The 72089-nt window shown below is 45.9% G+C and overlaps 1 long non-coding RNA gene across 1 annotated transcript; it reads right to left on the bottom strand.

Annotated features, from left to right (window-relative positions):
- Positions 1-21369: 21369 nt before the first annotated feature.
- On the bottom strand, positions 21370-68480 carry LOC138526305 (uncharacterized). The gene is made up of 3 exons (XR_011283549.1): positions 68308-68480; positions 67928-68006; positions 21370-26516 (listed from the first exon to the last, which is right to left on the bottom strand). It is a non-coding gene; the product is annotated as an uncharacterized lncRNA (long non-coding RNA).
- Between the last annotated feature and the right edge of the window lie 3609 nt (positions 68481-72089).

Below are 72089 nucleotides of genomic sequence, written 5' to 3'. Positions count from 1 at the left end.
AGACAGGAAGCAATAACACATGAGTGGCATTGTCAAATGTCACTTCCATCCTGTCATTCCACAACACATGGGTGAATGCACACAACACACATGCAGAAACAGTCCGTGCGCCTGCAATCAACATCAACATCCATGTAGAAGGGCCCCTGTAAACCAAGATGTTGCCTTCAAAGTCACATGCATCCATGGCGTTTCAAAGTCACACACACTTCTCAGGCACACACACACATGTGCACCATACATGTACATGACATCAGCACCCATTCCTCACCCACCCCCTCCATGTCCAGGAACAGAGACAGCCATGCATTCATGTGTGCATTCCACATAGAGCTCACCATGTTGCTTTAAAACACATGCACCAACCATGTGGCTCACACATAACTGGTCTCACATGCATGACCATGATATCCCTGCACACACACATATCCATACATGGCCTATGTCACACATACAGGCAAGCATCAGACTACCAGCACACTGCAACATGCACTGTCTCACACAGCAATGCTTGGCCACTTACCGCTCAACTCCAGACGGGTCTGCCTCCGAAGGATCTGGGCATGGAGCACTGGGCCTACGCATTCCAGGACCCTCATCTGGATGGCACTCAGGTGTGCCCGCCCCCCTCCGCGAGGCGCCTGGCCTTGTGGAGGGTCCTGGACCTGAAGTCCTCCCAGCGCTCCTTGACGTGCTTGATGTCACGGGTTGCCACCCCCTCCGCGTTGATGGCAACCACTACGTCGTCCCAGATCCTCTCCCGTCCTTCCTTTTTGGCGCGTGATGTTCCGAAGAGGGCATCATAATGCCCCAGGACATGCTCCACCAGGACACCAACTTCGGTGGCAGTGAAGCTGGTGGCCCTCTGCCTCTCTGGCTGGGGGTTGCCAGTGGTGCCAGATGGAGATGTGCCCGACATGGCAACCCCAGAGGCAGGAGTGGGTGGGCAACTGGGTCCTGGGGCTGGGCTGTGGAGCGATGGAATCCCAGTTGGGAGTCTTCTGTTCCAGCAGGGGTGGACACAGCAACTGGACCCCTGCAGATGGCTGACGTGCAGGCACCAAATAGCAGGGCACGTGGGCAGCAGGCAGACAGGCAGCAGCAGATGGCTGGTGGAAGCGTGCTCGGGGCTCTGGGGGGCAGTAATTCGGCCTTCTGGGCAGGAGCGTGGACTTCCGTGTGTGTACGCGTGACCAGCTTGATACGGAGTGATTTGGCACGGGAAAATCTTGCACATCAGCGTGTAATTCGAGGAAAGGCCCGTAGCGCGTAAGCGTGTCAGCATGCGTACGCTATTTCATTGGACCAAAGGCCCTTAGCACGTAAGTGCGTCTGTGACGTGCGTGTGCGGTTGTTTCCCTGAACCCGGGTGCATGTTACACGTCCAAGAACTGCACGTCCGAGTGTCAGCTCGTGAAATTGGAGGTTAGGGCCTTAGTGCGTATACGCGGAAGTGACGTTGAACGTGTGGGCCGGTTCAAAAGGCACGTGTAGGACGTCATTTCCTTGTACGTTCTTTTTGTGGAGAGCGAGTGGGTGAATTCTGTACTTCTTGTCGGTTCCCACGCGATTTACTTCACAGCGTTTCTATTTCATACTCCCTGTTACCTCTGACAGCTTTTTTCTGATTTTCTGTTGGGCCTGTTTACTCAAACAGCATTCACTTCTTCTTTTGTCCTGTCTCCTCAGACAGTGTACGATTCTTCTTTTGGCGGGGGTGTTGCCAACGCGCACACGCGCGTATTTTTCATGCTCATTTTCCAGGCAGACGGTGAGTCGCACATGTATTTACCAACTGTGCTTGCCCCGTGTGTCGCGTACCCCTTCAGAGGTCATTGTAGGCTGCGTGTAACACGCGTACATTCATTTTTGTGTTTCTGGGTGCCACAGCATAGTGCGGGTTCATTTTTCCACACACGTGGTCTACGAGGGGTTGCATCCACGTTATTTTCTGTTTTTGGGGTGCCTGTGCATTGCGTGACCCATCATCTTTCCCCAGGGGTCACATACAGCCTTGCTAGAGCACTAGGGTACGAATTCCATCTAGTACCCTACCCCTTTGACACCCAATTGCCCAGGACAATAGTTTACTGCAACTCCCATACGCACAACAACATCAGTGCCATGGTTGGGAGGCAACCAAGTGGTAAGGGTGGCAAAGGTGGCCGAGACTCAAGAGGTAGCCGTGGTGGGCGCGGTAGGGGACGTGGCCAGGATTTGCAGGGGTACCCTGCAAATCCCCATGTGTGGAGGACCAGTCAGGGACACCCATGCCCCCCCCATAGTTGAGGGAAACGTGGCTGACACCATCTCTGCTCAGCCCTTGTTGGACCGGCCCATTGTGGCACCTGACCTGGCAGAGGGTGACTCCCAGGCTGACTTCCAGGTCGCCAAGTCTAAGCCACGTGTGGCGGTGCAAGTTGGTGTCACCAGGCCACGTGGATCAGGGGCAGCTATGTCATCTACTGCCCTGAGTAGGCAGGGTGGGGAGGCTGCAGGGGCAGCTGCAGCTCCATCCACCCCAGCTCTGACTCTCCCAGCCAGGGCAGTGTTGGTCCCAGTCCATCTTGCTAACGTTCCCCCTGACTACGTAACACTTCAGCCAATGCCTGCACCAAGTCCCATGCTCAGAAGGGCATTCCCACACTCCAACTACCCAGTCCACCGGTGCTCCTGCCCCTAGTGGCCAGAGCGGCGTAGGCCACTCAGGATCCCCACCACCTTCCAAAAAAAAGAGGAAGAGTGCTCGTCCACTACAGGCTGATACCCCAGACACGGCTATGCAGTCCGGCACGCAAAGGAAGCCTAGCTTCAATGATGCCGAACGTGATGCACTTGTGCAGGATGTGTCCGCAGATGACAGCGAAATGTTGATCACTTCAGGGTGCACGATCACACCTGCCTGATGTCAGGCACACTGGCAGACCGTCGCGGACATCATAAGTGCCCTTGGATCAGTGAGGCGCACAGCTGGTGAGAGCTACAAGCGCTGCAATGACCTTAAGCACAGGGCAAATAAAAAGCTGGCCTCAAGTCATGCCGCTACTCTGGTGACTGGAGGTGGGTCTCCACAAGAGGACATTGAACTCACTGTACATGAGTCTGTTGCTGGGACCTACGTCACAGAGGAACAGATCCAAGGTGTGGGAGATCTGCCAGATTACGAGGCATTGTCCAGTGTGTGCACATGCATGTGTGTTTGATCCATGTGTATGTTGTGTGTGTGAGGGGTTCTGATTGAGTGCCAGGTGAGGGTGTGTGTGCCTGAGTGGTTTGGGTCACCCATGTGCTTCATCCAAAACATTCTGCACCCCTGGATTTGGGTATTTCAGTATCCCTTCTGCCCACAGTAGACTTTGTGTGCAACATCACGCCAGTTGCCCTTGAAGTGGCATCTTGCAACAACATTGTTCCGTATTTCTCATTGTTCATTCAGGTTGATTGTTTCGATCCCCCCACTTTCACTATGCATTTCTCAGCCCTATTGTCAAACGATATGTGACATGCCAATGGTACATGCCATCTGTGTGATGGCATATGTCATGTATGTGGATTGGACATGCCACTCACAGGCCAATGTGTGATGGCTCTGCTAGCCAGCATGCAGCTAATGTGTTGCTCTTCCATCTTGGTGTCATCAGTGTCTGACATTTTCCTCCCCTTCAAACTCAGTGACAGTGCATGCATGGGAGGGTTATAGTCATGTGGGACATGTGTCAATCAAGTACTGGTTCTGTACCTTGTGAGGCCTAATTGTGTGCCCTGGTGCTAATGCCTGTTTCCATTTTTTGTCTTTTATGTTTCTGCAGGGGATGACGCACTTGATGCTGTTGAGGGTGAGGAGATGGTGCAGACCCAGGAGGGATCTCAGGCACGAGTGGTGGACAGGGAGTGGTGGTGGGTGAGAACCCACTCTTGCTGCAGCCCGTTCTCTCCAGGGGTGTCTCTGGGTGCACCTCCCCAGACCTCTTTTCGGGTGTTGATTCGGATGATGAGACCTATGTGGCTTCGCAGGTAGGTGTTTCTGGGAGGGATTCTGTTCTGTCCGACCCACCTGCACTAGGGGTACAGCCCACTATGGGGATATCAGTGTTGGTAGGTCCGCCTCTGGTGGTTACGGATGCAGGGCTACACTCCGCAACATCTGATCCTGTTCCTGGGCCAGCAGAGGGGGAATGCAGTCCTGCAGTCTCAGGCAGTGCCAACACAGTAAGGCACAGTTCACCTTGCCCCAGACAGGTGTGGTGCCCGCCAACGCGGTGGCCATACGCCACCAGGCAATACCGCATGGGAGAAATCCATATACGGTATGGCAAACCAACAGGCAGCAGCATCTGAGATGATGGCTCAAGCTATGGAGAGGGTGGCCACTTCCATTGTCCCCCCAGAAAGGCAGATGGAGCAACTACAGCAGGCAACAGACTCCATTTGCCAATCACTCAGGGAGGACATGTTGGCATCCAACAGGGACAGAGGGGCGGCCCTGGACACTCTGCGGGAAGCCATTTCTTTAGAGTCCCAGGGCCAGAGGGAAGCCCTGAGGGTAGAAGTCTGTCACCTCAGGCAGACTCTTGTGGAGCTTGAGGCTTCCACTGTCATGAGGACAGAAAATCTGCTGGAGCGGGACACACGTACACTCTCAGCAGAGATGCAGGCAACTCGGGAGGTGGTCCGGGCAACACGTCAGGTGGTGCATGGGGATCTCCGCACCATAATCCTCCAGAACAAGACTTTCCACACCCGCATGCTTGCTGCCATGGAGGACCAGACTAGGGCTTTGCGTGGGCTGCCTCCCATAGCACCACCACCTCCTGTGGCGGCAGCAGCACAGGGTGATGAGAGTGACCACAGCGATTCTGAATCTCTCACGATAGCGTAGCCGTGCAGGCCATGAGCCCATGGAGGTTTTTTTTTTTTTGCAACATCCACACAGGTGGCTGTTGGTGTGCACCTTGTCCTCGGACCTCCTGGGTGGCCTCCCCCACCCCCCCTGACCCTCACATGGCCATTTTTGATTTTTGATTTTTGATTTTTGGTTTTTGGTTTTTGAGTTTTTGTTACAGTGTGTTGCCTTGTGCGGCTCCCGTGGGCATCCACTGTACTCCGGCTGGGCACATGCAGGCTTGTCCTGAGTTTGGGTTAGATGCTTGGGTTCGTGAGACACACACCCCTCCTGCTTCCCATTACCATGGGCTTGCAAAGGGTGTGCCCAAGTGACAGTAACTTACACAGTGACGTTGGACTCCCATGACATGTGTGGGCAGTCTGTAGTCAATACTGTGTATACATTCCTAGTGCATATTGTTGTAGTATTGTACACTGCATGGTGTATTGATGTGTGCTTGTGTATCCATGTCTCCCTCCTAATTTGCAGGTTCATTCCTCATGTCTTCACAAGGCCGTCAACTTTGGAGATGGAGTTCATGTTGTAAGCAGTGCACTTCCAGATTTGCGTGGTAAATGTACAGTGTACAGTGTACAGTGTTGGTGCCACAATTTGCATGGCACCAACACTGTACAGTTGGAAGTGGTCGATGTACTAGCGTCACCAGGTTGTAAGTCTACGTATCCATTAACTTAGTACTGTCATGTGAATGCTATGTTTGGGGTGGCTAGCTGCATTGTATTGTGGTAAGTCTTTAGTCATGTGTGTTGTCAGTTCTACATTAATGGGAGCATATTGTGTGTGGGCATTTTCCATTCGGGACACTGTACTTTGTGACACTTGTGTCATGTTTTGGGGATTCCTTTGTTTGCTCTCACATAGCATGACATGCCATGGTGTGTTGGGTGGCGGTGCTGGGGAGGTGTTGGGTGACATGGCACTGTTGTCATGTTGTATCTTGCAAGGGGTAATGATTTTAGCAGCATAGAAGTGTGTCTTTTGATGACACAGCTTTGGTGGTGTTTGTGTAGGTAGGGATGCACACAATGGAACACTACCAGGTGAACAATCTCAGGCTGGTATGGTTGTGACAGTTGACTGTCAGTTGACTCATCATCATTTCCTAGTCAGCTGGTATGTGCCAGGGCTGTGTGCACTCCACAGGGGTGTGATTTTAGGTGAAGTAATTAGCCACCAGCTGCATACGGGCTGCCTCACCCCGTGCCCTTTCCCCTCCCATGCGCAGCGGGCGTGCATGTGGTTGGGGATGTGGGGGCACCATCATGTCCACGGGCAGGCCCCGGCGTGTTGCAACGTTGTGCAGGACACATGCTGCCACTATGATCCTGCACACTACCGGGGGAGCGTATAACAGCTGCCCGCCAGAACGGTCAAGGGAGCGAAAGCGTGACTTGAGCACTACGAATGTGCACTCCACTATGCCCCGGATTGCAATATGGGCTGTGTTGTATCTTACCTCGGGTGGCGTGGTGGGGTTCCGAATTGGCGTCATCATGTGGGTGCTCAGAGGGTAGGCACTGTCCCCTGGGGAGGTGGTGATGGGTATCATTAGTGGGGTTGTGACATACTCAGTATCTGACATGCATGCATGTGCTGTGGCATTTATACTCACCAATTAGCCATGTATCGCCATGCCGACCTGCTTCTAGGTCCCGGTTTAGGGTTGACATTCTGTAAATGAAAATGTCGTGGGTAGACCCTGGATAGTTGGCATATACTGAGGTTATGATTCCCTTGGCATCACATACTACCTGGACGTTGATGGAATGCCAGTGCTTGCAGTTTCTATAGATGTGCTCAGATGCCCTGGGGGGACATAGAGCCACATGGGTGCAGTCAATTGCACCTAGCACTTTGGGGAAGTGTGCCACCCCGTTAAAATCCTGGACAAGAGCCTGCCTTTCTGCAGGTGTTCTGGGCAGTTGTATGTGCCTGCGTACTGATGGGCGTACAGTCATGATGGCCAAGACCTGGTGTAGGCAGCGTGACTGCGTGGCCTGTGACACCCCCCCACTATGGCACTTGTCCGCTGAATTTATCCAGTGGCCAAGAAGTGCAGTACATTAAGGACCTTCACCAGGGGGCTGAGTGCTTGGGAGCATAGGGTGGGTGATGTGAGGTCATCCCCCCACTCACTGACCAGGTTGAGTATTATGTGAGGTGGAAACCTGTACCTCCCATACACGTGGTCATCAGGCATCCCAAAAAGGCTGGTTCTGGATGTAAAAATTCTGGCCCTGGCTATCCTCCTCCACGTCCTGCGGTATCCCACGGCCACTGCTGCTAGGAACGGTATATTCATCCTGGCGTCTGAGCTTGTTTGTTGCTTGCGCGCACTTTTATGCTGCGCGGGTCGACGTATGCCTGCTTCCTGCTTGCATACGTGTTTCCGGATTAGCGCGTCTTTTTTGGCGTGTGCATTTGCCTCCTGTACTTCCACGCCCACCACAGTAATGCACGTACCCCGCTCGCCCAGGCCCAATCGCGTGTAAAACTTCCCGTGAACCCCTGAAGTACACGTACCCCGCTTGCCCAGGCCAAATCGCGTGTAAAATTTCCCGCGAGCCCCTGAAGTACACGTACCCCGCTCGCCCAGGCCCAATCGCGTGTAAAACTTCCAGCGAGCCCCTGAAGTACACGTACCCCGCTTGCCCAGGCACAATCGCGTGTAAAACTTCCCGCGAGCCCCTGAATTACACGTACCCCGCTCGCCCAGGCACAATCGCGTGTGAAACTTCCCACGCCCCCCCGGAATACAGGCTATTTTTGACACAGCAGGTGTCCGTGTTTGTTGCGTACCCCTTTGCACGTTATTTGTCCTAGAGGGCCACAGTATGGGACATTCATCGGAGCTGTATATATGGCTTTTTGTTAGCGCACATTTTTTTAATGCGCAGGGACGCTACCACCTGCCTTCATGTGGTGGACATGTGTTGATGTACATAGTTGACTTTTGGTTTGTGTCGTGGGATTGCCATTTCACTGCTGGGGGGTGGGTGTGCAAGGGGACATGAGTGGGGGCCTGCTGGCAGGTGCCCCGCACTGCTGGGGGGTGGGTGTGCAAGGGGACATGAGTGGGGGCCTGCTGGTAGGTGCCCCGCACTGCTGGGGGGTGGGGGTGCAAGGGGACATGAGTAGGGGCCTGCTGGCAGGTGCCCCGCACTGCTGGGGGGTGGGTGTGCAAGGAGACATGAGTGGGGGCCTGCTGGCAGGTGCCCCGCACTGCTGGGGGGTGGGTGTGCAAGGGGACATGAGTGGGGGCCTGCTGGCAGGTGCCTTGCACTGCTGGGGGGTGGGGGTGAAAGGGACATGATTGGGACATGAGTGTGGGCCTGCTGGCAGGTGCCCCGCACTGCTGGGGGGTGGGGGTGCAGGGAGACATGAGTGGGGGCCTGCTGGCAGGTGCCCCGCACTGCTGGGCGGTGGGTGTGCAAGGGGACATGAGTGGGGGCCTGCTGGCTGGTGCCCTGCACTGCTGGGGATGGGGGTGCAGGGGGACATGAGTGGGGGCCTGCTGGCAGGTGCCCTGCACTGCTGGGGGGTGGGGGTGCAAGGGGACATGAGTGGGGGCCTGCTGGCAGGTGCCCCGCACTGCTGGGGGGTGGGTGTGCAAGGGGACATGAGTGGGGGCCTGCTGGCAGGTGCCCAGCACAGCTGGGGGGTGGGTGTGCAAGGGGACATGAGTGGGGGCCTGCTGGCAGGTGCCCTGCACTGCTGGGGGGTGGGGGTGCAGGGGGACATGAGTGGGGGCCTGCTGGCAGGTGCCCTGCACTGCTGGGGGGTGGGGGTGCAAGGGGACATGAGTGGGACATGAGTGGGGCCTACTGGCAGGTTCCCTGCACTGCTGGGGGGTGAGGGTGCAAGGGGACATGAGTGGGGGCCTGCTGGTAGGTGCCCTGCACTGCTGGGGGTTGGGTGTGCAAGGGGACATGAGTGGGGGCCTGCTGGCAGGTGCCCCGCACTGCCTGGGGGGTGGGTGTGCAAAGGGACATGAGTGGGGGCCTGCTGGCAGGTGCCCCGCACTGCTGGGGGGTGGGGGTGCAAGGGGATATGAGTGGGGGCCTGCTGGCAGGTGCCCCGCACTGCTGGGGGGTGGGTGTGCAAGGGGACATGAGTGGGGGCCTGCTGGCAGGTGCCCCGCACTGCTGGGGGGTGGGGGTGCAGGGGGACATGAGTGGGGGCCTGCTGGCAGGTGCCCTGCACTGCTGGGGGGTGGGGGTGCAAGGGAACATGAGTGGGACATGAGTGGGGCCTGCTGGCAGGTGCCCTGCACTGCTGGGGGGTGGGGGTGCAAGGGGACATGAGTGGGGGCCTGTTGGCAGGTGCCCCGCACTGCTGGGGGGTGGGTGTGCAAGGGGACATGAGTGGGGGCCTGCTGGCAGGTGCCCCGCACTGCTGGGGGGTGGGTGTGCAAGGGGACATGAGTGGGGGCCTGCTGGCAGATGCCCCGCACTGCTGGGGGGTGGGGGTGCAAGGGGATATGAGTGGGGGCCTGCTGGCAGGTACCCCGCACTGCTGGGGGGTGGGTGTGCAAGGGGACATGAGTGGGGGCCTGCTGGCAGGTGCCCCGCACTGCTGGGGGGTGGGGGTACAATGGGACATGAGTGGGGGCCTGCTGGCAGGTGCCCCGCACTGCTGTGGGGTGGGTGTGCAAGGGGACATGAGTGGGGGCCTGCTGGCAGGTGCCCCACACTGCTGGGGGGTGGGGGTGCAGGGGGACATGAGTGGGGGCCTGCTGGCAGGTGCCCCGCACTGCTGGGGGGTGGGGGTGCAAGGGGACATGAGTGGGACATGAGTGGGGCCCTTTTGGCAGGTGCCCTGCACTGCTCGGGGGTGGGGGTGCAAGGGGACATGAGTGGGAGCCTGCTGGCAGGTGCCCCGCACTGCTGGGGGGTGGGGGTGCAAGGGGACATGAGTGGGGGCCTGCTGGCAGGTGCGTTGCACTGCTGGGGGGTGGGGTGCAAGGGGACATGATTGGGGGCCTGCTGGCAGGTGCCCCGCACTGCTGGGGGGTGGGTGTGCAGGGAGACATGAGTGGGGGCCTGCTGGCAGGTGCCCCGCACTGCTGGGGGGTGGGTGTGCAAGGGGACATGAGTGGGGGCCTGCTGGCAGGTGCCCTGCACTGCTGGTGGGGTGGGGGTGCAAGGGAACATGAGTGGGACATGAGTGGGGACCTGCTGGCAGGTGCCCTGCACTGCTAGGGGGTGGGGGTGCAAGGGGACATGAGTGGGACATGAGTGTGGGCCTGCTGGCAGGTGCCCCGCACTGCTGGGGGGTGGGTGTGCAAGGGGACATGAGTGGAGGCCTGCTGGCAGGTGCCCCGCACTGCTGGGGCGTGGGTGTGCAAGGGGACATGAGTGGGGGCCTGCTGACAGGTGCCCTGCACTGCTGGGGGGTGGGGGTGCAAGGGGACATGAGTGGGGGCCTGCTGGCAGGTGCCCCGCACTGCTGGGGGGTGGGTGTGCAAGGGGACATGAGTGGGGCCTGCTGGCAGGTGCCCTGCACTGCTGGGGTGTGGGGGTGCAAGGGGACATGAGTGGGAAATGAGTGGGGGCCTGCTGGCAGGTGCCCTGCACTGCTGGGAGGTGGGGGTGGAGGGGGTCATGAGTTGGTGATCAGTAGTGCAAGCTGACATGTGGCTTGCCTGGGGGGCATGACCATGGTGGATGGGCTACCTGCGGAACATGAAGTCCCCTGTGGTGTGGGCTGCCTGCAGGGGCCGTGGAGGGTGTAGAGGGAACACCTGGGAGGACTCACACTGCTAATTCACGTGTAGGACTCCCCTGCACCCCAGATATACACGTACCCCACTCGCACAGGGCCTGTCGCGTGTGATAATTCCTGCGCACCCCCGAAATACACGTACCCTGCTCGACCAAGGCCAATCGCATGTGAAACTTCCCGCACACCCCAGATTTACACGTACCCAGCCCAATCGCATGTGAAACTTCACGCGAACCCCAGGAATACACGCACCCCACTCGCACAGGGCCTATCATGTGTGAGACTTCCCGTGAAGATGAGATTCACACGTACCCATGCCAATTGCGTGTGCAACTTCACGCGAACCCCAGGAATACACGCACCCCACTCTCACAGGGCCTATCACGTTTGAAACTTCCCACGAACCCCTGGAATACACGTATCCCGCTCCCCCAGGCACGATCGCATGTAGAACTTCACGCGCACCCCTGAAATACACGTACCCCGCTCCCCCAGGCCCGATCGCGTGTAAAACTTCACGCGCATACACGAAATACACGCACAAGCTAATTTTTCAAACAGCGGGTGTCGCTGTTTGTCGCGTACCCCTTTGCACGTCATTTGTCCTAGGGGGCCACAGTATGGGACATTCATCAGAGCTGTATATTCGTGCTTTTTGTTAGAGCACATTTTGGCACACATTTTTTTCCAGCGCAGGGATGCTACCGCCTGCCTTCGTGTGGCGGACGGGTTTGGGTCAGTGGGCGTCTTTGCCCGTGCGCTGGTTTGCCCTATTCGATTCCATGAATACGTGTTGTAGGCGAGCGTGTGGGTGTTCCGCGCACTTGCCTCCTGTACTTCCCCCGTGACGCCCACATTTTCACGAGTTGTTCCCCATTCCGAGTGTTAAGCCCCGTGTTCTGCCTACTTTTGTTATGTGCGCCGCGCTATGTGCGCTTTTGCTGTGGCCTTAGCGCACGCCGTTAGATGACCTGTGTGCCGGCGATATTCGCACTTGCACTGCGATTTTCGCTCTTTCACTGCCAATCGCACGTTTTCGCACGCTTGAGCCGAAATTGTCGAGCACATTAATTCCATGAATCGGCCTGAAAATATTTTCCAAACATAAGAGAAGAACCAGAAAAGTTTATTAAGGAGTTCAAAACTTTAGTACAGTTTAATAATCTGGTTTAGGCAGACATGAATCAGTTAATGAGGGTAATTATGCCCACAGGGGTGCTCCAGCGACTTACACAGGATGCTGGGTGTCTCATAAAAGACCCATGATGCTTGATAAAATAGATTAGGTAAAGATATATAAGTATAAGCAAAATAAGTATTACTCACCTGTAAATCATCTGGATTGATTGAAGATTGTGTTTCCACAGCATTTAGGGATAAACAAACCAGTCTGGTACATCATGAACACTGCATTATTCGAAAGGCTGATGCCCAAGTGTGACCATCAATTGAAAAGCACTTGTGTGGGGTGGCAAACAAAATTGGGCATGGTTGAAAATCACTGTGTGTCTTGTCAAAAATAGAAACCTGAAACTAATGAATACAAGTTTATGTCACTGCAATTACAGAATTTACAAGGACTAGACAGAGGTATCCATATAAACGCAGGTGTAAGTATGAACAGCAAAGTTCTGAGTCAAGAGTGGGGGAGTGGCAGCGGGTGGGATGGTGTTTGCCCCTATCCTCTGCATGTACCACATTTTGAAAATGAGTTTTGACAAGCAATGTTGCCTGCCACTAGTGTGAGAAAGAGGGGCATTGGCCATTGTAATGATCCAAAAGACTATAGCCTCTGTCCCAACAGAGCCCCCATTTCCAAATGTGAATGGGAAGAATTTTCACCCAGAGGTAAATTGGGCTGAAGGCTAAGACAGCCTAGGGACAAGGTAACTGTGTATGCAAGCATAACTAACCTAGAGATTAAGGAGGGTTTTTTGTTGATTGCAAAATTGTTGATCATATTGTCCTGTGCTTAGCAGATAAGAAGCAAGTCACTCATTGGCACGATCCATGGATTTCTCTACTGTATCACTATCTTCAGTAAGTGCAAAGGCTGTTGGTATTTCCAATAAAACTGAATTGCATCCTGTAGCAGTTTCTCTTACGATAATCTTCGGTTAAATCACAGATCATATTCCATTCTTATTAAGCACATCTGCCCCAGTAACACTGCTATTGCATGACTTTTCCTGTAAACTATGATTCACAATTTATTGTACATCGTAAGGTGTGATCGTGGACATTAATGATGAAAATGCAGATATTGTGTATGGTCTACCAGGCACCTGCTGAGTGGATGAATTGGGTGCATATCTTGTTGCACTCTTGTCTAAGGTGCCTGAGTGTTTGTGTTCACAGCATGCAAATAAAGATTGATTCATTTAAAAGACACAGATTTTTTTGTATCCATGGAAAGTCTGGACAGCCTTGGAATCCTTTGAACCCCAAGTCCTTTCTTTTATTCCAGTTGTAATTGAAACTTTGCTAAAATAAGGTATTATTGCCACGATTTTCAACTCATGCGATACACTGATCACCAATGCTGCTGGTAAACAAATGGGCATGGACAGGTACTGCTTTGTGCAGGACCATTGAGGTTAGGTTTTAATTTTGGTGTGTTTTCCATGTTCCCTGTAATACCAAACTTGCCAACTATCCTTTCTTGCATTCTATCTAGTGCAGTGTGTTTTACTGTTGTTGATGTATGTTCCTCTTTCTTTTCTAGCACAATACATCCAGGCAGATAAAATGTATTCATAATATGTACATGTAATATGTATTCACCTTTACACATTCTGACTCACAAAATACCTCGGCAAGGCTTCCACAGGGGCTATTCTGAGAGTCCTACACTCTTTTTACAGACCCCAATAAAGGGCCTGTGTGAAATTATGCTCCCAAGTGAATAGGTAACAGTACAGTAAGTCAATGACATGGTAATTGCACCTACTTTACACAAAGCATGTAAACAAGATATGCTGCATTGGCTGAAAAAGGGCATAACATATCCTGACAAAATAAAAATATATTGTTTTAATCTAAGATACACAATTTGAGTCACAGCATTGGTGCAGTTGTGTGTAACCTTACTGACTCCTGAGTAGGAACCATTTTGAAGCTAGTTATGCCCACAATGATAACACACATTTGATATTTCTTAGGTGCAACTGGATATTGCAGACAATATATAATGCTTATACTTCTATAGCAAGCAACTTAATGGTCCCCACAATCCGAGCAGTCATTTTTTGAGGCAGAAATGCATTTGACAGTGCTCCAACCTTTGGTATTCCAAACTATAATAAGAATTTCATTTTGGTTTGCCATAAAAAAAAACTGTTTTGCTTAAGCAGTGCTGACACAAAAGGATGGTGATGAGCACCATCCAATAGCCTATTCAGTACAGCACTAGATATAGTTGCAGTGAGAGTACCACCTTGTTTGCAGTGAGACGCTGTGGCTATGCTAGCATTCCAGTACTGGAAAAATGTGATTCTTCCTTCTGCTCTCGGTGTAGCAGTGCTCCATGAAGTAACAACCCCTTTGTTCAAAACAAACACACACCATCTACCTGTTTCATGACTCACAAAATGTGGGCTTATTGTTTTGAATTCTACCAATGTAACATTAATCTGATGCCCATTTCTGAATCCTACTTCAATTTTGACAAGCTCGGCAGAGGGGAAGTTAATGATTGCATGACTTTAACTGCTACCCCAGAAAGACATTTTTGATGTACCACTTCCAAATGCAGTCATAATATATTTCATATTTCAAAAAAGGTAGCTGGCGCTCCTCTCCAGAAAGAACATGGCATGATAACCTGTTCTGAGGTGAGAGTTTGCAGCACACACTTTTTGCTCATTGTGCCTTTCACAGATGGGAGTATATATTTCATATTTGGCTTTTGTTTGAGACGTGAATAGGAGGAGTTGGGGAAAGGTTATGCTGCTTACTTTACATATGAGGTGATTGAAAGTGCCCAAATCCTAAAGTATATTCCACCCACATTGCTGAACCAATGGCATTAGCAGGAGCATGCAGTCTATCATACTGTAAATGAGATACAATTCACACAGATTCTCGCAGTACCTTTGGACATAGTACGTGATTATGGTCACTTGTGGTGAGAGAGGAGGTGGTGTTCTCTGCAGCTGGTACACTGATTAAAAATGCTTTACATGTAGATGCCTTTCTTAAAGCCATCATTTTCACTACAGTCCTTTCTGACTAATCATCAGCAGCGTGTACGACTGGGAGAGTTCTTGTTGGACCTCATCTGTTTGAGCTGTGGAGTCCCGCAGGGATCCTCCCTGTCTCCATTGTTGTTTAATCTTTATATCCGACCTCTTCTGGAAATCTTAAGCCGCTACGGGTTGGATTTCCATTCATATGCTGACGATACCCAGATTTTCATACAAATCATCAATTTTCAGGAAGCATTTAGCAAACTGGGGCAATATTTGGCAGAAGTGAGCAGCTGGATGTCGAAAAACTATTTACAGCTCAATGCTGCCAAGACTGAAATTATATTATTCGGACCTAAGCATCTGCTGATGGCTGCCAAGAAATTGCCTGTCCCAACATTGCTGGGCAAAAGTTTCAAATTTGTATCAGAAATAAAAATTCTGGGATGTATGTGGCAAGAGGATCTTGGCAGCAAAACACAGGTGGGAGCAAAGACCAAAGCAGTCCATTTTGTCCTGAGAATGCTAAGTTAAGCAGTTCCCTACATTCCTAAAGAGGATCATGCCTCTGTGGTAGGGGCGTTAGCCAGTGCCCACCTTGACTACTGCAATAGTCAATTGCTGGGCATCCCTTCCAAACAGCTCCAGCGGCTTCAGAGAGCACAGAATGCAGCTGTCAGACTGATATTCAAATTAAACAAATCTACTCATGTGTCCCCTAGGAGCTACACTGGCTTTCAATTGCTGACCGCATTAAATTCAAGACAGCCTGCATTATTTTCAAGTGTATAAATGGCATTGCTCCTCTGTATCTAAGAGAGCTAATTCAGCCATATCACCCAATGAGACAATTATGCTCCAGCGACAGTCATCTCCTGATCATTCCTCACTCAGCTCACACATCCCGAGGTGACAGAAGATTCTTTGTTTTTGGTACCAGTTTGTGGAATTCTCTACCTCTACAACTTAGGACCATGAGCTCGCTCCTGCAATTTCGTTGAGCACTGAAAACCTTTCTCTTCAGGTAGATGGCCCCTATTTTTTGGGACCTTGCTTTTATCTATATCATCTCCCTCTGCTGATGTCATCTGTGCCAATATACGATCAAGTTCGTCACGTGCGTGTTACAAATACAAATAAATTAAAAAAAATCAAATCAAAATCAAATCAGGTAGTAGTGAAATGCACCACCCATTAAGTTCCAAATGTGACATCGCTAAGGCTAATACCCTTTCTGACAAAGTGACATCTGAAGCTACCCTTTCATATTGTTCCCCAGCTGTGAAAATGATCCCCTAAACCCAGGGGTTATTAGTAGTGTGTGAATTGCCTTGGCAGCATGCTAACAAAGGCCTTTTGTGATGCTGCTGACTATTAATAAAGCAGTCTGTTGTAAAGATGTACCAGCATGATTTCATGGTAGTTAGTTTGAGGTTGTGTTTATCACTGGTACCCAGTTGACTGGCTCGCCAATATTTTAGCTTACAAACAGGTAAGTTCAACGTTGTCTAGCAGAATGTGCCTTCCTTCACCATCACTGTCTTGTGGCCAATGCTGGATTTGACTTTTATGGACTTCATTCATTCACGATGCGTCACTCTTTCTCAACTGTCATGCTGGACTTCCTTTGCATCTTGTACTCATGGTGGCCCTGAATCATGCTGTTCCCATCTTCATCTTGTATCCTGGCTTCCAACATTATGTGTTTCTAATTACTTCTGCAATTGTATTCGCTCTCCACTCTTGCTTCTCCACTCTTTGTGACTGCTTACTCTCTTTTCTCTCCTCCTTTCCCTTCTCCCTTTTCCTATCTCCTCCCCTTACTTTCTTCTATGTACTTACTCTATCAGAATTGTCCCTGGACCTAATATGATAGCAACCTCGTCTGTTTCCTCCGCCCTCCCATTACTGTTTTTTTCCTCCCCAACACGCCTCCAGCACTATCTGAAATGTCGTTAGGCCTAGTATGATAGTCGCTTGTTCTGTTCCTCCCTCCCTTTCTGCACCCCTCTCCCTCACCTTTTGTTTTTCTCCAGCTCTACCAGAAATGTCGTCAGGCCTAGTACGGTAGTCGCCTGTCTGTTTCCATTTCCTTCCCACTCTCCCCCTCCCTTCCTTATCTATGTCTTAGCTCTTGCACTATCTGAAATGTCGTCAGGCCGAGTACGATAGTTAATTTCACATCCTTACTGTTCATGGCCTGTAAGAATGTGGTTGTATTTTCCCTTGTTCCCTCCCTTGCCTTAAAGCGCTTTGAAACACATTGTGTATAGGCGCTATATAAATAAACAATCATATCATATCATATCATAATGTGGTAAAATGCAAGTTCAGTGTGGTAAAAATGTGCGAACATATAAACTGCGGGATTAGCCCGCTAAAAGGGATGGGGGCTTGGTTGATAACCACACAGTTTTATGCAGTAAGCTGGATAATGCCCTAAATAATTGTGTTTCAAGAAAATAACTTATAGGCAATAAAGTTTGGGTTACAGGTAAGTATACAGTGATTAACATTAGGCCGAGGCACTGTAAACAGGCATCAGAGCTTGATTTTCAATAGAAACAAATTCACATTTTACTAATTTGCCTAAGAGCCCAGAGGCTGGCAGCAGATTGCAAATTACACGTTCCGAGGATCATATGGTAAGAAATTAACCACCTTTGATACATTTGAGGTCAGGAAGCAAAGCTCATGGGTGCCGGGGAAAGGCAGTGAATGCACAATTATTTATAATCAGGCATATTAGTTTATGAAACTAGTCTATGGTTTCAAAATGTCCCATGGCGGTTTCAAATTGTCCCTTTGCACATGTGAGCCTGGGAAGAGGTTCGAAGAGTTCCTAAAATGCAAGATTAAAACTGTATCTTGTCAATGTTTCAAGGCTCCACTGGTGTAAAGATGGGTTGCCTTCCCATGAGAAACGGGTGGAGATGACCAACGGCAGATGAATAAATATCCACTGGTAATCTCAAATGTCTCAATGTTTTGGCACTATGATGTGGGAATTGTGGGATGGACTGTGACATCACAGAGGTGGTCAAGGGTGGTGTTGCAAGGTTTTCAGGACCAAATAATTTCAGGATAATGTATGTCCCACTATAGGTGAATGACGTAGCTCAACCAATTAGCCTCACATGGAGGACTAACCTGATGCTGCAATGTGGTTTGATGCTAATTATGATTATAAAAGCTTGTGTTTTAGGGGTGTATCTTTGACAGCGCATTTCATGCAGTTCCGTTCTGCATTCTGTGTGAACTTTGCTTTCCCAGCTGCTCCTGGGCCCAGAATAAATGCCCTACCTCTTGCTTGGTGTACACTCCTTTTTTGGATTACTTCTGTAATTTTTATTGGTGAGTACTGAGGCAACACGCTGTACATGACTATAGAACTGAGAGTGTCTCAGAAGCATAGCAGAGACATTCTACTGTCACCACTGAATATGTTAAGAACTGGTCCTGGTGAAAGAGACAAACAATTATGAATTGCTAGGGGGCAAGTGTGTACCGGCTTCCTGGGAGTGCAGGATAAATTACTATTTGGGACTGTTCTCAGGAGAAAATGAATGTACAAATGGAAGAGTGACCTCAAGCTGCCAAATGCTTCCTATCTCAGTGTGCAGTGAATAATTTTCAATATATAATGTATGTCACTCAATATAAAGTATATACATATTAATATCAAATGTGTGCATCCCAGTGTACAGTGTATACATTTCAGTATATAATGTACACATCTCAACATATGATATATACATATCAGCATATAATGTATGTATCTTAGAATGCAGCATATATATTTATGAGTCTTGAATGATGTCCAATCGGACCTCAGATGCCTTGCGTCTGACTTAAAGAGCTCATGGTTCGGGTGTTAAGGAAGGGGCATAAAGCTGAAAAGTGAGGCTGTGTTGTCCTACGAGATGGCAGAATTCTGACTGCAAGGGGACAGCGGAGTGGGCCATCACATCATAAAGCTGAGAGTAGAGCTCTGTCAGAAGCGCCTGTCCTCTTACTGAGAGAGGCAACACTGTTGAAACCTTGTGCCTTGCTTTAAACATTTTTCACTGGTCAGTGCAATTTTGGACAGTAATATTGCAAAAAAAGCATATTCTTTCAATGCATTTATTACACCAGCACAATTGTCTATTGTTAATAGGACATACTATTAGCAATAGGGCAAGCATTGCCCTGGTCCCAGAAAAATACATTGAAAGAATATGTATTTGCACTGATCTCATTTTTTTCCCTAGTGTGAATACTGTGTAAAATTGAATTTCCAACAGAATAATGTTTCTGGAATCAGTCCCCTCTTTGGTGTGAAATGTCTACTATCTTAAGAGTGTGACTGTCTTACAGCAGCACTGGAATGACATTGTCGAGTTTTAGACAGCATGGAAGAGGTGTATGCTCATACAAACATAATTACCGCATGTTTCGTGTGTTTGTTGGCTATGAGCACACTTTCAACATATAACTTGATAGACTATAATATACGTGCGTGATTAAATTATTGCATTATTGAATTAAATACATTTGGCATACAAGATCAGTTTTGGCAAAAAGAAAACAAATATCAGAAAATGAGAATTATTGCAGATGGTGTAGAGTAAAAGTGCAAAAAGAAACGTTGAACCATTGTATAATTGAATGTCCAAAACTTAATGATCTGCGAAAGAAACATTTCTCCAGAATGACTTCCGAGTTACTTCCTATGAAACACTCGGAAGCTTGGCGGTGGCTATTTTCGACTATGAAATTGTCGGTACAAATTGTCATTGTTCAATTTTTGGATGAATTATTTAAATCCGAAGTCTGTTGAATAATATCAATGAAACATAGAGATTGATGCTGAACGGTAAAGTTACTGTATTATGGTGTATATATGATGTGGTAAGCTCAAATTTGATATATGAATTTATCAGAAAATCAAAGCAAAAGAATATTAGCAATTCTCTATAACGTATAGATATATTGGTTTTAAGATGTATAAGAATATGCAAAATGTAATGATGATATCTGATTTTATTGTAACATTTGAATGGTTCAATGAATTGAACTAGCCAAATAAAAAATAAAAAAATACATTTCTAAAATGACACACATATTAAAATGTATCCATCTTGTAGAGCGCAGAAAAGTAGAAAAGATTAATTCAAGGGGTAAGGGGGTGGCTGCAGTAATGAAGCGTCATATTGGAAATTGAAATTCCCCAAAATAATATTCCCTGTTAGAAAGGCCACGATATACTTGGTAGGCACAGGTGTGTAAGTGGCAAATGTGTTACCTATGAAAACGGGAATATATGTAGCAGAATGCCTATACTTCTTCCCATTTCAATCATGCAGTTAAATATAGTTGCTCAAAATGTTTGCTAAATCAACTTTGTAAAGTAATCATCAACGAAGTCCCAAACTTATGCAAATACGGTGTTCCATTCATTACTGTGTATGGAAAAACAACCTGGGATGGTAGGATAAGAAGGTTTATTTTCTTGTATAGAAAAGGGTCTGGTATGTTTATCATCTGTATCAATATCCATGCAACACGCGGCAGGCGACGCACAATGGCAGAGTCAACATTGGCATCAGGATGTGATCTTAGTGGCATGAAATTGACTCGGGTAACACAACCACACGTTTGAAAACTCCTGCAGTGCACACAAACCAGGTCGCCACTCAAGAGCATTTTTTTCTGTGACTAAAGTTGCAAACTGGGAAGACTCGGAATGAGTAACTTGGGACGTTTTATACAAAATGAAGTGCAATCCCAAACGTCAAGGGCCAATCCACTGAGGAAACCATATTGTCAACTGATCACATAGTGACATTCAATACTCAGGGCAAGTTATATTTTTGTGCTTTTTCGAAGACATCACGAACCCCAGTGTATAAATCATTTTTCCCGAATTTAAACTGGGTCTGGGTTTACGTGAGCTTGTGCACGCCAAAAGAAATACTTCTTGTACCTGCACTGCACACAGTTCACCATAGATTATTACGGCATGGGTTTATGGGAGCTGTAATCTAAAACATCTGGAGAGCCAAGGCTTGCAGATGCCCATCAGTGATCCCTGCCCTTCAGAGGTCAGAGTCATTGAAGATCCTGATGACACCGCAGAGGTGTTTGCAGAAGTTCTGCTGACAGCACGGACTGCACACTGTCAGATGGCTTTTTACAAGTTCTAGCGATTTATTCCCGGCGCCCAGTCCTGCACGAGAACAGTTCTTTCATTGCACATTTTCTGTGTTGGAGTTTACCATAAACCCGTTTAATCGGCACATTTATCTTTCCGCTAAACTTTACTACCTGAGAGACTTTTTCATCTCCGCTGCCGGAGACAGGATGGTGAACTTTGTTTTATGTGCTGTAAAACGATGTATTGGATTTGTGATGGTCTCAGGCACCCAGTTTGTCAGAAGAAATGTGATACTGAGCCAAGAATGGGGGAAAAGATGATTTCAGCAAATCCAATGTACAGGAAATCCATTTCACTAGCATGTTTATTTTTATTTATTTATTTTTATATTTGTAAAGCGACTGGCAGCCCAGAGGCATCGCAGCGCTGTTTCAAGAATGTGACTTAGTTACATGGGTGAGGGTAAGAACAAAGGATCATAGGATGTACATTGTTACAGGCAGTGATACACAGCTCATGCGTTACACATTTTAACAGGCAGAGTTAGCAATGGTTATGAGCTTGCATGTTGGCGTGAGGAGCAGATGGCTAAACGAACAGCAGGGTTTTTAATGTTTTTCTGAAAGCATGTTCAGTTCATCATTCTTGAACCCAGTGAGTTGGCTCTGCCGCAGCAACAAGGAGCATTTACTGAATGTTTCCATTCCGAACAGAGTGGAGTCTGCATCACCCAAATGACTGTAACTCCAGTCTTCTTTCTGCTCGCTATCCCCTTAAAACTGATGATTGATGCATTTCTAACATGCAGAAATAACTCTCTTGCAAAATGATTTGATAGTACATTTGAGCATGACTCCTTTTATGTTAATGCAACAGGGTTTCATGTTTGCCAACCCAAGAAAACAAAACGTGCAAGCAGCCAAGCTTCATTCGTAATTAGCAAAAATGTATGTATGTTTCGAAAGAAGAAAATGCAATACAAAATACATGCTGACATAATTTTTAAGCGATCTGGTGAATCTGTCACCATAGCTCATTATTGTCACCTCTTCATTGTGCTAAACCGTACCTGCCTTTCTGTAGGCCACGTTTTATCATTTTAAAAGTGTTCAGGGATGTAATATGATCTTACCTAAAGTTGCAACAGGGTTTCCAGCCAAAGGGTAGAACAAACTCTCTGAAGTGGTCGATGTGGCAGAGAAGTCAATAAATTCAAGGAATGCTGGCCATGAGTACAGTTAATTTCCACATTTACCCACAGAGAACACTCCACTCTACTGGAAACTATACACTTTAATGTAAAATCACACATAAAATATCTATTATGTCAAATAAGTACTTAGGTTAACACTACACAGAGTAAAACACAGTCACAGTGTATGCATGAAAACAGTAATGGTCAGTAAAGACCCCAATGGCTCCAGGACTAAGGGCCTGATCACGAGTGGGGCGGTGTCCCAGCTGGGAGACCGCCCAACTTTATTAGCGTTAGCGTCCACCCGTCCGGCGGTATTATTGCCAGATCATGGGTTGGGCACTAACTGGTAGTGCCCATTTCCCATTGGGTCCATTGGAGGTTTTTCACCGCAATTACTGTGTGGTAATCCTGCCGGCAGTAATTGCACCAAAATTGGGCATTTTTCCAGCATGTTTACTCCCTGCTCTTAGCTGGAGGTAAACACGCCAGGCTCGAGATTGGGCGGACCCTTAAATGCGATGTTACCACTGTTACTGCTGCATTTAAGAGCTACCGCCCAAATCCGTGATCATACCTTTCACCTCTGGCTTTTTGCTGGAGGTAAAAGTCCCACTTACCGCCCAACTCATGGTAAGGCCAGCCCTGAAATGTGGCGGTAATAGCGTTACCACCGCATTTAAGGGCCAACGCCCAACTCATGATGTGGCTGTAAATGTTTTGCCAACTACCTGATGGTAGACACAATAAAAGGCAAAGGGGTAGGGAAGAAAAGGGAAACCTAAACAACAATAAAAATACATTTATCAAGTGATAATCAGGACCCAAAATGCCATACAAGTCATGTCATAATATTACCATGAAGCTCTAGTACATATTAACATGAATATTACAAATGTTGTCACATGCATTACATGTGTGGCCCACAAGGGAGGACAAGGAGTTGGTACTTTACCTGACAATCCCAGAGTGTCACCAAAAGCTAGGGTCTTAGTACCAGACCCATAAAGTAGCATTACAATCCTAGAAATCGATACAGTAATAATTAGCAGTTAAACAATGTAGCTTTAACCATGTTCATTGACAAGAGGCTGATGCAGAACTTTAAACATGCATTTAAAATGTGTGGTGCAAGTTAATGTTCTAGTTCTTTGTTCTAAATTCTAGGTCCAGTGCGGGACAGAACAAATGCCAGTGTTCAGGAAAGTATGCTTAACAGTCATTTAGGTGGTGTTTTCAAAGTCAGTAAAAGTTCCCCCAGGAAATAATGGGGCAAAGACTGTAGTAGGCACAGCAATGATTATGGGGAAGAGACAGGTGCATCTGCTTTTTCTCCCACAGGTGCAGAGAAGGCAGCAAACAAACTACCAAGAGAATGCCAAGGGGTACCCTTTTGAAATGTTACAGTTGGAGGTTCAATAGTTGGAAACACCCCGAAGAAAGGAAGCAAAGCAGAAATCATGTTGATGGAACACTATAGCAAAACACAGTGGAAGGGGACCTGAAGAAACCCATAACCACAGACTCAGGGTACCCCCGAGGGCACATTTAAAAGAAATGATCCCTAGCCCAAGCCCCAGAGGTAAGTACTCACTGGACTAGTTTTGGAGAACATGCCACAGGAACAAAAAAACGAATCCAGTGTGTAAAGGTGTTCGGTTTCAGGTTGAGTTACAGGATCTGGTCATCTCGGGTACTGAACCCCAGCCAGGGGTGAAAGTAACAGACATGAATGCACAAGATAGATGGAGAACCCCGACCAAACAGATCTGGATGGCTCAAAGGGTAAGGAGGGGCAGTCAGCCAGCAGAAAATGTTACCCTAATGGAATCAACAGTGAAGGCACCGAGGATAACCCGGACTAACAGCAGAAGTAGGGTATTGATGTCCCACAACCATTGTGATCGATGGAAGCTTCCAACCTTGAGATGACCAGGAGAGTAATTCAAGAAGGTGGCAGAAACATGACCTTGAATATGATCCCAGCATGGGACATCCAGCCCACCTTGTTAGGAGGCCCAGGGGAGGATAAAGTACAGACGAGGAACCAGAGCTAAAGATAAAGGCACGAGGCACAGCATTATGGCCAAACACAGTGCTAATATTGCAGCAGTAAAGCTTTGTGGCAAAAATGCAGGTAAGAAGCAGAATCAACGAAAGGTCAGCACATCCCCTAAATAAATCCATTCACTTATGAGCTGGCCTAAGCCATGCCTCCATTAAGACAAAAATGCAGGCACACAAAGGTTTTGGCAGCCAGCCAATCTTGATGGCCCTGATAAATGGCAAATACTCAGGTCCAGCCACACACTTTGTGTATTTTTCTGTTTAGGGTTAGGAACCAGAGGTGGCTGCCTATATGTAGCTCTGGAGATTTCCCAGTAGTCCTTGTCACCCTGTATCTCTTTTTTGAGGTAACCTATTTTATTTTCAAATGTTCTCATAGGAAAAGGGTTGGGCTTGCTGAAAATGTGTAATATTGGGCCTCGTTGAACATTATTTCCAGGTTATCTTTTATTTTGCAGTTCACCCCTGCTGGGAACCAGTCTAATCCAATCCAGACCACTATAAAGGTTGTAGAGCTGGGCTGCCCAGGTTTGCACAATGGCCATGTTTGACCTGCTTGGTGTTTTCACAGACAACAAAAAGACCTAAAAACAAATGGCTGATAGCAGGACCGTAAGTAAAATACATTAGTACCCCAATGGCTACCAAAAGGCACATTGGGCTACTAATGTTGTAAAATTGACTACACCAGTGTTGAAGCCAAAACTAAATTACATGTACCACCAGCCTACTCTACAAAATCAATACATGGTGATATAATGGCCATAGGGCCAGAATGGTGTGCTTAAAAAGCACCTGTAGGGATAGCTGGGGGAATATGAATAGCGGAGGGCTTGGGGTTGAGTTACAGGGGTTTATTAGCTTAGTATGCACATGTTTAGTGTGGGCTTGTTATGCTTGAGCTAAAACATGGCGCTGGTGCGCTGTGTATTCTGGGGGCACTCAGAGCCATAATGGATATTTACTTCATGCCTCAGTGAAAAGCTGTACTCATTTTGCTGAGAGCTGAATTTACTTTGCTGAAGAAAACATGCTTTCCAAACCTGGTATGCAGTCAAGGACATTCTGCTGGGAAAGCTGGCTTTGTTATGTCTTGTTATGAGTTATGGGATTGTTTTCTGTGGCTCTTGTTCTTAGAGGAGGGAAGCGCTTTGCTCCTTGAGGTTACTGTCGGTTGACCCTGCTGGCAACCAACGGTTGCCCATCAATGCGCAAGTGCATTGCCAGAAGGTTCAAGAAATGACCACCCCTTTTTGAGGAGTGCATATATGCGGACCCCCTCAACGGTCAGACGGGACAAGTACAAAGACCTCAGTCAGAAGGGGGACGCCTTTGTCCGGCATACCTGTTGGCAGTTGTGCTCTCGGCCTGGCTGTTATCGGAGTCTTCCAGCTGCTTCTGGCGAGATGAGGGATTCAGTTACCCCCACGGTGATGTATTTTCTTTTAAATTCTCTGTCTTTTCTGTGATTTATTTCTGTGTTATCACTTGTTGCTTCCAAGCTTTGAATAAATAGCCGTATAAGTGCTCATTATTTTCTAAGCGTGTGTGTGGTTTTAAGTCATTGCGTTGTCTACCTGCGTTTAAAGTAATGGCTCTGCAATTGCGCTGGTGATTAATGACTGTCTGTGCACTCTGGGCGAGCAATACAGGGCTTTATACAGAAATACAAAAATACAGACATATGCACAGGTAATAGGTTGCCAGTGCAACCATCACACACATAATGGAAATTGCACAGAGTTCAGATGCCGAGCATGTTTTGAAAATTGTATTATTTAGGGTAATATTCCATTTGATTGAATTTGCACCAAACTTAATAACAAATGTACATTAACATACTAACTCATTGAATCCCAATGAACAAACTTAATCCTGTATCCTTTACATTAAGTGCAAATTAGTTATATGGAACTGTTCTGAATCCAGATTTAAAATAATTGTGACTCTGTTTCCATGGAGTTCTGAAACGTGCAGCATGAGCTTGTGCGACAAACTGAAATATGCGAGAAATAAAGACAAGCTATTGTGTGCGCAAGAAATACAGGAAGAGATGTATCTTATTGCTTTCCAACAGTAAGATCACTTGGGTTCCAGTGGTAAGATCTGGATGGGAGGTATTCTCTTTTGAGTGGCAGCAAGAGGTAATATAAGGACTTCAGTGGGTGTAGGCTAGGCAGACATTCAGAAACATCCAGAGAGAGGGACATTCTGGGAGATCCTCGAATGCTGGGTTGAGACGGGTTATCTGGAAGAGTCCAGTGCTGGCAGACTTCCTGGGGTCATGGCAATCCTTACCTGTGGGCAAACAGACAGAGGGTGATGCTACAGTTCCAGTAAAGCCAAGAAAATTGCTGTCTCTAGGTAATACAGGTAAAAGGTGAGGGGGTTGGAGTGTGCCTGTCAAGCAATTAGACAGGGAATAGATCATTTCATGTGTAATATTAAAATTGTATGTGTTTTCAAATTTACATGAAAGTATCTGCAGTTTTGATCTTTCTCTCTCTCTCAAAGTGCATTTCTTACCAAGTTTCTTGCGTGCAAGGTTGGATGGTAAGATTATGCACAGCTGGTTCTGTTAATTTCTGCGAACACTCTAATGAAAAGCATTTTGCTTTCTCATGTCCAAGTAACTTGTATCACATTATGTAACTGTCTGAACAGATTTAGATTTTAACATTATATAAAAACCAAAAGGTTTGAAAACAAACTGGGTTACGCTCTTATTATGTAACTGCATTTTTATAGCACATAGACTAAGGTCCAACAGGGGATAGGTTTATTTTACCCTAGGCAGTAATTCATATTGCCACATGTGGTAAAATCTGAAGTAGATTGTTTTCTGATATGTGAGTTTTAGGAGTGCCAGACGTGCAAGTGTATACAATTATTTGTTTATGATATTATCTATATATTTTGCATTTTGTCCATCAGGGAATACAGCAGCATTGTATATAAAATGATGTGAGGTGGCAATACTAATTACACCACTGAATGTACCAAGTCCAGTACCTGGTTGCAATGAGTGACCCTGGTAAAAAGAACACTTCTGTAACACGATGGTATACATCAGGGATACATGCCATTTCCTTGCCTCCCCTGGACTCCCTTGATCCGAGGGAAGCAGAGAAAGCACAGAACTCTACTTGCAGGAATGCACAGCTTCCAGACAGTGCAGGTGCTGCAAGCTTGATACTTTCTGTGAACCACAGATTTTGCACTGTAAAGGCCGAAGGAAAAGGAATGCAGGGGGTTTACATAGCAACAACTTGTAGCTGGGTAGATAGCAACTATGTGGTGTATTCCTCGTCAAGTTTCTGTGTGACATCATAGACAAGTCAGGCTTCAATCGTGCTGTATAGCACATGTTACCTGGAACCCAACGGTGGAATGTATGCCTGTGGTTGATAGCCACCCATTTATATCTGTATACATGCCATGGAAATAATGTTCTTTCTACAGGCTAGTTGTGACATCACAACTGACCTGTAATGAGAAAATGACATCGTAACTGCTCTGTAATCAATTATTACGATGTGGTTGTGAAGTCACAATGTCTGCTGCTTGAGCCATCACAGAGCAAATGTCTAGCCGTCTCTGCAGCGCTAAATTAAAGTGTGATAAACTTTTTTAATTCTCTGGTTGTAAAATAGTGGCCTTTGACACTTTACATCCATTAATTGACGAAGTAGAGTTTATGGTAGAATGTTTAATGGGTGTACTGCTGGAGTTTAACATAGGTGAGCAAGAATCTGCATGTTGTTACTTATTTTTAAGCACAAACTGAAAACGTTTTTTTGATGCATTTTATTAAACTGCTTAAACTATTTTTCTGCAACACATTAGGAGCTGTATTTTTGCTTTTTTAAAAATCCAAACAGATTGCACATGGATTATATGGATCAGCAAATGGAAGATCACTTACATGAGATTAAGAAAGAGGCCAGGATTTAAAAGGGATAACAGTGTGTGGCCATATATTATAAGGAATAACATACCCCTTACAGTATGTATAATTACTATTGTGTCACTTTACAATTTGTGAACTTATAAAGGAACTTCACCTTTTTACTTTAGATTATTTTATTTGATGTTTTAAAGCTAGCTCGAGAGCAATAAAGGGCTCTATAGGGTGTTGGTAGCCATAGTGTGGGCTAGCATCTTTCAACAAATGTGTAGTACTGTCAGATGCGGTCTGTGTGCAGGTCTGTGCATAATTTGGGATTAGACCCTTGTCCGGTGTTGCTGAAAAACCTAGGTTTTGAGAGATTTGGGAAATTGGAGAATTGTTGTGACATTCCGAGCCGATACAAGGATCAAGTTCTAGAGTGTGGTATTGTGACAAGGGAAGCATTGTTTGGGGGTTGTCTCTTTTTGGACATGTTGTAATTCCAGGTGATTGGTGTATTTGCTGTGCGAGGAGCATCTTCCACCAGATATGAGCAGCTTAGCCAACATGTATGCTGTTGTGCACCTCGTGACTGCTTGCTTTGTAGGTGTCTTGAACATTAATCCTGGCCTGAAGAGGAAGCCAACGTAGCTCACATAAGATGTGGGTGTTTTGGTCAAATTTTTGTGCACCTGTAATAGAAAGTGCTGAAATGCTGGACTGGTTTTAAGGGAGCCAAATAAGTGGGAATGAGCCACATCGGGAGGGTATTTCCCCTATTGATGTGCAAGACCACAAGATTCTGCTCTACAGTCCATAGATCCTGTGGCAGGATGAAGAATTTGACTTTGCGAATGGTGGCAATTTGGAGCCAGGCCATTTGGGCCTTCTTGGCTGTATGTTTCTGGAAGGACAGGCTGCTGTGAATGGTGAAGCCTTTGGATGATGAATCCGAGAGTTGCATGTCACATCCTCCCAGGCATATTTCATTGGGCCAATTTTGGATAAGTTGTTGTTTAGCGAGAGGGCCAATGAAGGCAATTCAGTTTTGTATGGATTAAATTTAAGGTAGGCATTCGACATCCTGGGATGGATGGTGGCTAAGTACTCTCAGACACTACTGATGTCTTGTGGACATTTTACTCTCATGTTCAACTGAGTATCATCCATGTGTCGATGGGTAGCTATATTTGAATCTTTGAGACGTGTGTCCAGAGGCTCCATGTAAAGGTAAAAAAAAGAATTGGTGTGAGGATTGACCCATATGGGACTCCAGAGGACACTGGGAGTTGGCCAGAATGTGACATGCCTATTGGATGGCCTGGTGTCTGCCCGAGAGTTAGGAGTTAAATCAATTCAGGACAGTGTCAGGGAATCCCATCCTTTCAGTGAGAATGGAGAGAAGGATGCTGTGGTCAATGGTGTTTGATGCAGCCAATAGGTCGTGATGACCAGGAGGCATGAGTCACCCTTATCCATGATTCGGAGGGTATCATCCACCAACTAGATGGTGGCTGTCTCTGTGCTACACTTGGGACAGAACCCCAACTGATAGACATTAGGAACGTGTATTTGTTCAATTCTAGCGAGTAGTTGTGTAGTGATAACATTTTCCAGCATTTTGCCAACAGGAGGTTTGTAATGGGCCAGTAGGTGGCCGGGTAATCTGGGATTTTAGTCTGCATTTTCAATAGAGGTAGTAAGTGAGCAGTATTGAGGGTGACCATGCATGACCATTCAGTGAGGGAAGTGTTAATGATGCTGAACAGGGGTGTTGCTAGGTTTGGAAAAGACCCGGGGCTACGCTGCTGTCAGAAATGTCAGGACTGGGGGCTAGCTAGACTTTTGGGTGTAGCTCCTGAGATTCTATCCGGGGCTACAACCAAAAGACCAGGGGCTATAGCCCCCTTAGACCCCCTCTAGCAACGCCTCTGATGCTGAAACATGCCTGGACTGAATCTTAGCTTGTAGCTCACCAATTCTCTGTCTCCTGGAGCAACAACACCTCTCAACTCACCCCTTTCACTGTTGGTGTTCCACAATGCTCTGTCTTGTGTCTGCTTCTCTTTACGCTCTACACCTCTGCTCTTGGGCCACTAGTCTCCTCCTTTGGGTTCTTGTGCCAACTCTTCACATATGACACCCGGGTCTTCTTCCCTTTTGCTGAATTCTCCTCTGATCTCTCTAACAAAATGTCCATCTTTCTCTCTGCTGTTAAATATTGGATAACATTGCATTCTCTGATATTAAACTATACCAGAACAGAGGTGTTTTTCTTCCCTACAAAAAGCTCTCTCTCATCTCTTCCTCTGCCTATCCAATTCCAACCTGACACTCTCCCCTGCTCTTCCTCAGCTCGAAACCTTGTTGTCATATGTGATCCTTCTCACACCTTCTCTCCTTTCATCTCCAAATTGGAAAAGCTGCTCACCTCAAACTCCTAATTATTAAGAAAATCAGGCACCTCCTTTCTTTGAACACTGTCAAGCATCGTTTAACCACTCTTGTCTTCTCTAAACTGGACTACTGTGCCAGCATCCTTTTTGGTCAACGCAATTATACTTTCGGTCCTCGCAACAAAATAATTAACTTTGCTACTAGGACTCTCTTTGAAATCCCTCACTTCATACCTACTTCCTCGTACTGTCACCAGGCTGGATGGCTGATTATGAGAAACATGGCTAGATTTGAATTTCTTCTCCTGTTTCACAAATATATCCACGGTAAGGCACCAGTGCATTTATCCTTCTCTATCCAACTCTACAAGCCTTCTCGTAATCTCCACTCTGCTTCCTCAACTACCCTTGTGGCTCCTCACCCTCCCTCTGCGTTCTCTTTCTTCTGCTTCTTCTCTCTTCTTGCTCCACTTGTATGGAAATCTCTTACCCCCTTACAACGAGAAACAGTCAACACAGATTTGTTAAAAACCAAACTAAAAGCCTACCTCCTCGACCTCTGAGTTACCCTCGTAACCTACCTCGCATCTGCCTGCTACCTTCATCTTTCCCTCAGCTTTAATCTGTCTCCATCCCTCACTTCCTCTGCCTCCACTCTAGCACTTTACCCATCATGGTCACATCCAGAGCACAGCTGGTTATTCCACCTACATGCAATTAGAAATGTCAAATGTTCATTTTCCTTAATCTATGTGTGTCCAGTTATGCAATTATGTGTTATATGACTGTTCCATTTACTCCCCTTCACAACCTGTGCAGAATGTTCCTCAAACCCCACCCCATTGTAAGAAAGTCACTGCTTCCAATCAAATCTGATTTCTTATCCATTGCACGTTCTTTTGTGATCAAAAGTGAATTGTTCCCAATGTACATAAATAAATATAATACATAATTATTATTTAAAAGTCTCTTAATTTCCAGGCACATTAATTGTTAAACAATGGGAGCTGGGATGATATTTAAGGGAAATGTGTAGAACCCAGGGGTACACCTATATTCAATAAAAATCAAGGCTAATTATTTAGTCAAGTAGTATAGAAATGTAGGCACTTTGAAGGTAATTTGAGGTGCGGGGGGGAGAAACTCAACCAGGACAGGACGCATGCGCGTTCATACGTCATCTGTTTTAACGTTAACCATGCATGTACATTGCTTACGTCATGAGTTTGACGCTAACCAGTCAGGGTCATCCTAAGAATGGTACACATGCACACTACTTCCGGATACTGCTGCGCATGGACGCTTTTGCGTCACTGTGCAGCCAGTACTTAAACAGAAGGGCACCATGGTGGAATCACATCCTCGTTTGGTGGATGTGATCCACCGTGATGACCCTCAAGTCTTCAGACCTAGTTCCACAAGTAAGTCATTCTACCCGTTTATGAATCTTTGGACGAGACATTCTCTACTAAGTCATTTCATGTATTCCTTTCTTTTCTTCTTTTGATCTTCTAGTTGAATTCTGTTCAACCACGCACCTTTTTTACGAAATAGTATTTCCGAAGACGCCCGATAACTGGATCCCTCAACTGGGGTGGTTATTACCTGCGATTCAAAGAGTAACTACATTTTTTTACATGTAAGTTGCTTCTTGTTAATAGAGTACTCCTTTAAACTAACATCTTTAGCTGGTACCCATTCCTTACTATCTGTAATTTTTGAACTTTTTAGCTGTACCCTAGAGAATGAAGATTCTTAGATGGCCATAGTAGCCTGCACACTGGGAATTACTACAACCTCTTCCTACTTCATTATTTTTCTCATCATCCTACCATGGATGGTAAGTTATCTTCTTACCCCTGTGCTATATTGCCCCTACTGAGTGCAGCAATATCTTTCAACCAACATATCTACTGTAGGACCATTTCCGGAAAATACACTCTAATCAAACCACCAAAACCTTTATTGAAAAGGATGTATTAGACAACAAATGAGTTATTGAGTACTTTTTGTTCAATGAAACACTGACATGTTGGATATATGTAAGTTTCGATAAGATATTTGTCTTCATAGGACCCAGTAGACTCTAGAATTTGAATTATTGATCATTAAAGAATGTTTTGAGTTATTTGTGTAAATTTGCAACAGATGTTTGTATTTAATATGCTAATATATATATTTCTTTGTCTTTGTAGAAACTTGATGAAATTAGCTATTGCCCCTGAAGAAGAGTGAAAGACTTGAAACGCGTTGGGCTGTACTATACACATTAAAAATAATAAATTGAATTTTTGATATAAATTTTCCTTGTGAATTTGTCATTTAAATTGGACCTACTGTTATTAATCACTATTTGTAAAATGCTTTGCAAATTATTAGCAAAATCTCTTTACTATCTGATATAATTATTGATCTATATTTACAGATATCAGACAGTGTGCAGGGGACGGGAGTTCCCTAATTTTTGGGAACAACCACTTTTTTCCAGCCGGCATGATATTGTCAGAGTAGGAAGTATGTTTGTGGGAGATTATTATTATAGGAGGTCTGGAGGAGAGAGAGGAGAACATGTTGCCCAGAAGGGCAGTGTGGATGCTGGGGTGCAGTCGGGATAATACTGTTTGAGGTTTATTTAATGAGCTCTCAGATTTTGTCTATTATTTCAATAGAAAAAGTGTGTATACTGTCTACTGTCATATTTTCCTTGAGTTGCTGATACCTGAGTGCCGGGTGAGGATTTGGTACAGTGATTTACCACTTCAAAGAGGGCTTTGCTCCTGGTAAAGGCTGCCATAATGACGGTGGAGTAAGCAGCATAGTCTTTGGTAATGTGACACCCAAGGTTGTCACAAACAGATTTGAGGTTGGTGAGATCTCCACGGCTACAGTTTTTGTGCCACTGAATCTATAGTTCACTGATTGAGCATTTATTGGAGGCGAGCTTGGAGGTGTTCAAAAGGGCAGATGTTTTTAGTCTTAGTGCAGCCAGTTATTAGGGGGGGGGCATGTGTGTTTATCTGTTCCATAAATTAGTTGTTGAATAACACTAGAAGTACCAAGGCATTCCCTATGGTGTGGAAGTCTGCAAAGTTTGGATCTAGCTCATTGACTGGGAAGGTTTTGAATGAGCAGCACTGAGTGAGGGGGCGTTTAGCAGCAACTTCAAATGGGGATCACCAGGGGTCACAACTGTGACTCCTGCCAACTCCTGGGCAACCCATGACTCTGCATCTGCGACCCCTAGTTAAGGAGCCACAGAAGCAGAGAGAAAGAGAGAAACCATAAGTAAAGAGGGCTCTCATCCAAGAGCCCTCTTTACATTCATTTTATGTAGTGGCTACATTATTGTTTTCATCTGTCCTGCCAGTTTCGAATTTAGCTGAGCCTAGTGGCTGCATTGTTGTTTTCATCTGTCCTGCTAATTTCAAATATAGCTGTGAACAGTGGTTGGACTGTTGTTTTCTTCTATCCTGCTAGTTTCAAAGGTAGCTGTGCCCAGTGGCTGCATTGTATTTTCATCTGTCCTGCTAGTTTCTAATTTAGCTGTGCCCAGTGGCTGCACTTTTGTTTTCATCTGCCCTGATGTTCCTGTCTTGTTTCATCTCTTCTGCTTGCACCCCCCCTGTTTTCATCCCCAGTGTCCCCACCGCCCCTCCACTCTTCCCTCATTCCCCACCCACCGCCCCCTCTCAATCTCTCTCCTCTTCCCCATCACCTATGGTGCTCTCCATTTCTATTATCTTCTCCACTGTTTCTCTATCGACTACCCTACCCTTCTCACTAAGTCTGGTAGGAAGAAATTCAAAAAGGACATCCTGGTCTCCAACCCAGGCCTCCCTGTCGCTGATACCTACACCAGTGCTTCCTCCAGACAGACCATCACTGACATCCTGTTTGTCGTTCCTTAGCCTGACCTATGGACTCTTCTTATGGTCTCTGTGCTCTCTTCTCACTCTTCCTCTCCCATTAATGGTGGCACCTGGTGGGATGCCCTCTTGGCTTCCTTCCACTTCTCTAAGATCATTATCAATGTTTACCTCAATGGCACCATCTTGGTCCAAGTCCATCAAGCCAACCTCCTGCTCTTCGATAGAAGCTTCCCGCCCCTGATCAGTTTCCTTTCCTCTCCCGCTATCTCTTCTCTTCTTACTTTGGTGTCCTTGCTTCCACCCTCTGCCACTACTCTGGCGGCCTCTTCCTCCTCCTTGGCTAATTTTCCCTCTCCTCCTACCTCCTCTGCCCTCCCTCGGGCTCCTTCTACACCTCTGCAGGGAGTAACTCTGATTTGTACCCCTCCCCAGAAGTCTTTCAAGGATGGCAACCTTCTCCAACACGCCACTCTTAACTCTCGCTCAGTTGTCAAACACTCATTTGACATCTGCTGTCACCTGGAAGAACTCGACCTGGAGGTCCTTGGTCTCACCGAGATGTGGTTCACGGACAGCTCTGTCACATGCTTCAACACTCTCCTTCCTGATGGCTGCAAGATCTTCTTTGCTCCCAGATCCAACCATTCGGTGGGGGTGTAGCCTTGATCTTCCCGGAGTGGATATCTGCCTCGATCATTCCTATGCAGGCCTACTCCTCCTTTGAATGCCTGGTCTGTAGGCATTCTCTCTCTCCTGGCCACTCACTTACAGTGGCTACTATCTACTGACCACCTGGTCAGATCTCCCCCTTCCTCTCACAGTGGGCAGACCTCTCTTCCTCCCTCCTGCCCTCAACCACTCAACTCCTCCTCCTTGGAGACTTCAACATCCACCTGGATGCTTCCTGTCCCACCACAGGACTCTTTTGCAACCTTTGCAACTCTCTTTTTCTCTCTGTCTCTATTCTTCCCTCTAGCCCGATTCCCTCTGCAGGGCACAGTCTCAATTTTCTGATCTCCTCAAACCTCCCCCTCTCTAACCGTCTCACCACTCTTCTCTCCTGGAGTGACCACTTTCTCCTCTCCTCTCATCTCTCTCTCTACCCCTATGGCCAAGCCTACCCTCTCACTGCCACCCACCTTCTCAGTCATTAGACCCATGAAGCATGTGTCAGTTGAGGCTTTTGCAGCTTCTTTCTCTCCCCCTCCTGCACCTCTGGCTGACTCACAGCCTGACACAGCCCTTGCCAAGCTCCACTCTGCTATCTCTGATACTCTCGATGCACTTGCCCCTGTCATGAGGATCTGGATGAAGCCTAAAGCCAAGTGCAACTCCTGGCACAACTCAGATCTCATCAAACTTAAACACAAGTGTAGGGTGGCTTAGAGGAAATGGTTGGCATCTTGTACATCCTCTGACAAACAGGCCTGCCGCCTGCTCCAAAGGCAATACCGGCTCTCTATCCTCACTAAGAAGAGAGTTCACATACAAGCCTGTGTTTCTGCAGCATCTAAAAACTCGGTCAAACTCTTTAAAATCGACAAGGAGCTGGCCAATCCTGCTGCAGTCTCTACCTCTCCTGTTACATCCCGGGCCCTCTGTACGGCTCTGGCTTCTCACTTCATCTCTAAAACCCAGGGCATCCTGTCCACCCTCTCATCTTCTCCTGCTTCTCCCTCTAGTCTCTCCTCCTCCTCCAGCCCCACTGTAGCAATACCCTCCTTTCTCTGCCTTTCCACTCTTCTCCCCTGACAAGGTTTCTAGACAAGTCCGATCTATGAAAACCTCATCAAAACAGGTTCTTCCCTGTTCTTCCAAAAGCATCAGGAACCACATTGACACTCTTGCTCCAGCCTTAGCTGACTTCTACAACCACTCTTTCGTCTCTGGAACCTTCCCCTCTTCCCTAAAGCACTCTCCTGTGCACCCTCTTCTCAAGAAACCCTCAGCCGACCCCTCCCTTCAGGTTAACTATTGCCTGATCTCTATCATTCCTTTCCTGGGCAAACCCCTGGAAAAGCTGGCCATCTCCCAGCATAATCTTCCCACTGAATCTGTTGGTTGTCTCCATGACCATCAGTCTGGCTTCAGAGCAGCCAGAAGCACTGAAACTAATCTCCTGAACATCCGTGAATACCTGCTCTCTAGCATTGACTCTAATCTCCCCTCTGTCCTCATCCTACTTGATCGCTCCTCTGCCTTTGACACTGTCAACCATGCCATCCTGCTCAACTGGCTCTGTTATAACCTGGGTATCACCGATCAGGCTCTGGCCTGACTTGTTTCCTCTGTGACCGACCCTCCCAGGTCTGACTTGGGTCCTTCCTCTCCTCCATCTCCCTCTCCACCTATGGTGTTCCCCAGGGGTCTAACCTTTCAAATTAGCTGTTGAACCAATACCTGGCACCTCTATCCCACTGCATTGCTTCTCTCTGCTCCAACTTCCACTGCTATGCATATGACACCCAGCTTGTTTTCAGGCTCCCTTCTGCCGCCTCTTCTCCCTCTCTCATCCCGGATTGTCTGTCTGTAATTCAAGAGTGGTGCACGGCCAATGATCTCTGCCTGAATGCCAGCAAGACGGAGATCCTCCTCATCGGCACACCTGCACCCCTCTTTCCCATCACTCTCTGGTCAGCCTCCCTTGGCCCTCTTCCTGTTCCCACATGTGAGGCTAAGAACCTCGGGTTTATCGTCGAATCCACACTCTACTTCTCCCCTTACATTTCCGACGTCTCGAAGAAGTCAAACTACCAACTGCACCTCCTCAGAGATATTCTTCCTTTCCTCTCCTTCCCCCAGAAGCACACTGTCTCTAGAGCTCTGGTTCTCTCTAGGCTTGACTACTGTAACAGCCTCTTTTTAAATCTGCCCAACTCTACTCGCCGACCTCTGCAACTCATCAGAAAAGGACTGCGAGACTTGTCCTTGGCCTCAAGTGCTGGGATGGTATCTCTCCAGCACTGAAATCTCTCCATTGGCTCGAAGTGGCTGCAAGGATCAAGTTCAAGAACCTTTGCATTGTCCGCAAGGCCTTCTGGGGCCTGGGATCAAAATATCTCCAGCTTTCATGTCCGAAGTATCTTCCTACTCGAGCTCTTCGCTCCTCCACCTCCAACTCCTTGAGGATCAGTCGCTTTTCCAAGCAACGAGCTGGGGGCAGATCTCTCCCTTCGGCTGGTGCCTGCCTCTGGAACAGCCTCCCTACCTCTCTGAAACTTTAGCAGAACCATCTGCGGTTCCGGAAGCTGCTCAAGACTTTCCTCTTTGCTTCTGCCTTCTCTCTTCCTCTCCCTGCTGATCTCCTCTCTGAAACTGCACTGGCTACCTGGCTACCCTCTGAACCACAGGCCTAGGTCCCTGCCCTCCCAGTTACACAACTGCACTGCCTCCTGTCAACCCTGCACTTGGGGCTGTATCTGCAACCCTACAGTCCCCCTACCTGCACTGTCGAACACTTCCTGTCTGCAATTAAATATTGCACTGCCACCTGCTGGCCGTACTTCTTGATTTGTTTTGCTTTTGTCTCGCTGTTTTGATCCTATGTCCTGCACTTGCTCCTCCTCCCCTTCCGCCAGCACTTCTCCCCTTTCCTCGCTCTTGCACTTGCGCGATCTAAATGTCACTGGGCCTAGTAAGATCATTGTCTTGTCCCCCCTTGTTCCCCTCCCCTGCCTCATCGAGCCTTTAAACACTTGGGTATAGGTGCGCTATAAATAAAATATATCATACTTTGAAGTAAGACATTATTTTTGTTACAGAAAATCGTAACAGAAATAATGTCTTTATGAAGTCAAAATTGAATTACTACAAAATGAAATCCCAACCCCCACAGCATATGGAAGGCTCTGACTCCCCTGCTCTATGCATGACTGGAACCAGAGCTGGGTCATTGCATGCATTGAGCATGGGAGCCAGCGAGGCCAGGCCTGCCTGCAGAAGAGTTCCTCTGAGCAGCAGTGGATTTGGATAAAGGTAAGACATTGTTTTTTTAAATATGTGCTCATGTATGCATGAAAGGGTGTGTTTGTGTGTGTGTGTGTGTGTGTATGTATATGTATTTGATGTAATATGTGTGAGTGGGGATGTCAGCTGGGTCAACGAGCTGTATATGAGGGCATGTCCGCCAGAGTCTGAGGGAGCTGTGTTTGAGGGAAAATCAGGGGTGTCAGTAAACTGTGTATGCAGGCTTATTGGGGGTGTCTGGGCTATGATGTGACATCTAGGGTGAGAGGAGCTGTGCATGAGGGCATGTCGGGAGTTTGAGTGAGTTGTGTATGAGGGTATGCCAGCCGGAGTATGAGGGAGCTGTGTTTGAGGGCAAATTAGGGGTGTCAGTAAGCTGTGTATGCAGGCTTATTAGGGGTGTCTGGGCTGTGTGGTGATGTCTAGGGTGGGAGGAGCTGTGTAGGAGGGTATGACAGGGGTTTGAGTGAGTTGTGTACGAGGGAATAACTGCAGTCTCTGGGGGAGCGGTGTAGGAGGAGATGGCTGGAGGGTCTGAGGAGTTGTTCAGGTTTATTATTTGATTTCTGCACTTGTACTGAGCCCACAATTTGACAATATCCCGGGAAAGGCGTGGCATGTGGCCGAGGATGCAGGCTATCCACTGTGCTCCCTGGATATTCTTGTAGTTTAAATCATGCACAAGTTTTAATGTTTTCAAAACACTATTGGAAATATGCTCTCTTGGCTTTTTGTTTGTGTTGATTTTAAGAAAGGGAAATGCCATTTGTCCTGTGCAAATTGTATGGTTATGCAAAGCCAATTGAATAAAATGTGCATATTTCACTTTGATGTGCTAATTTTTTGTGACATCACCTCCAATTTCATATGTTAATGAGTTCCCCCATTTTCTTTTTTAGGATGTGACCCCTGTTTCTTATTGTGGAATAACATTTTTACAGGGCATCTATAATAAGTATGCATGATAAGTGTTATTACCTGTCTAGACTGATATTTGGGTGCAGTCAATATAGCCATGTCTTACTGCTTCATGACATATTCTTCTGGTCATCTACAATGAAGTAAACATCATAAGTCCACAAGGCCTTCTGGGGCCTGGGGCCTCAATAACTTGAACTCTCTCTTCCTAAATACCTTCCTTCTCGAGCTCTTTGCACAACAGCCTCCAATTCCCTCAGGGTCAGTTGCTTCTCCAAGCAACGAGTTGGTGGTAGATCTCTTTCTTTGGCTGGTGCCTCCCTCTGGAACAGCCTCCCTACCTCCCCGAAGCTTGAGGAGAATCATCTTCGGTTCCGTAAGCACCACAAAACCTTTCTCCTTGCATCTGCTTTTTCTCCTCCTCTCCCTTGCTGATTTCCTGGCTGACACTGAACCTGCACTGGTTACCTGGCCACCCTCTGATCTCGGGCCCAGGTCCACTCCCCCGCCAGTCGCACTCCTGCACTGCCCTCCTGGCAACCCCCGCACTTGGTGACTGTTTTCTGTATCCCTACTGTCTCACTTCCAGCACTTGACATCAGACGTCTGCACTTACCCTCTCACTTGCCACCTGCTGCCGCACTTTTACTTATTGTTTCTTTATTGTCTTATCCCATGTACTGCATTGTCCTCTCCCCCTTCCCCCGCACTTCTCCTCCTTCCCCTCCCCATGCACTTGCACGATCTGAATGACACCTGCCCTAGTAGGATTGTTGTCGGTCTTCACTCTGTTCCCCCTCCCTTGCCTCGTCGTTCCTTGAAACACTTGTGTATAGGTTCGTTATAAATGCCATATAATACCATATCATATCATATCATATCATATCAAATGTCATTATGTGTCTAGACTAGCATTTTGCTGCAGCTAGACTAGCCATTTCATACTGTGGGTTGACATTTTGTACTGGGCATCTCTGATAAAGCAATTATGATACCTGTAATTACCTGGATAAACTGACATTTGGGTGCTGCCAGTCCCTACTGTGTTATTGTATATTTTTCTGGGCAGCTATGTTAAAGTAAGCACTATTAGAGTTATTATGTGGTTAGATTGCCATTTTGGTGCTGGCAGTCTAGGTATGTCTTACTGTGGCATGGTATTTTGTTCTGTGCATCATCAAAGCTACTGTGTCGCGTTATATTAGGTGGTCACACTCAACTCAAGGAGTTCCTTTCCCTCCCAACCAAGGTGGCATGCACCCAAAGCGCTTATACAGATTCAACTTTAGTGAGGCCTCTAACCCGTCTCACACCAACCCCAACAAGTACCTTCTGTACCACCAATGTGGTAGGATGCAGGCCGGTGTATATTAAGAATAATTATTTATTTAAGGTTTGACACAGAAGAGTAACAACCAACATCAACCACCAATGCTGTGGCATTACACAATATCACAACTCCAAATTACTTTTTCTTATTAAACAACACAGGTAGAATTTTGAAATATGCAGTCACAAATGTACATCAGATTTCATTGAAAATTAACAAATAGAAAATATTCACAATACAATGGAAGAACCATTTTGGCTTTATTTTGAGAAAGGCAATGTTTGAGAAAGAAACTCAATGGGAAAATCATTTTGGCTTTATTTTTAGAAAGGCAATGTTTGGAAAAGGAACTCAAGTGGGGAAATCGTTTTTAGGCTTTTATTTGAAAGGCAATGTTGGGAAAGGAACTCAATGGGAACATCGTTTTTCAACACACATTCAAAGGACATTCAGTGCTTTGGGATTCTAGTTTGGGGATGCGCATAAATAAATGGAAAATTGCATTTTGCACTGTTTACATTCTCTTGAATGGTAGCATTTTAGGGTTCCTTCTTTTCGGATTATGGACATCCTCCTTCTGTACAGAAGACAGGGGTTTCAAAAAGGTAGAGTCACCCAAGTACTTTATTGTCTATACCGGCTCTAACACACTGGGCATGAACTTTGTTAGTTGCTAACTCTGTCAACACTCATCCTGTGATTTTCTAAATGGGAATTAATTGATTTAACTTCACTTCAATGTGCAAAGGATCTATACAGCTTTCCTCCTCTCCACAATCTAAGGAAAGGATTAAGACAGACAGTTCCCAAAGCGCTAATTCAATTGAAATGGATAGGGTGATTTTCTATAGAGGAATCATTCTGAATTAGATTTAATACAATGTGCCAAGTGCCTAACCAGTTTCACCCCCCTTAGCCACTAATGGAAAAGTAGAAAGTCAGGTAGCTCCCCACATAATTGATGGCTTTTGGATTAATCTACTTACATGGGAGGCCTTGATTGTGGGGCATCCAGGGAAACAGCAGGGCTCCTCGGAGGACAGCACAGATCTGGTCAAGGGTTTCAGTCAAGGATTTTCACCTGCACGCAGACTTCCCAGCTAGCTTCTAGATTTCCCTGTCACTGTCTTCAATGCAAGGATTGAGGCCTCTCTCCTGGTTGTTCATCAAAAATATCTGTAGACTACCTCCAGGAATATAGTGAAAAAGCCCTCTTCTGATGCAAAATTGACCTCTTATAAGGCTGATGACACTCCTACATTATCATAATTCCCACAATAAAGATTGGCTAGCACTCTCCCTTCACCTCCCATCAAGACGCCCACTGGCTGCTGATAGGACCAGAAGTTGACAGGCAATTGGTTATGGAATCTGAGGGAGGAGGAAAAATACATCATCCAAAAATGACAGGTGGGTTTTACCTTTTTGGGTTCTGCAAATCTAACAACCTGGCAGCTATACAATTTTTGTCAGATAACTGCATACATCTATATATTTTCAAATTCTACATTTTATGGCAAGAGCGGAAATAATCATTTTATTTTGGAACGCCCTTCCTGGGTGGAGCCACTGTTTTTCACGCTTTGTGGCTGTGCCATAATAGTTACAACTCTGACACTACATACTTCCAAAATTATTTTCACTGTCTACCACTTCACCAATTTTCCAGTCCCTTAGACTTATGAAAATGCCAGAATCATAGTTTTGATCATAACTTAAGTTATGTACATCAGTCACATGTTGTTTTTACACAATCCCAATTGGCTTTTTATCCCCTTTATAATGAACCAGGGGTGAGCTTGATGGGACACGCAATGCATTTTTTATTCAAGAAAATGTATTCAATTTTAATCAATGGCAATGCACCACAAGTCCCTCAGTTTCACATCAGCCCCCACGAATTCTTAGGCTTCATTTCTCTTCTATGACCTGATCAGGACATCTGGTCTATAGATGAGGTGAAAGGTTATGGATTCCTTGTGAGATAAAGGGAACCTTCAGCTTCATTCCTCTATTTGGTCACAGAACTTTTCGATGGCTTGCAATAGCCTTACAATGCATGGTAGGGAGCATTATATCCCATAAATCAATGACAAATGTTCCCTGACATTGTCTGAGAGCTACTGCCAGATTAATAGTATTCTTGACATTTCTAGTTGTCACCTCCTTTACAAGCAGCCTGATTTATTCGTAGACACTCAGGCAGAAAATTAAGTGGGAAATATTGTGATATGAGGTCAGAGCAACTTAATACAACTGCTATAATTGTCTATATGTATATAGATGTTTACACATTTCCATGTATCCCTTTTTCCCACAGTAGACTAGATATCACAGAGCTAACTGCTTAAGTTAAACCTGGGCTCAAGCTCTAGATTTAACCATTCAGGGAAAAATTGAAGTGAATGAGTTAATTATTGATTCAAACTGGGTTTCAATAAAAAATATCTCTGAAAGGCCTGATGATTGGCCTGCTACTATCTTCTTGGAGGTTTGTAGCAATTCAGGTTTGATTGTAAGTGCTAACCTATAATTTGAGTTAAGGATTGTGAAAAGAAGTAGTTTATCAAGAAACTGGTGTTGCTCCGCAATAATCCTGAAATAACCATTTATGCAAATCAGTTTTGATTAAAAGTGTGAGAGTGTGAGAAGGATGAATGGAATATAAACAGGTAGGCCATTTAAACAATGTTGACTTAATGGGCCTGTATCCTGGTGGTAATTCTGCCAGGATACCTGCAAATAGTAATACTGTTACTAGCATTCAGTCTGGCGGAATTACCATTATAAGTGCAAGTAATTGTGGTAAATCCCCATTCCATGGGGTAGTTGATGGTATTACCAGCAGCATTACAAGCACCGGTAATTCCAGTGCCAGTAATACCAGCTATTTCTTTCTGGTAGGGTGGTGGAATTACCTCCTGCTATTATCTGGAGGGAATTCCTCCACCCTACCGACAAACCTGCACTTGGCCGGTGCGTAAACACATGGATACACATATATTATAAAGATTCACATCAGCACTTTGAGCCATATTGTTGCCCAGCAAGACCTTTTGAAGAATTAAATACCTTTGTGTCGAATATGTTTCACTAAATCACGTCACTTTAACATTAGGTCCCATTACTTTTTGTTCCTAGATTTGACAAGGTCAGAAGAGTTGTTTTTAGTGCCTCATCCCTCCCTGCACATGCTGTGCTGTCGAGGTTACCTCCAGCTTGTTCCCTAAAGGCTGTGCCCCCAAATTCGTGTAAGCTTACCATTTGGGATTTCAAAGTTACAACACAGTCTAAATAATCAGCAATTGCAAAAGCAGCCAAGTATATTCTGAAAGCAATCATCAGACACTTTCTTCTATATCTGCTTCCCCACAGGGTTCAGTTGTTTTTCGCCCTGAGTAAGGCATTTCTCGATTTCACAGCCCAGCAGGTGACTATGTTGCCAAAATGTGTTTGTGATGTCTATTTAATTTCAGAACTGTTTGTAAATCGATTTGTAATTGATACACACACGTAGGCAGACCCGCTCTTGAGTAACAAGCCAATTCAAAAATTAGAGAAATTGGCACATTAGGAAGCACCTTGGAAACGTGCTTCTTTACTACTTGTAATAAGTGGTCTTTATTCATTTTCTTTTTCTCTTTAGTTCAAAATGTGTTGATTTAATTTGTAATGATTATTATTTATTAATTGTCTCACACCTTATTGCAAGTTTGTTCAAAAGTTTGTCCTAACATGTTATTTAACAAAGGTATTTCTTTGTTTTTTAACTTTGAAATTTCTTTTTGAACCTAAATAAATCAAAGGTTAGAGTCTACATAATATGATCACATTGATTGCTTTAAGGTTGAGATGGCTTAAATCGTATTTGAAGTGATATCGCAAATGATACACACATTTGAATGATCATAAATAATTTTGAACTTCGTTCTCAGCAGAGTGGACTTTAACGTTACTTTTTCAGTACACAGTAATACCAGCACATTCATTCTGCACATTCCAAGCTGTAATGAGGCCCAATGTCTACATTGTTGTGCTGTTATGATATTGTTTTTATCTACTGAAGTCCCAGCTGAGTCTCACCGTGCATCTGGTCCATAATAGCTACTCTAGCAAAAATCAATACCAGTATCTTCTAACCAAGATTAAAAGATGCTTCCCGCATAAACCTACCCAGATGTGAACATAGCAATATTTTATTCTTTCATTAAACTTTTTTTTTCTCATTGAGCACAAATCTACCTTTGGGAAGCCAAGGGGTACAATAATAAAGGTGTGCCCAGACGCCCATGCATGGGGCAGGGGCCGAGCTAAAGTGTCCAACCAAATCCAGAGACTGATAGCTTTTTACATTCTCAAAGCCAGAGGGGACACGAGGACAGCTCTGCTCTCCAGATCAAACCAGCAGAGTCCAGGGGAAGGGGCTTCATTAACTATAAAGTCTAAGAGATGGGAAGCAACACATAGTTTTCCTCTGTACTATTATCCTCTAGGGTTGCTCTGCAGATTGGGATAAACCCTGCTTTGATGCACAGCACCGCCGAAAACGTAGATTATATGCTGGACATTTGCTAGGTCACTTTGCTAGTACAGGAAATCAGAAGGCTGATTGTGAAAAGGATTACTCACACACGGGGAACCAGCTGCATGGACCACCACTTAATAACTGGTGAACCAAACAGGTGAAAACCATGCAGGCCAAGGTCATGGTGTTTCATGCCGCAGGTTTTAGGTGCCTTGATATGGTACATCAAAGACTTCAAAGCCACAAACTCTGAGCTCTGCTCTGGCTCTCACAAGGGAATGCAATTTCTAGCAGCCCCTTGTTTTTTTGACCTGTGTGATGTGTATCTCATTTGTCTGCACCTGTCTTGCTGCTAGGCTGCCTGGGGTGTATCCCTCATGCATTGTGCAGTGCCTCTGTCTGTATAACTCCCCCCTGCCTACTTGGTGCTCTACTTCTCCCCTGTCTACTCTAACTGCTACTCTATCACCTATCCTAACTCTCTCGAAGCCTGGAAGGAAAAAGGTTAAAAAAGTGCTCCTGGTCTCCAAGCCAGGCCAGCCCATTACTGACACCACGTCAGTGCTACTACAGACACACTATCACAGACATTCTCTTTGTCACCCCCTCTCCGTACCTATGGACTCCCCATATGGTCTCAATCCTCTCAACTTTCTCTTCTTCACCCAATAATGTTGGATCCAGGTGGGAAGTGGGGCACACTTCTCTTCCTCTAGGTGTACTATTAATGTCTATCATAATGACACTGTCATGGCACAAGGCTCTCAGTCTAACCTCCTCCTTATTAATAGGTATCTTCCTTCTCTCATCAACTTCCTTCCTTCTCCTGCCAGTCTTCCTCTGACACACACCTCACCCATTTTCACTACCTCCGATGGGTGTACCACATCCTGTACCCCACCCTGGAAAACGCTTGAAAGTTGGCAACCAGCTTCACTTATCTATTCTCAATGCTCATTCTGCTGTTAAACACTCTTCTGACATCTGTCTCCTTCTTGAAGACCTTGACCTTGATGTTCTCGCCCTCACTGAGATATGTCACTGCTCTTGACACTCTTCTTACTGAGGGCTACAAGATTCTCTCCAAACCCAGCCCCAACCGGTCTGGAGGCGGAGTGGCCTGGATCTTCCCTGAATGGGTCCCTGCTACTATCAAACCCATTCAATCCTACTCTTACTTCAAATGGCTTGTCTGCAGGCTTGGTGTCTCTCATACCCTCTCGCTTACTCTCAACACCATCTACAGGCCCCCAGACCCGGTCTCCCTCTTCCTTTTAAATGGGCTGACCTCACCTCTTCTCTCCTGAGCTCTACCTCCAAGCTTCTCCTCCTCAGAGACTTCAAAATTCATCTTGACTCTTCTGATGTGGCCACTTTACTCTTCCATGACCTATGTGACTCTCTTTCACTCTCCATTCTTCCCTCTGGTCCAACCCACTCAGCCGGATACCCTTGGATGCGCTCATTTTAGCAGAAATCTCTTTCTCTAATGCTGTAACTACACCTCTCTCCTTGTTCGACCATGATCTCCTCTCACCTGGAGCTCCTGAGCTCCCTGGCTTAGCCTCTTTCCACACTGCCAGTCTCCTTCTTTGTCATTCAACCAATGAAGCAAGCTTCAGTCAGTGCTTTTACTGTCACTTTCATCCCCCCTCCCACCCATGCTATTGACTTTTCCAACGACACAGCCCTCGCTAACCTTCAACTCTCCATCGCCAACAGCCCGTCATGAGGATCCTCATGAAGCCATCCCCTAAGCACAACAGCTGGTATTATTGTGACCTAGTCTCTCTGAAATGCTAGTATAAGTTGCTGAACGGAAGTATCAGGCTTCAAGCACATCCACTGACAAACTGGCCTGTGGCCTGCTCCAAAGGCAATGCCATCACTCCATCCACTCCAAAAGGAAGGCACATATCCAAGATAGCATCTCTGGGTCCACCAACAATATAGCTGAATTGTTCAAAATCGGTAAGGAACTAGACAATCCTACTGCAGTTTCCACTTCTCCTCTTCCATCCCAGTCCATCTGTACTGCACTGGCCTCCCACTTCACAACTAAACCCAGGACATCGTGCCCTCACTCTCCTCTACCCCTGCCTCTACTCTGCCACCTGCTCTCAGGTCTCCCTTGGCCCACCTCTCCCCCACCTCCATACTCTCCTCCTTCTTTCCCATAGCACCTGATGAGGTCTCTAAAGCTGTCTGCTCTATGAAAGTCTCCTCCAAACAGGTGCTCCCCTGCTCCTCCAGAACTATCAAGGGCTACATTTCCTCTCTTGCTCCCGCTTTAGTGAATTTCTGCAACCATTTGTTTGGCATTGGCTCCTTCCCACTATCCCTAAAGCACTCCTTTGTGCATCCTCTACTGAAAAAACTTCTGCCGACCCCTCGTGTCGGCTAAATACCACCCTGTCTCAACTACCCCATTCCTGATCAAACTCTTGGAGAAGTTGGTCTTCTCCCAACTGACCAATCACCTTCCCATAGTACAGGTTATTTGGCCTTGTTTGTTCTCAGTACATGGGCTCCAAGAACCTTTTGTGGATTTTTTTGGAACTTTGGGTTTTACCCTAAGCGAGCCAGGGAAATCCAGCTGTGGACCCCTTGATCACTGTGCCTTAGAGAGGCTCAGCTTCACCTCACTGAGGAGGCCCAATGAGGCTGAACCATGTGTCTGGGGTTGCTGATGGTACTCTTGCTCAGAGCAGAATTGCCTAGTATTTTGGTGCTAGACTGCCCTTGTGGGTGGGACAAAGACTGATATGCAAATGTATATTTCTCCTCTGTGAAGGGTACAATGAGCTAACACATGGTTGTAGACCCTCGTGAGTGGAAGAAATACCATAGAACAGGGTATTTGACCCATGTTCGTTGTCAGTAGAGGGGCTCCAACATCCTTGCTTAATTTGTCAAACTTGGGGTTTTACCCTAAGTGACCCAGGGTAATCAGGATGTGGACCCCTTGCTCACTGTGCCTTAGAGAGGCTCAACTTCAGTTCACTGAGCAGGCCCAACAAGGCCAAAACATGTCTGTGGTTGCTAACGGTACTCTTGCTCAGAGGGGAATTGCCTAGCATTTCAGTATTGGACTGCCCTTGTGGGTGGGACAAAGACTGATATGAATAAGGATAATTCTCGTCTGTGAAGGGTGCAGTGAGCTAAAATGTGTTTGTAGAACCACATGAGTGGAAGAAATTCCAGAGAAGAGGGTATTTGACCCATGTCTGTTCTCAGTAGAGGGGTTCCCACATTCTTGATTAATTTGTGAAACGTGGGGTTTCACCCTAATTGACCCAGGGAAATCCAGACAAGAACCACTTGCTCACTGTGCCTTAGAGAGGCTCAGGTATAGCACACTGACGAGGCCCAAAAATGCCAAAACACATGTCTGGTGTTGCTGTTGGTAGTCTTGTTCAGAGGAGAATTGCCTAGCATTTCGTTCCTGCACTGCCCTTGTGGCTGGGACAAATACTGATATGAAAATGGATATTTCTCCTCTGTGAAGGTCGCAGTGAGCTAAAACGTGGTTGTGGACCCTCATGAGTTGAAGAAATTCCATAGAACAGGGTATTTGACCCAAATGTTCGTTCTCAGTAGAGGGGTTCCCACATCCTTGCTTAGTTTGTAATACTTAGGTTTTCCCCCTAAGTGGCCCAGGGTAAACCAGACATGGACCCCTTGCTCACTGTGCGTTAGAGAGGCTCAGCTGCACCTCATTGAGGAGGCCCAACAAGGCCGAAACACATGTCTGGGATTGCTGATGGTACTCTTGCTCAAAGGAGAATTGCCGAGCATTTCGGAGCTGCACTGCCCTTGTGGTTGGGACAAAGGCTGATACGCAAATGGATATTTCTCCTCCGTGAAGCATGCAGTGAGCTGAAATGTGGTTGTAGAACCTCATGAGTGGAAGAAATTCCATAGAACAGGGCATTTGACCCATGTTCATTCTCAGTAGAGGGGCTCCAACATCCTTGCTTAGTTTGTAAAACTTGGGGTTTCACCTTAGAGTAATACAGATGTGAGCCCCTTGCTAACTGTGTCTTAGAGAGTCTCAGCTACACCTCATTGAGGAGGCTCAACAAGGCCGAAACACGTTTCTGTGTTTGCTGTTTGTACTCTTGCTCACAGGAGAATTGCCTAGTATTTCGGTGTTGAACTGGCCTTGTGGGTGGGACAAAGGCTGATATGCAAATGGGTATTTCGACTTTGTGAAGGGTGCAGTGAGCTAAAACCTGGTTGTATACCCACATGAGTGGAAGTAATTACATAGAACAGGGCATTTGACCTATGTTCGTTCTCAGTAGAGGAGGTCCCACAACCTTGCTTAGTTTGTAAAACTTAGGTTTTCACCCTAGGGTAATCCAGATGTGGACCCCTTGCTCACTGCGTCTTAGAGAGGTTCATCTTCAGCCCTTTGAGGAGGCCCAACAAGGCCGAAACAAGTGTCTGGGGATGTTGGTGGCACTCTTGCTCAGAGGAGTATTGCTTAGCATTTTGGTGTTGGACTCCCCTTGTGGGTGGGACATGCAAATGGTTGTTTTGACAATGTGAAGGGTGCAGTGAGCTAAAACCTGGTTCTAGACACACATGAGTGGTAGAAATTCCATAGAACAGGATATTTGACCCATGTTAGTTCTCAGTAGAGGGTCTCCCACATCCTTACTCAATTTCTAAAACTTGGGATTTCTCCTTAAGTGACCCATGGTAATCCAGACGTGGACCCCTTGTTCCCTGTGCCTTTGAGGCTCAGCCTCACCTCATTGAGGAGGTCCAAAAAGGCTGAAACACGTGTCTGGGTTTGCTGATGGTACTCCTGCTCAGAGGAGTATTGCCTAGCATTTTGGTGTTGGACTGCCCTTGTGGGTGGGGCAGAGACTGATATGCAAAAGGGTATTTCGACCTTGTGAAGGGTGCAGTGAGCTAAAACCTGGTTGTAGACACACATGGGTAGAAGAAATACTATAGAACAGGGCATTTTACCCATGTTCGTTCTCAGTAGAGGGGTTCGCACATCCTTGCTTAATTTGTAGAACTTTGGGTTTCATACTAAGTGACTCAGGGTAATCCAGACGTGGACACCTTGCTCACTGTGCCTTAGAGAGGCTCAGCCTCACCTCACTGAGGAGGCCCAACAAGGCCGAAACATGTGTTTGGGATTGCGGATGGTGCTCTTCCTCAGAGGAGAACTGCCTAGCATTTCGATGCTGGACTGCCCTTGTGGGTGGGATAAAGACTGATATGCAAATGGATATTTCTCTTATGTGAAGGGTGCAGTGAGCTGAAACGTGGTTGTAGACCCTCATGAGTGGAAGAAATTCCATAGAACAGGGTATTTGACCCATGTTTGTTCTCATTAGAGGGGCTCCGACAACCTTGCATAGTTTGTATAACTTGGGGTTATACCATAGGGTAATCCAGACGTGGTTCCCTTGCTCACTGTGTCTTAGAGAAGTTCAGCTTCACCTCATTGAGGAGGCCCAACTAGGCCGAAACACGTTTCTGGGTTTGCTGATGGTACTCTTGCTCAGAGGAGAATGGCCTAGCATTTCGGTTTTGGACTGCCCTTGTGGGTGGGACAAATACTGATATGCAAATGGTTATTTCACCTCTGTGAAGGGTGCAGTCAGCTAAAACCTGGTTGTAGACCCATATGAGTGGAAGAAATTCCATAGAACATGGTATTTGACCCATGTTTGTTCTCAGTGGAGGGGCTCCCACATCCTAGGTCAATCTCTAACACGTGGGGTTTCTCTTAAGTGACCCAGGGTAATCCAGACGTGGTTCCCTTGCACAATGTGCCTTAGAGAGGCTTTGCCTCACCTCACTGGGGAGGCCCAACAAGGCCGAAACATGTGTCCGTGGTTGCTGATGGTACTCTTGCTCAGAGGAGAATTGCCTAGAATTTCGGTGCTGGACAGCCCTTGTGGGTAGGACAAAGACTGATATGCAAATGGATATTTCTCCTCTGTGAAGGGTGCAGTGAGCTAAAAATGTGGTTTTAGACTCACATGTGTGGAAGAAATTCAATAGAACAGGGCATTTGACCCATGTTCATTCTCAGTAGAGGGTCTCCCACATCCTTGCTTGATTTGTAAAACTTGGGGTTTCACCCTAAGTAACCCAGGGTAAACCAGACGTGGTGGACCCCTTGATCACTGTGCCTTAGAGAGGCTCAGCTTTACCTCACTGAGGAGGCCCAACAAGGACAGAACACGTGTCTGGGTTTTCTGATGGTACTCTTGCTAAGAGGAGAAATGCCCAGCATTTCGGTGCTGGACTGCTCTTGTGGGTGGGAAAAAGAATGATATGAAAATGGCTATTTCTTCTCTGTGAAGGGTGCAGTCAGGTAAAACTTGGTTGTAGACTTGCATGAGTGGAAGAAATGCCATAGAACAGGGCATTTGACCCATGTTCGTTCTCAGTAGAGGAGCTCCCACATCCTTGCTTCATTTGTAAAACTTGGGTTTTCATCCTAAGTGACCCAGGGGAATCCAGACGTGGACCCCTTGGCCACTGTGCCTTAGAGACTCTCCGCTTCACCTTACTGAGGAGGCCCAACAAGGCCGAAACACATGTCTGTGGTTGATAATGGAACTCTTGCTCAGAAGAGAATTGTCTAGCATTTCGGTGTGGGACTGCACTTGTGGCTGGGACAAAGACTGATATGCAAATGGTATTTTTTCCCTTTTGAAGGGTGCAGTGAGCTAAAATGTGGTTGTCAGCCCTCATGAGTGGAAGAAGTGTCATAGAATAGGGTATTTGTAAATCTTGGGGTTTCACCCTAAGTAACCCAGGGTAAACCAGACGTGGTGGACCCCTTGATCACTGTGCCTTAGAGAGGCTCAGCTTCACCTAAATGAGGAGGCCCAAGAATGACAAAACACATGTCTGATGTTGCTGATGGTACTCTTGCTCAGAGGAGAACTGCCTTGCATTTCGATGCTGGACTGCCCTTGTGGGTGGGACAAAGACTGATATGCAAATGGATATTTCTCCTATGTGAAGGGTGCTGTGAGCTGAAACGTGGTTGTAGACCCTCATGAGTGGAATAAATTCCATAGAACAGGGTATTTGACCCATGTTCGTTCTCATTAGAGGGGCTCTGACATCCTTGCTTAGTTTGTAAAGCTTGGGGTTATACCATAGGGTAATACAGACGTGGTCCCCTTGCTCAATGTGTTTTAGAGAGGTTCAGCTTCACCTCATTGAGGAGGCCCAACAAGGCCGAAACATGTTTCTGGGTTTGCTGATGGTACTCTTGTTCAGAGGAGTATTGCCTGTCATTTCGGTGCTGGACTGCCCTTGTGGGTGGGACAAATACTGATATGCAAATGGTGATTTCACCCCTGTGAAGGGCGCCGTCAGCTAAAAATTGGTTGTAGACCCATACGAGTGGAATAAATTCCATAGGACAGGGTATTTGACCCATATTCGTTCTCAGTGGAGGGTCTCGCACATCCTTGCTTAATTTGTAAACCTTGGGGTTTCATCATAAGGGACACAGGGTAATCCAGACATGTACTGCTTGCTCACTGTGCCTTAGAGAGGCTCAGCCTCACCTCACTGAGGAGGCCCAACAAGGACGAAACACATGTCTGGGTTTGATGATGGTACTCTTGCTCAGAGGAGAATTGACTAGAATTTCGGTGTGGGACTGCCCTTGTTGGTGGTACAAAGACTGATATAAATGGTATCTCTCCTCTGTGAAGGGTGCAGTGAGCTAAAACGTGTTTGTAAACTCGCATGAGTGGAAGAAATGCCATAGAACAGGGCATTTGACCCATGTTTGTTGTCACTAGAGGGTTTCCCACATCCTTGCTTGATTTGTAAAACTTGGGGTTTCACCCTAAGTAACCCAGGATAAACCAGACGTGGTGGACCCCTTGATCACTGTGCCTTAGAGAGGCTCAGCTTCACCTCACTGAGAAGGCCCAACAAGGACGAAACACATGTGTGGGTTTTCTGATGGTACTCTTGCTAAGAGGAGAAATGCCCAGCATTTCGGTGCTGGACTGCTCTTGTGGGTGGGAAAAAGACTGATATGAAAATGGTTATTTCTTCTCTGTGAAGGGTGCTGTGAGCTGAAACGTGGTTGTAGACCCTCATGAGTGGAAGAAATTCCATAGAACAGGGTATTTGACCCATGTTCGTTCTCATTAGAGGGGCTCTGACATCCTTGCTTAGTTTGTAAAGCTTGGGGTTATACCGTAGGGTAATACAGACGTGGTCCCCTTGCTCAATGTGTTTGAGAGAGGTTCAGCTTCACCTCATTGAGGAGGCCCAATAAGGCCGAAACATGTTTCTGGGTTTGCTGATGGTACTCTTGTTCAGAGGAGAATTGCCTGTCATTTCGGTGCTGGACTGCCCTTGTGGGTGGGACAAATACTGATATGCAAATGGTGATTTCACCCCTGTGAAGGGCGCAGTCAGCTAAAAACTGGTTGTAGACCCATACGAGTGGAAGAAATTCCATAGGATAGGGTATTTGACCCATGTTCGTTCTCAGTGGAGGGTCTCGCACATCCTTGCTTAATTTGTAAACCTTGGGGTTTCATCATAAGGGACACAGGGTAATCCAGACATGTACTGCTTGCTCACTGTGCCTTAGAGAGGCTCAGCTTCACCTCCCCGGGGTGGCCTAACAATGTCGAAACACATGTATGGTGTTGCTGTTGGTACTCTTGCACAGAGGAGAATTGACTAGCATTTCGGTGCCGGACTGCCCTTTTCGGTGGGACAGAGACTGATATGCACATGGATATTTCTCCTCTGTCAAGGGTGCAGTGAGCTGAAACGTGGTTGTAGACCCCCATGAGTGAAAGAAATGCCATAGAACAGATCATTTGTCCCATGTTAATTCTCAGCAGAGGGGCTCCCACATCCGTGCTTAATTTGTAAAACTTAGGGTTTCACCCTAAGTGACCCAGGGTAAACAAGACGTGGACCCTTTGCTCACTGTGCCTTAGAGAGGCTCAGCCTCACCTCACTGAGGAGGCCCAACAAGGACGAAACACATGTCTGGGTTTGATGATGGTACTCTTGCTCAGAGGAGAATTGACCAGAATTTCGGTGTGGGACTGCCCTTGTTGGTGGGACAAAGACTGATATAAATGGTATTTCTCCTCTGTGAAGGGTGCAGTGAGCTAAAACGTGTTTGTAAACTCGCATGAGTGGAAGAAATGCCATAGAACAGGGCATTTGACCCATGTTCGTTCTCACTAGAGGGTTTCCCACATCCTTGCTTGATTTGTAAAACTTGGGGTTTCACCCTAAGTAACCCAGGGTAAACCAGACGTGGTGGACCCCTTGATCACTGTGCCTTAGAGAGGCTCAGCTTCACCTCACTGAGAAGGCCCAACAAGGACGAAACACATGTGTGGGTTTTCTGATGGTACTTTTGCTAAGAGGAGAAATGTCCAGCATTTCGGTGCTGGACTGCTCTTGTGGGTGGGAAAAAGACTGATATGAAAATGGTTATTTCTTCTCTGTGATGGGTGCAGTCAGCTAGAACTTGGTGGTAGACTTGCATAAGTGGAAGAAATGCCATAGAACAGGGCATTTGACCCATGTTCATTCTCAATAGAGGGGCTCCCACATCCTCGCTTAATTTGTAAAACTTGGGTTTTCACCCTAAGTGACCCAGGGGGGTCCACGTCTGGTTTCCCAGAAACCAGACGTGGACCCCTTGCTCACTGTGCCTTAGAGAGGCTCAGCTTCACCTCACTGAGGAGGCCCAACAAGGCCGAAACACATGTCTGTGTTTGATGATGGAACTCTTGCTCAGAAGTGAATTGCCTAGCATTTCAGTGCTGGACTGCTCTTGTGGGTGGTAACAAGACTGATATGCAAATAGATATTTCTTCTCTTTGAAGGGTGCAGTGAACTAAAACATGGCTTTAGACTCGAATGAGTGGAATAAATTCCATAGAACAAGGTCATTGACCCATGTTCGTTCTCAGTGGATGAGCCCTGACATCCTTGCTTAATTTGTAAAACTAGGGGTTTTATCCTAAGTGACCCAGGGTAGTCCAGATGTGAACCCTTGCACACTGTGCCTTAGAGAGACTCAGCTTCACCTCACTGAGGAGGCCCAACAAGGCTGAAACCTGTGTCTGGGTTTGTTGATGCTACTCTTGCTCAGTTGAGAATTGCCTAGCATTTCGGGGCTGGACTGCCCTTGTGAGTGGGACAGAGACTGATTTGCAAAAAGTATTTCTCCTCTGTGGAGAGTGCAGTGAGCTAAAATGTGGCTCTAGTCCCACGTGATTGGAAGAATTTCTATCAAACAGGGTGTTTGACCAATGTTTGTTCTCAGTAGAGGCATTCCCACATCCTTGCTTCATTTCTAAAGCTTTGGGTTTCACCCTAAGTGACCTTGGGGAATCCAGACATGGACCCCTTGCTCACTGCGCCTATGGAGGCTCAGCTTCACCTCACTGAGGAGGCTCAACCAGACCTAAAACGTGCTTGCAGTTGCTGATGGTACTTTTGCTGAGAGGAGAATTGCCTAGCATTTTGGTGCTGGACTTCCCTTGTGGGTGGGGCAGAGACTGACATGCAAATGAGTATTTCTCCTCTGTGAAGGGTGCAGTGAGCTAAAATGTGGTTGTAGACGCTCATGAGTGGAAAAATTCCATAGAACAGGGTATTTGAACAATGTTTGTTCTCAGTAGAGTGGCTTTCAGATTGTTGCTTAATTTGTAAAACTTGGGGTGTCACACTAGTAATCCCGACGTGGACCCCTTTCTCACTGTGCCATCACACTGCGGAGGCCCAACAAGGCTGTAACATGTGTCTAGGGTTGCTTGTGGTACTCTTGCTCAGGGGGGAATTGACTAGCATTTCAGTGGTGGACTGCCCTTGTTGGTGGGACAAAGACTGATATGCAAATTGATATTTCTCCTCTAAGAAGGGTGCAGTGAGACATGTTTGTTCTCTCTACAGCCCTAAAATCTCTCCACTGGCTCCTAGTTGCTGTGAGGATCAAATTCCAGACCCTCTGTATCATCCACAAGGTTTTCTGGTGCCTGGGACCCCACTACATCCAACTTTCTTTCCCTAAATACCTCCCTCTTTGAGCCCTTCTTGACCAGTCTTACCAGCACCCACCCCTAACCAGCACTGGCCTTCCGGGCCCCCTTCCCTGACTAGCCTGGTGGGTTGGGCATTCCTCCCAAGTCTGGTCCACCCCCCATCCTCACACTTAGATGGTGGTCTGTCCCCTGCATCCCCTGCCACTTGCCACCCTGAGTTTCCCCCAGCTCTTACGTAGCCACTGGGCCCTTTCTTCCTTCACCCCCTCACCCCTGCATATGTATGCCCCCTCCTCTGACCGTCACCATCCCCTGCACCCCTCCATTACTCCCCTCCCCCTCCTGCACTTCTTGTTACTGAACTTGCACAATCTGAATGTCACAAGACCTAGTACGACTGTTATTATTGTATATCTCTCTTGGTACCTTCCACACCCCCTGCCTTTGTTGTCTTGTGGCACCTGGAAACTCCATTGTGCTGTATATAACATCTTATAAATATTCAATGAATAAAAATAAAATCAGGAGCAAATGCTGAGGATATTTGTGAGGTGTTTCTTCACCTTACAAACCTAGACCACCTCTTCCTAGTAAGCCCCGAACCACTCACCCACCCCCGGATACTTTTGAGTTGATTTCCAAACGTTGCTGAACGATGAAGGGAGTATTATGGCACAAATAACCACATCTTTTTATGGTTTGCGGAAACATATAGGTGGCTACTAAATTCCATTCTAGATACATTTATGTTGCCTAACAATTGAAAGAAATCTCTCACATAGGAGGTTTCTTGAAATCAATGATGTGTAGAGCTTTGCGGCACAGATGCTGTTGACACAGGCCATCAGAAATTGGATGAATATGTGGATCAAACTAATTGTAATAAGTGGCAGGTGTGTAAATGCTATAAATTGTTCATTTTAAGAAGCATATCAAAACCTTTGCTACACACATAAAAACGCCAAATATTATACTTTATATTGTTGCAAATGCAAAATGACTATAAAATATGTGGTCTTCCTAGTGGCAACTAAGCATGGGCCAGTACGTTTAGCTGAACCCGGAATCAACTAGACATTCACTCTATTTGAGTTTTGTTTCACAAGTAGGATAGCTCAGGGGCAACATGCTCACCTTGGAAGCAAGCACGGAGCAACACAGGTTCGATCCCCTGGGTCTGCGCTTAGAAATCTCTGGGTGTTAAGCATGTTATAAATAACATATATCATTGTTGGGAGCATTGAAGAGCCAGGGAGGCTGGCAGGATTTATTTTTAGACTTGTTCTTTACAGAACTGAATTATATTTAATAAGTTTATATTGAAATGGAAATATTTGATTAGAGTAAAGTACTAAGGCTCCATCATGTTAGAAAGGGAATATCATATTAAATATTTCCTTTTACCCAGGGCAAAAGAACAACATCTAAAAGGAATCTTGCGTCTTGATTTCAAGGTAAGGCAAAATAGCCTAGACGTTTTGGGGATTTTCGGGAGACAAATGTTACCTTCTCTGTAAGGATATGGTGGGCCAACTTGCTTTCGTCTTTCACACCATGCTCTTGATTGGTGGCGGTGATAATGCACTGGCATTATTCGCAAGTTCGCAAGGTGTATGGCACTATGCACTGCCTGTCTTTAGAGGAAGAATGTGTTTAGTTGCTTGATTGAACACACATCTACACATTACTTGAAAGTAGCAGACACGCATTTGCTTTTAAAGCACCTTAAAATAGTTTTGAGGGAGGTTATACGCAATACTGGAGTTATTGGTAGATGTTTGGAGTGTCTGAGATAGCACCCCAACCAACTGAGGAGGGATTTGCTTAGAGGAGAAATACAGCCACAAAATACTTGGAGACTAATGCATTGATTTCATGGGCACCTGTTGTTTTGGCAACATACATGTGTTGGGAGACAGTGGTGGTGATATGGTAAAGCCAGCGTCAGGCTGTTTGTGCTTTTGCCATCCACTCCTTTCGTTTTGCAGTGAGTTTGTGGCCAGGGCCAGCACGTTACCAGGTTGTGTAACTCCTGTTCCACCAGATCTCTTAGGTGGAACGGCACCCGCCAATGTTTCAATGCCACAGGTTGGATGGAGTCATCAATGTGTAGACAGACAGGGTCTCCCGCCATTTGCTCGATGGCCTCGAACAGAGATGAATGTTTGTCCAGCAGCATCTGGATGTCCTCTACATACACCGAGTATGCGAAGGCCACAATACCTAGGGCCTCGGCCGCCGCGCAGCTCAGTAGGGTGTTGCTGCTCACCGGCGTGACATAAAACCTTGCACAAATCTTTGCCCCACCATGTCTCACAGTTGCGATGAACGCACCATCAAGCATGATCGGTTGTGCCCCCCCGAAGGTGAAAATGCAAGCCTTGGGCGTGGACAGGCCAGGCAGGGATTGCATGGCATCATAATGTTCCCTGGCCATTACGTTTACAGAGGCGCCAGTGTCCACAAGCATTGGAACAGAGTCGTCATTGACCAGTACGTTGCATCAGGGCTGCCACCTGGACTTTGAGCGCAAAACTCCCACACTCGACACAAAGAAAACATTTGTTGTGCTTCAGCCCCAGCGAATGACAAGCAGACACCTACTCCACAAATGAGAAACAGTGTCTTGGAAGGCTGTGCTTGGCGCGTATCAGAGATACATTGGGCCAAATATAGTGATGCAATGTGTTAGTGAGAATTGTCCTTCGCAAAGTACTGTTACCGCAGTATGGATTGCTTGCTTTATGTAACTGAAGGATAGTCAATGTATTCACTAGAGAAGGGATTCTAACCTGCGCAGGCAGATGCTGTTGGTTTGACTTTTTAAACAGTTGATTAAATGGTAGCGCCTATTTCGTCCAAACAAGATAGCATGTTCTGCTCTGCATAACTTATACATGTCTATTTTCTTCGCCTGTAATGAAACGCGCTTTTATGCAGCAGGGATACATACGTCTTTTTTCAGCGTACATTTACACGTATTGTTTTAAATGTAAATGTGCAAAGAAATAGTATGTGGCGGGTGGAGTTTCTCAAGCACAGGTGGGAAATAACCTGGATTTTGTGCACTGTGCTTCTTGGTCAGTTCTCTTATACAGGAAGGCTGCGTAAAACAGTGAGCTCGGCCAATTGTAGCCTGCGAGTACATCTCACCTACTGAGAAGAAAGCAGTCAGATGGGTGTCGAAGTGCCCTTTCTCCATCTCCCAGGCCAGCACGTTTCTGTCTGTCCATGTATGTAGTCCATGGAGGCTCACACAATAATGTGCGTATATGTTATTATTTTTAACTTTCAGCAACAATTTGTGCTAGTGGGGACAAGGGCTGTTGAGGATTTGAAAAAGGCATATTTCAAACAAAGTTTAAGAGTGAAGACTGCGCTCGAAACTTGGTAGAGTCAGAACGTCGTAGACAGAAGGGAAAGCTGCAGGACTGGCAGATATGTAGATCTGTACATGCAATCAATACTTATACTCCTATTGATAAAAAGTGACTATGAGCACCTGGAGTTCTGCCATTCTCATGCACACTTTCCATCCACAATGGAAAGTGTGCAAGGGCCAGGCTGGGGTTGTGCTGAAAAGCTAAGAAAGGCGTGAATAGGGTTAGCGGCAAGATGGAAGAAGTGGTTGGCTAGGCTTGGGCAGGGCATGGCATTGTGGGGTCGTGGCTAGCCTATTTTTGGTTTTGGCTAGCAGGTGGCACTAAAGCTCTACCTACTAGCCAAAACGATTGGATTATAGTACAGCTGAGAGTGCGATAACGTGAGGTGGGCTACACAGCTTGTTTGTTTGTTTATTGTTTATTTGTACAGCGCCTATACACAGGTGAAGTTCTTCAAAGCGCTTCGAGGCAGGAAGCGAGCAAAGGAATACAGTAGTCATTATGAGGCCTTGAAGTTAACGCATGATCTAACAACCAAAAAAAAAAACAAGGTCTTGTTTGGTTATTTGCCTACCCATTGACTGCCCATGGCCATGCTAATCATTTCAACCCACTACCTGCCTCTCCTCACACACACCACATCTTCCTGGGGTATTTTGGAGCAAGTTCTAAAATGCAGTACCATCAGAACTTTGCTTTGTCATTTTTTAAAAGCTGTGCTCTGAGAGTTAAGGGCTTAATTGCTGTAAACAGGTACTGGTGTACATGTCTTAAACTAGTGTGCATTCAGCCACTAGATATATAACTGTTCCTTGTACTGAAGTCCTATTAAAACAATCAAAAGAAACATTAACAAAGCCAACCGTTTTGGCTTGTGTGCAGTTATTTGGCAGACATTGGATAGGCATTTAGCAGGCACAGCTATCACGTATTCACACTTCCAGCTGTTGCCATCTTATGTCCAGGTAGTACCGTTATGGCAGTGCCCGGCAAACGCCTATTCCAGGTCTGCACAAAAGCAGCACTTGGTCATGAGCCTGAGCCTAAGCCCCGCACACTTTGTGCCTTCCTGTTTGACGCTCTGTTTCACCACTTAGCAAGCTCGCCCACCTTGTGCCTTCCTGCCTGCCGCTCTTGTTCACCAATTAGCAAGCCTCGCCCACCTGGTGCCTTCCTGTTTGCAGCTCTTTTTCCCTACTTAAGGAGGCCTCCAGCCTCTTTTCCTTTGCAGATGGGGAGCAGGTGCAAGTGGATCTAGGTCACCTGGCCTAAGCCCCGCCCACCTGGTGCCTTCCGGTTTACTGCTCTTTTTCGCCACTTAGCAAGCCACGCCCACCTGGTGCCTTCCTGTTTGCCGCTCTTTTTCACCACTTAGCAAGCACCACCCACCTTCTTAGCCCTGCCTCTTCCTTCCTGCTCCTAACTATTAGATAAAGGCCGTGTCTCGCCTGGGCGTCCTAAGCGAAGGGCAGACGAAGAAAAGGGGAATTCCTGTTTGGACCTGTTCGGACCAGGAGGACCCAGGACCCGACCCCCTGCTCAGACAGCAGGTAGGCATGCACCAACATATGTTACTCCCTCTGGTCCCCCCGTGATGTTCCCTTGTGCCCCCCCATTCTCGCACACAGGTGTTGCCTGTTTTGCTTGATTCTTCTACCCTGCTCCCCCCTCACCCCCACTCAAGCCTATTTCTGCAGGAGTCTGTCCTGATACATTCTGGGTTCACCATCACCGTCTTGTGGACAATGCTGGATTTGACTTTTATGGACTTCACTCATTCATGGTGCGTCACCCTTTCTCAACTCTCATGCTGAACTTTTTTTGCATCTTGTACTCATGGTGGCCCTGAATCATGCTGTTCCCATCTTCATCTTGTATCCTGGCTTGCAACATTATGTGTTACTACTGACTTCTGCAATTGTCTTCACTCTCCCCTCTTGCTTCTCCACTCTTTTGACTGCTAACTCTCTGTTCTCTCCTCCTTTCCCTTCTCCCTTTTCCTATCTCCTCCTCTTACTTTCTTCTATGCACTTACTCTATCAGAATTGTCCCTGGACCTAGTATGATAGCAACCTCATCTGTCTCCTCCTCCCTCCCCTTACTGTTTTCTTCCTGCCCAACCCCCCTCCAGCACTATCTGAAATGTCGTCAGGCCTAATATGATAGTCGCTTGTTTTGTTCCTCCCCTACCTTTCTGCACCCCGCTCCCTCACCTCTTGTTTTTTTCTGGCTCTACCAGACATGTCGTCAGGCCTAGTACGGTAGACGCCTGTCTGTTTCCATTTCCTTCCCACTCTCCCCCTCCCCTCCTTATCTGTTTTAGCTCTTGCACTATCTGAAATGTCGTCAGGCCGAGTACGATAGTTAATTTCACATCCTTACTGTTCACGGCCTGTAAGAATGTCATGTTTTTTCCCTTGTTCCCTCCCTTTCCTTGAAGCGCTTTGAAACACATTGTGTATAGGCACTATATAAATAAACTATCATATCATATCATTATGCACACAATGTAGGTCTTTAAAGGGAACAGACCCTGCGAACAGAGGCCTGATGTCACATCATATGGTCAGCCAAATTCTCTCAGCGACAGGCAGACAACTTTGCAAATACGCACCCACATTATAGCAAACCGGTCAGTTATTAAAATCTGTAACTTTGTAACATCAGCTGGTATGGCATCTGTGAGCTTGCTGCACTGAAACCTTGTATACGGCAGCAGGAAGATGACAGACGTTTTGAGAACCAGACCAGCGCAAGGGTCCGCTTTTCCTTTAAGATCACAACCACCAATTCCATCTCCGTAACATCATCTGGTATGCTTGGCGCTGTTTACAGGTTTGGGCTGGAGGGTATGGGATGTGGACAAGGGTAAGGGAGCCATCCTCTTAGGGTCTGACATGTGACTAAATCAGCGCAGTGCTTCTGGCCTGCTGAGCAATGCCTGCTGAGCAATCTATACATTGCCCCTAAATCCAGTCTGTCTCTGAGTATATTCGTCATTCAGATAGCTTGGTGGGTTGACCACTTGCTGTTGAAAGCTGTGTGTAACCTGCTGGTGATCTTATTTTTCGAAAACTGAAAGTGCCAGCCTTTTCGGAATTCTACATGCAGCTGACCACCTAATAAAAACAAGCATTGCCGGGCATGGGAAAGGCACTTGCCAGGCACTGCCATAGTGGGATTAACTGGTCATTGATTAAAGCAGATGCAAAATGATGCGACTACCTGGGCATCTAAAAACAGGTCTAAAAGCAGGTCTTCAGTGAAAGACAAGCACACCCAGTACTTATAAATCTAATAGCTGAAGGCAGACCTGATTTAAACATTATATTATGATATGATATGGCATTTATAACGCGCCTGTGCACAAGTGTTTCAAGGCGCGACGAGGCAAGGGAGGGGGAACAGAGGGAAGACAGACAACGATCTTACTAGGCCAGGTAACATTGAGATCGTGCAGTTGCAGGGGGAGGGGTAAAAGTGCTGAGGGGAGGGGGCAAGAGGGGAGTGCATTACATTGGATATGTATGGGAATTAGGACACCAGTATCAGGTTTACAACTCACATTAATTCATTAACTCTCAGAGACTGGTTTAGAAAACATTGGCAGGCACTTTGAGTGCAATGTTTGATGGTAATGTTTGATTAAAGTGAGCTCATAAAGTTCCCAAGAGGAGATGTTTTGAGCGAGGAGGAGCAGGAACTGGGTGGGAATGGACATAGGGATTGCCATGGCTATGGGCAGTCGGATAGGCAAATAACCAAACACCTACAGGTTTGAGTCTCGCCTCATATGCCATTTCTCCCTATCTGTACTTTAATGCAATAGCTCCAGCTTTTAGGTGGGGCAGCCACCTAAAAGCCGGAATTAAAAAGAAGCCACAAAAAACATGAGCGTTGGCAAGTCCACCTGACACCTCTACTCACTCGGGTTATTTCTGTCTGCCTGACTCTCTCTTCCCCTGTCTCGTTCACAAGGGAGGGGAAAAGGGGCAATCTGGCCGAGCTGCTACCCCATGGGCCAGAGCTCCAAAATGTAAAAATAATAATAGAAAAAGATGAAATACTTCAGAATCGAGCCTGTCACAAAGGAACCAAGTGTTGCAGAGCCTGCTCCAATTTTGTTGAAATGAGGTGAGGCATTCAGCTGGATTTCAGCAATGTTGTAGATGGGCTTGGATGGCCCCCAAACATGGGCCCCCACAGTGAAGGAGAGCGAGTGGGTGTAGGCTGCAGCGGCATGAACATACCGGCCAGTCGCAATGCATGCATTTTAAAAACAGATTCTGAGACCCTCGACGGTTGGCCCCACTGCTCCCCATACACCATTGGTATGTTGCAATCCACGTCAGCTTTTCACAGCTCCTACTTGACAAGGTGAACATCTTAATAGAATGCGTCCTATGTTTGATTCTTTGAGAATGCTTCCCTTATTTCCTAGAGAATTTCTTGATCACCAGTGTGTTCATACAAAGAGTATAACAGCACCCTGAACAGCACCCATGCATGTTACTTATATAGTGGTTACAGAAATGGCTGTTGGACTGTTTGTGGTATGTACTTTTGGACACAGTTGAAAAATACTCCTCATAGAAAGATGTGATATTAATGTATTAATTATTAGAAGACTGCAAACTAAGGGGCCCATTCAGAGTTGGGTGGATTTTTTAATACTGCAGAAGGAAGTTACCAGTTTCAACAGTGGTATTTCTGGAAATTCGCCCTACTCAAAGTTGATCTCCAGCAAAGGTGGTATTTCTGTTGTACCCCCAGTAATGTTTTAGAAATACCACCTCTGATGGCAGCAATGTAAAAAGGTTTTTAAAACATGTTTTCAGCCATTTTAAGGATCAATGTGAATTGATAAATGGATTATGTACAGTAGTGGCTCATATCACTACGTTGATTTTCTTTATGCAAAAACTGGTAAATTATGGCCCTTTTATGCATTACATGGGTACGATGTGAGAGGAGGCAATCAGCGATGCCCACCTTGTAACCCCTCAACATGGCCATTTGTAAACCCAGGTTTTACTCTGTGAAAGGGAAGCACCCGTGCTTCCATTCTGTATAGTAAAAAAAAGATGTAAACAATTGAGCAATTTGGATGGAGGAAAAAATAGGTGGATTTTGGGCTCTGTGGTGGAGCAAACATTTTCCTTTTCTGTCTATGGAAAAATTAATGGGGACTACATTTTAAATGTTTTAACAAATCTTTCCCAAACTTTCCTCTTTGATGAGAGGAGCAGTCCAGAAGTACAACATTGTCTGCACAATTTCAGTCAAATCTGTTGCATGAGTCAAAAGTTATTATTTTGTTTGTTCGTTTATTTATTTGTAATGCGCACCAGTCCCAGGGCTATCAGGGTGCAGTGGAAACCTGAACATTTTCAGCTAAAGGTTACATATTTACATACAGGTAAAAACAGGTGTTTGCACAGTGGTTAGCGGGCAGTAAGCTATTGGGGAGGAATATACATACAATCAGAGCGGTCAAACATTACATAATATACAATATTACAGTTCAGCCATATTGGGGAGATATATACATACAATCAGACGGTCAATCATTACGTAATATACAATGTTGCAGTACAGCAACTACTAGGCAATGTTGTAACTGTTATAGTGCAGGCTAAGGGCTAGTACAATGTTCAAGAGGGTGGGACAAAACAGGGTACGTTAGTGGTCATTTTCTTTAAGCCAGTTTATGATGTTATGCCTGAAGTTCAGGTAAGTTTGGTCCGCCCTAAGGGATGGGGGGAGTCAGTTCTTTGTCTGCGCTGCTTTAACTGGAAAACTGCTTCCTCCGACTTTAGTCAGTTTAAGCCTAGGTACCACTAGACAGTTTGTGTTTGCAGTCCTTGGTGGGCGATGGAGGGTTTTCTCTTGATTCCCTCCATGAGATATCGAGGAGCAGCGTTGTTGAGGCACTTGTGTGTGAGCGAGACAGTTTTGAGCAAGATTGTGTCACTGGTAGAAAGCCAATTGTTCTATCTTCTTATCTCAGAGATGTGCTCTCTTTTTGCTATTCATTTTTTTTCAATTTCATATCGAACTCACTAATCACCTTAACTATAGGGTGTCAACCACCTCCCTATAATATCTATCTATCTATCTATCTATCTATCTATCTATCTATCTATCTATCTATCTATCTATCTATCTATCTATCTACATGTTTATCTGTTTACCTATGAACTTATCTATCTATCCATCAATTTACTTATCTATATATCTACATCTACTTTTCATCTAATCTCTATATCTATTTATCTACATACGTATCTGTTTACCTATCTGCTTTTCCAGCTATTTACGTATCCATCCATGTATCTATATTACACGGTCCACGGTAGTGGCAGTGTAGTTATGGTTAAGTTGCTAAACCCATTGGAAGAGCACTTTTTGGGAGGCTTATAACTTTGCTCTCCCAGAGGAATCCACACCAAACTTTCCAACAAAAAAAGTATATGGCCCAATCTGAATTGTTTTGCAAAGTTTGGTGAGGTTTGGTCCAGTGGAGGGCAAAGTTATAGGGGGATCCCAAATTTTTTTTTTCCCCATGGACTGAATGGGGAAAAAACTTTGCTCACGCCTACAGCCCAAACTGCTGGACGGATTTTCACCAAATCTGCAGCAGGAGCAGCGGCTTGGTCCCGAAAGCGTGCTTTTGTAAATTTGGTGAAAATTCATCTAGTAGTTTTTTTTTTAAAACAACCAGAATGTAGGTCACAAAATGTTAGTGATATCTATGCCCGCTCCGCGGGCACACTTCCCTGTTCGCTCCGCGGACAGGACACCGAGTGGTTAATCGGCTTGCGTCATGTCTGCAGACATGCAACGTGTTCACTGATTGGATGGTGACGAGCATGAAGTGGTCAGATTTATGGAAACGCCCGCCATCATGGATTTGCGCACTTCGCCGCTGTCCGCGGACATCGCGGTAAAAGCATATTAAAAAACACAACATTGCACTTGTCAAACTTATCAAATAATCTCTGGGGAGGAGAGGGGTGATGAGGATGGGATGGGATATGGCTGCAAGAAGCAAATAAACATGTGTTTTTTGCTGCGAAAGTCTGCAAACAGTTTGGATGTTTGTGAACAGTCCTGTGAAGTTCGCAAACACCTCAGCATTACAGGGTTGGTGAAATGCAGTTCTTGGATGGCTTATAACTTTGACACCACTTAATGGAACTGCATGACATTTTGCATGTATATTTCTGAGCTGATTCTGAGTGAGTATGGTGGGATTCTGTCATGAGGGGGCAGAATTAGAGGGGGGGGGCAAAATAATGTAAAGGCTTATTATGAGGTTCCATTTGACAAATCTACACTTAATTTGGGAAACTGATAATATATTTAGATATGAATGATTTTCCGAAGTTTGGTGAGATTTTGTGGAGAGGGGGCAAAATTAGAGGGGGGTCCCAAAATAATATAAAGGCTTATAAATGAGGTGCCATTTGATGAATCTACACTTCATTTGGTGCCATGTGACAAATCTACACAAAGGTTTGCACATTTGTGATGTCCTCTTTGATGTCCTGGGTGTTAGTCTTAGCAGTACACGGCGGTGGTGGCGCGAGATACGGTTGTTTAGCTTACTGGCAAATTTATGGGGTTTTCCGATTTTACTTGAAACCATAACGTCCCTTTAACAAAGGTTTTTCTTTGAATTTCAGAGGTTTTTATTAGTCCAACATAACCATAGCGTCCCTTTAACAACGTTTTTTCAGTGAATTTCAAAGGTTTTTATTAGTGCAACTTAACCATAATGTCCACTTAACAAAGTTTTTTCATTGAATATATATATATATATCTACTTATCTATCTGGTCAAAAAAGAGAAACTCCAGGACTCTGCGCCAATTACTGGCAACAGTTTAGTGCATTTATTCCGTACAAGTGCCTTTAATGATAACACGTATTTTGGCACAACAGAGAACTAAAATTTATCAAATTGCATTGGAACTGTACTCAACATAAAAACAATTGGTATAAATCATATTAGCCATGTAATACAACCCCAATGTGCAAAAATTCAACAAATGTAAACCATAATTTGGAAACAAATCAAATCTTATGGTTATTATTAGTCGGCATGACATGCAAAAAATGCAAATGAAATCATATTGTTGTTATTAATCGGCATAACATGCAGAATGCCATTATGGTGACAGAGAATGAGGGTTGGATTGTATAGGTAATGAGAAAGTCATATATAAATCATCAAGTGGGGAGGGAGGGAGTGGGAAAGACAAGTTGGAAAAAATCATAAAACTAAACAGGAAAAAGCAAAAGAATGAAAATGACCCGTTAGTACATGATTTCAGCCATCATATCATTTCAAATCTACATGTAGATTGATCCTGCACAAGAGTGGGTTACTTACCCAATGTAATGTCATAGCTTTTTTGCCCATTCAATTAGTAGTGTTCTTTAATATGCGGGATTTATCCCATAATTCTTTCCTACAAACGATAGATTAACAATTGTTTCCATTATTGGCTATTCTACCATTCCATTGTAGTTTGCCTGCCTGTTATATTCACTGATTGGTGTCCTCTCTGTTTAATTTGATGGTGCCTTGCATTGTTCAAGTCATGATATTAGCATATTGTAAACACCCTTGTTACATGTACTATAAAGAAAACGTATCACACCATACATATTGGGCTTTAAATTATCTGAGGATTTGCACTGTTGACTAAACTTGGGTGCATACATTGGGATTGCAAAGTTATGAAAGTAATCGTATGTATAAATACTTACCGTAATGCGAAAAATCACTTGCGTCGCTGCGCTCGAAGTGAAGTGCAGCCAGTGCCATTTTGGGACTCTTTTGTTAAGGCGTTACCATAGCAATGCGTTGCGGTCGTGTACTTCGTGTACTACGGACCATTGTGTGTCATATAAACTTGTATCATAGTATTATTAGTGTGTCAGTCTAGCGTAGAACATGATTCTTAAAATTATTTGCAAATCTACTTGCACATATGCATGCTCGCAGATCTGAGTGCTCCACAACTTATCGTGATTAAGTTTAAACTGTAGTCATGGTGACCGCTGCCATTTTATGGCTCTCTGTTGCAGCGTTGTTATGACAACGTTACATAGTAATTACTTGAGATCGCTCTCGGTATTACCAATTTATAAGGTTATCGCATATTAGTCACAAGGGAATGCTCGCAGAACTGTGCACTCAGCAAGATTAAAGTAACTTGGTAGAGATCGTAATCATAGTGACCGCTGCCCGCTTGTGGCTCTCTGTTGTAGCATTGGTATGACAGCGCTACGCAGTAAGTGCTTTAACTCGCTCTCAGTATTATCAGTTTGTGGCATTATTGGATATAGTTACACACAGTTAAAATAGATATTCACCATTAATTATGCTGTGAATGAATCCTAACTAAGTAGCAAGATGTCTCCATTATTAGAAGTAGGGCGTTCAAATGTTTGGCTTGCAATAAATCAAATTAATGTATTCACCCTCCTCTTGGGGAGAAAAAGAAAGGATACACACAATGGTGCAGGCAAGTAGTACAGCAACACAGTACTTGTGTATAATCTCCATAGCTTAATTTCCTAGTAAAGTTTAAGCACTTCGATAATGCTGAAGTATATTTTGCTGCATTGATAAATCATACTCTGTTACAACAATTTTGGCATAATGCTTACAAACATCTTTTTTGAAAAAACAATATTTTTGTTGAAAAAACTTGGTCTTCCCTTCCCTCTTACACTTAGAGGAACGACACCATCTCATTATCGGTACTGTTGTGTTTAGAAAACAGATAAGTCTTGCCTCTGCCTGGCGCAATGCTTTAGTCCAGTACCCACCCCTTTTGGACAAGGTCACATGTTGTAAGCCAATGAACTTAATCTGTGATTTATCATCCATTTGGTGGACATTTTGCCAATGTACAGCCATTGGCAATGATGGGTCTTGACTCCCAATCTTCGTCATGTGTTCACAAATCCTTGCTCTAAGTTCCCTTTTCATGCTGCCTATATATACTTTCTGACATACACACAGAAGGCCATGCACAACATACTTACTTTTACAGTTGATTCTTTGTTTGATCTTGAGAGTTTTGCCATTGATGTCCTTAAATTTGTTTGCTCCTTTGGTAGCATATTTGCACATGGAGCAACTACCACATTTTCTAAAACCTGTGTCTTCTGTTGTTAACCATGTGAATCGCTTAATTTCCTTGATGTCTGGTAGTAATGATGGGCTGTTAGTGACCTGACGGTATCTGCTCTGTTGTCGATCATTGTAGGTTTATCCCCGACACATTTAGTTATGTGTTCATCAAGTTTAAGTAAATACCAGTGTTTTTGTATTGCTTTTTTGATTCTGTTGTGATCCTTATTGAATTGGGTTATGAACATCACTTCCATCGGTTTGTCATCAAATGCTTTGGTCTTCTTTTGCAATGTATCCACCTGTTTCAAATGTTTTGTTTTCTCAAATGCATTTTGCACACATCTTTTGGGGTACCCTCTGTTCATAAAACGGGTTTTCAAAAGTTTGCACTCCTGTTCAAATTTATCTTGCTCTTGACAGTTGCGCCTTGCTCGAATATACTCCCCCAAAGGTATGTTCTGAATAGTCATGCGGTGATGGCAACTCTTGGCATGCAATATTGAATTGACCTCAGTTTCCTTACGAAATTTCCAGGTTTCTAAGTGATCATTTACAGCATTGATGGTAAGATCTAGAAAGTTGATTTGGTTAGCATTACATTCCCCTGTAAATTCAATCTTGAATGTATTCTGATTTAGTCTTTTCGTGAATTCTAGAAAAAGTTCTTCTGTTCCTTCCCAAATAATGAGAATATTGTCTATATATCTTTTCCATAATTTTATTCTGGTGCTGTAGTCTGGATTTTGATATACTATTTGCTCTTCTAGCATACTCATGAAGAGGTTTGCCAAAGCTGGGGCATATTTGGTCCCCATTGCTACCCTTTCATTTGTTGATATGTAATGTTATCAAAAGTGAACATGTTAGATTCCAGTGCAGGTTGTCGCATCTCCTTTAACATCTATATCCGTTGGAAATACGAGGCAGAGTCATTCCTGAAAGTGAAGTCAATTGCGGCTAATCCCATTTATGTTGAATCGATGTATATAACGCTTTTACGTCTTTGGTGGCCAGGGTGAAAAAGTCATGCATTTGAATGTTTGTAACATGCAAATGACACTAGTAGAATCCTGTAAGTATGATATTACAAGGCTTGCACTTGACTTAAATATTCCATCTAGGTACTCAGAAAGATTCTCCGTCACCCACCCGATGCCGCTCAGGATAGGGCGACCTTCCGGTATAGTGTTGAAATGTTTATGGATTTTAGGTAAAAAGTACATTGTCAGTGTTACCAGATCCCTAACCATTAATGGGTCGATTCATGGAAATAATGTGCGCCGAAAATTCCCGCGCAGAGGTGCCAAAACGTGCGAATCGCAGTAAAAGTGCGAAAATCGCAGTAAAAGTGCGAAAATCGCAGGGAAACCAGCGCACATCGATTCATGGAAGTCCGTGCGCGAGAAAAACATTGGAATGTGCGCTAAAAATGTGCGCCGCGCACGCCGGCGCACAGGTCATCCAACAGCGTGCGCCACGGCCACTGCGAAATCGCACATAGCGCGGGGCACATCACAAAAGTAGGCGGAACACGGGGCGTAACACTCGGAATGGGGAACAACGCGTGAAAATATGGGCGTCACGCTGGAAGTACAGGAGGCAAGTGCGCGGAACGCCCACACGCTCGCCTACAACCCATATTCATGGAATCGAATAGGGCAAACCAGCGAACGGTGAAAGATGCGCACAGGGCCAAACAAGTACGCCACAAGAAAGCAGGCGGTAGCACCCCTGCGACTGAAAAAAATGTGCGCCAAAATGTGCGCTAACAAAAAGCACCCATTTACAGTCATGATGAATGGGCCATATTGTGGCCCTCTAGGAAAAAAGAGGTGCAAAGGGGTACCGACAAACACGGACACCCGCTGTGTGAAAAATAGCATGTGCGTGTGTTCCTAGGTGCGCGGGAAGTTCCACATGCGATTGTCCTGGGTACGTGTACTTCGGGGTGCGCGGGAAGTTCCACATGCGATTAGCCTGGGTACGTGTACTACGGGGTATGCGGGAAGTTCCACACGCGATTGTCCTGGGAACGTGTACTTCGGGGTGCGCGGGAAGTTCCACATGCGATTAGCCCCGGTACGTGTACTACGGGGTGCGCGGGAAGTTCCACACGCGATTAGCCTGGATACGTGTACTACGGGGTGCGCAGGAAGTACCACACGAGATTGGCCTGGGTACTTGTACTTCGGGGTGCGCAGGAAGTTCCACACGCGATTGGCCTGGGTACGTGTACTTCGGGGTGCGCGGGAAGTTCCACACACGATTGGCCTGGGTATGTGTATTCCAAGGAGCGCAGGAAGATTCACACGCGATTTCAGCAGGGTACGTGTATTTCGGTGGTGCCGGGGAATGCTACACGTGATTTGGCCATGTGGGTCCCCCCAGGTGTTCCCTCTACACC

The sequence above is a fragment of the Ambystoma mexicanum genome, chromosome 7p (genome assembly GCF_040938575.1).
Source record: "Ambystoma mexicanum isolate Mex_15411 chromosome 7p, UKY_AmexF1_1, whole genome shotgun sequence".
NCBI classification, from domain to species: Eukaryota; Metazoa; Chordata; class Amphibia; order Caudata; family Ambystomatidae; genus Ambystoma; species Ambystoma mexicanum.
This window is presented reverse-complemented; position numbering and strand designations above follow the sequence as displayed.